This window comes from Oncorhynchus masou, chromosome 6 (genome assembly GCF_036934945.1).
Source record: "Oncorhynchus masou masou isolate Uvic2021 chromosome 6, UVic_Omas_1.1, whole genome shotgun sequence".
NCBI classification, from domain to species: domain Eukaryota; kingdom Metazoa; phylum Chordata; class Actinopteri; order Salmoniformes; family Salmonidae; genus Oncorhynchus; species Oncorhynchus masou.
The window spans coordinates 61,700,168-61,772,256 of NC_088217.1; the positions used below are offsets into that span (position 1 = coordinate 61,700,168).

Genomic DNA, 72,089 nt, shown 5'->3' on the forward strand with positions numbered 1-72,089 from the left:
CTTGCCTGGTTAAATAAAGGTAAAATAATAATAAAAAATAAAAAAACACTTAGGTAGCCTGGGTTTCACTGTGTGTTTGTGGGTGATTGTTCCTATCTCTGTGTTTTGCACCAGATAGGCTGTATAGGTTTTCACGTTCGTTCTTTGTTTTGTTCGTTATTTCATGTCTCGTTCATTTATTAAAGCACATGAATAACCACCACACTGCATTTTGGTCCGCTTCTCCTTCGACAGACGAGAACCGTTACAGAATCACCCACCAACCAAGGACCAAGCGGCGTGGTAAAAGACAGCGACGACAGCAGCAGCAACAGCAGCAACAGCAACAACAGCGGCCGGCATCACAGGACTCCTGGACATGGGAGGAGATACTGAACGGAGTGGGACCCTGGGCACAGGCTGGGGAATATCACCGCCCCAAAGCAGAGCTGGAGGCAGTGAAAGCTGAGCGGCGGCGATATGAGGAGGCAGCATGGCAGTTCGACAGGTACGAGAGGCAGCCCCACCTAAAAAATTTTTGGGGGGGCAGACGAGGTGTGGGGCTAAGCCAGGTAGCAGACCTAAGCTCACTCCTCGTGCTTATTATAAGCAGCGCGTCACTGGTCAGGCACCGTGTTATGTGGTTAAGCGCACGGTGTCGCCAGTACGTGCCCATAGCCCGGTGTGCTATAGGGCAGCCCCCCGAGAGTATCATGTGAGTGTGGGCATCCAGCCAGGGCGTATGGTGCCTGCTCAGCATGTCTGGTCGACGGTACGTCGTTTCGGGCCAGGGTATCCTGCGCCGGCTCTGCGTGCTGTGTCTCCGGGGCGCTGGGAGGGTGCAGTGCGCCCTATGCCTGCACTCCGCTCATGCCGGGCAAATGTGGGAATGGAGCCTAAGCGAGAGGTGCTCGTAGTAAACACGAGATCTCCCGTGCTTACCCACAGCCCGGTTCAACCTGTGCCTGCACTCTGGAGGGTCCGGGCTAGCGTAGTTGTCCTGGGGAAGTGGTGCCAAGGCTGCACACCAGAGCTTCAGTGCTCCCCCACAGCCCGGTCCTTCAGGTGCCTCCTCCTAACACCAAGCCTCCTGAAGGTCTCCCCAGCCTGGTGGGTCCTGTGGCAGCCCCATGCACCAGGCTGTCTCTTTGTCTCCTCCCTGCAGGTGGTCCCGCCTGTCCGGCGCTGCTGCCGGAGGCTCCCGCACGTCCGGCGCTGCTGCCGGAGTCTCCCGCCTGTCCGGCGCTGCTGCCGGGGTCTCCCGCCTGTCCGGCGCTGCTGCCGGGGTCTCCCGCCTGTCCGGCGCTGCTGCCGGTGTCTCCCGCCTGTCCGGCGCTGCTGCCGGAGTCTCCCGCCTGTCCGGCGCTGCTGCCGGAGTCTCCCGCCTGTCCGGCGCTGCTGCCGGGGTCTCCCGCCTGTCCGGCGCTGCTGCCGGAGTCTCCCGCCTGTCCGGCCCCTTCTCAATCAGAGGCAGGTGTCATTAGTTGTCTCTGATTGAGAATCATACTTAGGTAGCCTGGGTTTCACTGTGTGTTTGTGGGTGATTGTTCCTGTCTCTGTGTTTGTCTTCACCAGATAGGCTGTATAGGTTTTCACGTTCGTTCTTTATTTTGTTCGTTATTTCATGTCTAGTTCATTTATTAAAGAACATGAATAACCACCACGTTGCATTTTGGTCCGCTTCTCCTTCGACAGACGAGAACTGTTACAGTGCCGTAGAATTGACGGGGTCGATAAGGTTGGCCGCATCACAGAATAACTGGTCGTCAACATCTGAAATGTCATTAAAAACAGGGCTATCCTCCGCTTTGGTTGTTTCATCGGGAATGTTCAGTGCGCCGGAATCCCCCAGCTCTAGATGTATGTGTCCTTCTGGGCCGTTTTTCGCCGGGGAGGAGTCTGAAAGAAAATAATACATACAAAATACGTTATTAAATATACAAATATGTTAGATACATAAAATGTCAAATACATTTCAGGTATAATACTATATATTAACAATACATTGTTAAAATACCTCCGCTTTTTTGGCGCTGGCTGTTCTGACGAATCCCCGAAACCGGGGGTGTGTGACTTTTTTCATCTATCGTTCCCGATTCTGCATGGCCTGTCTCATGGCAGTCTGAAAAAACATTATTTGTCCTTGTTTTTACATATTCTATCAAAAGAGGTATAACTAATAAAAAGACGTATAACTAATAAAAAGACGTATAACTAATAACAAAATGTACAATGTTCTCATACCGTGTCCCTGGAGCGCCTGCTTGTGAAGCCGCAAGTTCCCTGCCCAACAGTATTTTTCGTGTGACGTAGAGTCTGCGCAATGTACTTGGGCCACAGTTGTTCGTTGCCTATTGGGGTCTGGAATATGTCGTGAGGGGGTGGAGGTTCCCGGGATTCGCGGGGAGTTTGAAAAAACGTTCGTACAGAACGGGAGAGCGAAAAAATGATGATGGTGATTGACTGCCGGCTTTTTGAGACAGAGAATCCCCCTCATATTGTTCCAGATCCGTTAAACCTCGTAGAAGCTGCGTAAATGTTTGGGATCCTAACAAACGTTAGACAATAACTCGGGTTTAATATTACAATAATATCCCGATAATATTCAAACAAATCTTAAAATATATTTTTCACTTACTCACCTCCAGAAATATCCATTAGGAGAGATTCACTTTTTTAATCTGTCCGGGCAGCTAAATATTCGGGCCTGTGGGTTTGCGCTAAAGATGTGCTAACAGTGTTGAAAATAGATGCTCCACGTTCTGTACCTAACTTGCGAAAGTACGGAATGAGTTTCGGGAGATATCCTGTATGCAACCCCCCTGTATGTTTGGTTTAGAGAACCATGGCGGTGAATTCAAAGAGCCATTCTGTCTACAACAGGGTTGGTGGGGTACCGGGCGTTGATTAGATATCAGTGTTTAACCCCGGGCGTGCGGCAGATATCTGGACATGCCATATGCCTGATAGTGCAAACCTTGGTTTCAAACGATTCTCTACAGATAGAATGAGAATGCGGCTCCATGCTTGGGCCCCCTGTTGAACACACACACTTTGGTTTCTGTAACGCACACACACACAAACTCCTGCTGCTCCGTCACACGCACACTCAAACCTTGGAGGCCTGCATTTGTACATTATTACAAACTTTAATAACCCGTAATGTTCATAACATACCATTGTAGGAAAAGACTATAAAATAATACATGTTTTTTCAGATATTACAGTTGTCTGCGACAGACCCTAGCATGAGAGAAAAGACCGCTTCCCCTTTCGTTAAATGGTGAGAGCCCTTTTCAAAAACAATGATTTAATTCTGAATATTTACTACATACATTTTAACACACGTTATAATTCAGCATTTTTTTTACTATTTCTTACAGATAAAGGGTCCGGTTAGCCCTGACCATTATCCATTTCCAATTCCCCATCGCAAAGTCTTTTGCCCGCTCCATCGAAGCTCCGGACGTTTTCAATCCAGGGAAAGATCCGCCTTCGGCCTTGTGGGTCCTGGGTATGTCTCAACGATAACCTCTGCCATCGCCGTAATTGTTCACGATTTTCGAAAAGACTGTCCAGCTTATTCATCAGTGTTCGGAAAATATGGTAATCGTGCCATTTAAATGTCATGTCTTGTTATGTCTGTTCCTGTCCTTTCTCTTCATTCTCTCTCTCTGCTGGTCTTTTTAGGTTACCTTCTCTGTCTCTCATTCCTCAGCTGTTCTACATCTGCCCTAACTAGCTCATTCTCTCTTTCCCCACCTGTTCTCTCTTCCCCCTCTGATTAGGTCTCTATTTCTTTCTCTGTTCCTGCTACTTTCAGTGTCTGATTCTTGTTTGTGTTTTTTGATGCCAGAAGCAAGCTGTCGTCTCGTTTGCTTCCACCTTGTCCTGTCCTGTCGGAGTCTGCATGCATGGCAGGTGCAACCTGCATTATACTACGTTCTTTTGTTCCATTGACTACGTTGGAAGAGGATTTATGCCATTCCTGTTTTTTATTAAAGAACTCTGTTTTCTGTTAAAACCGCGTTTGGGTCTTCACTCAAGTTCATAACAGAAGAATCAGACCACGAATGGACCCAGCGGCTCCGGACCCTTTTCACTCCGCCGTCGAGATCCAGGGAGCGATGCTAGGCAGACACGAGGAGGAATTGTCTGCTGCTCAACATGCCGTTGAGACCCTGGCCGTCCAAGTCTCCGACCTCACAAGACGGGTTCACCAACTCCACCTCGATCCACCGCCCACTTCCAGGGTTTCCGAGTCTCCGGAGCCCAGGATCAACAACCCGCCGTGTTACTCTGGGGAGCCCACTGAGTGCCGCTCATTCCTCACTCAGTGTGATGTGGTGTTCTCTCTCCAGCCCAACACTTACTCCAGGAGCGCAGCCCGCATCGCCTACGTCATTTCTCTCCTTACCGGACGGGCGCGTGAGTGGGGCACGGCAGTCTGGGAGGCGAGGGCTGAGTGTATTAACCAGTATCAGGACTTTAAGGAGGAGATGATACGGGTTTTTGACCGTTCTGTTTTTGGCGAGGAGGCTTCCAGGGCCCTGTCTTCCCTATGTCAGGGGAATAGATCCATAACGGATTATTCTATTGAGTTTCGCACTCTCGCTGCCTCTAGTGACTGGAACGAGCCGGCTTTGCTCGCTCGTTTTCTGGAGGGTCTCCACGTCGAGGTTAAGGATGAGATCCTCTCCCGGGAGGTTCCTTCCAGTCTGGACTCCTTAATAGCTCTCGCTATTCGCATAGAGCGACGGTTTGATCTTCGTCGCCGAGCTCGTGGAAAGGAGCTCACGTTCTCCGTTGCTCCCCTCTCCACATCACTGCCACCTGCCGCATCACTGCCACCCTCCTCCGCCGGCTCGGATGCTGAGCCTATGCAGCTGGGGGTATTCGCATCTCGGCCAAGGAGAGGGAACGGAGAATCACCAATCGCCTCTGTCTCTACTGCGGCTCCGCTGGTCATTTTGTCACCTCATGTCCAGTAAAAGGCCAGAGCTCATCAGTAAGAGGAGGGCTACTGGTGAGCGCAACTACTCAGGCCTCTCCTTCTGGATCACGCACTACCTTTCCGGTCCATCTCCGCTGGCCCGGTTCATCTGCTTCCTGCAGTGCCTTGATAGACTCTGGGGCGGAGGGCTGTTTTATGGACGAGACCTGGGCTCGGGAACATGACATTCCTCTCAGACAGTTAGGGAGCCCAGGGCCTTGTTCGCTTTAGATGGTAGTTCTCTCCCCAAGATTCAGCGTGAGACGCTGCCTTTAACCCTCACTGTCTCTGGTAATCATAGCGAAACCATTTCTTTTTTAATTTTTCGTTCACCTTTTACACCTGTTGTTTTGGGTCATCCCTGGCTAGTGCGCCATAACCCTTCTATTAATTGGTCTAGTAATACTATCCTATCCTGGAATGTTTCTTGTCATGTAACCTGTTTAATGTCTGCTATCCCTCCTGTTTCCTCTGTCTCTTCTTCACAGGAGGAGCCTGGCGATTTGACAGGGGTGCCGGAGGAGTATCACGATCTGCGCACGGTGTTCAGTCGTTCCAAGGCCACTTCTCTCCCTCCACACCGGTCGTATGACTGTAGTATTGATCTCCTTCCGGGAACTACTCCCCCCCGGGGTAGATTATACTCTCTGTCGGCTCCCGAACGTAAGGCTCTCGAGGATTATTTGTCGGTTTCGCTCGACGCCGGTACCATAGTCTCCTCCTCCTCCCCCGCCGGCGCGGGTTCTTTTTGTTCAGAAGAAGGACGGGTCCCTGCGCCCATGCGTGGATTATCGAGGGCTGAATGACATAACAGTTAAGAATCGTTATCCGCTTCCTCTTATGTCTTCAGCCTTCGAGATCCTGCAGGGAGCCAGGTTTTTCACCAAATTGGACCTTCGTAACGCCTACCATCTCGTGCGCATCAGGGAGGGGGACGAGTGGAAGACGGCGTTTAACACTCCGTTAGGGCACTTTGAATACCGGGTTCTTCCTTTCGGCCTCGTTAACGCTCCAGCTGTCTTTCAGGCACTAGTTAACGACGTCCTGAGAGACATGCTGAACATTTTTGTTTTCGTTTACATGGATGATATCCTGATTTTTTCACCGTCTCTCTCGATTCATGTTCAGCACGTGCGGCCGCGTCCTCCAGCGCCTTTTGGAGAACTGTCTTTATGTGAAGGCTGAGAAGTGCACTTTTCATGCCGCCTCTGTCCCTTTCTCGGTTCCGTTATTTCCGCTGAGGGCATTAAGATGGATCCCGCTAAGGTCCAGGCTGTCATTGATTGGCCCGTTCCTAAGTCACGCGTCGAGCTGCAGCGCTTTCTGGGCTTCGCTAATTTCTACCGTCGTTTCATCCGTAATTTCGGTCAGGTGGCAGCTCCTCTCACAGCCCTTACTTCTGTTAAGACGTGCTTTAAGTGGTCCGTTTCCGCCCAGGAGCTTTTGATCTTCTTAAGAATCGTTTTACATCCGCACCTATTCTTGTTACACCTGACATCTCTAGACAGTTTGTTGTTGAGGTTGACGCGTCAGAGGTGGGCGTGGGAGCCATTCTTTCTCAGCGCTCTCTCTCTGACGGCAAGGTCCATCCTTGCGCGTTTTTCTCTCATCGCTTATCGCCGTCAGAACGTAACTATGATGTTGGTAATCGCGAACTGCTCGCCATCCGCTTAGCCCTAGGCGAATGGCGACAGTGGTTGGAGGGGGCGACCGTTCCTTTTGTCGTTTGGACTGACCATAGGAACCTTGAGTACATCCGTTCAGCCAAACGACTTAATGCGCGTCAGGCTCGTTGGGCTCTGTTTTTCGCTCGTTTCGAGTTTGTTATTTCTTATCGTCCGGGCTCAAAAACACCAAACCTGATGCTTTATCTCGTCTCTTCAGTTCTTCTGAGGTCTCCACCGACCCCGATGGGATTCTCCCTGAGGGGCGTGTTGTCGGGTTGACTGTCTGGGGAATTGAGAGGCAGGTAAAGCAAGCACTCGCTCACACTCCGTCGCCGCGAGCTTGTCCTAGGAACCTTCTGTTCGTTCCCGTTCCTACTCGTCCGGCCGTTCTTCAGTGGGCCCACTCTGCCAAGTTAGCCGGCCACCCCGGCCTTCGGGGTACACTCGCTTCCATTCGCCAGCGTTTCTGGTGGCCCACTCGGAACGTGACGCGCGTCGATTTGTCGCCGCTTGTTTGGTCTGCGCGCAGACTAAATCTGGGAACTCTCCTCCTGCCGGCCGTCTCAGACCGCTTCCCATTCCCTCTCGACCGTGGTCTCACATCGCTTTAGATTTTATCACCGGACTGCCTTCATCAGCGGGGAAGACAGTTATTCTTACGGTTGTCGATAGATTCTCTAAGGCGGCTCATTTCATTCCTCTCGATAAGCTCCCTTCTGCTAAGGAGACGGCTCAGATCATTATCGAGAATGTTTTCCCGAATTCATGGCCTTCCGTCTGACGTCGTTTCCGACAGAGGCCCGCAGTTCACGTCTCAATTTTGGAGGGAGTTTTGCCGTTTGATTGGGGCTTCCGTCAGTCTCTCGTCCGGCTTTCATCCCCAGTCTAACGGTCAAGCCGAACGGGCCAATCAGACTGTTGGTCGCATTTTACGCAGTCTTTCTTTTCGTAACCCTGCGTCTTGGTCAGAACAGCTCCCCTGGGCAGAGTACGCCCACAACTCGCTTCCCTCGTCTGCTACCGGTCTATCCCCTTTTCAGTGTAGCCTCGGGTACCAGCCTCCGCTGTTCTCATCTCAGCTCGCCGAGTCCTGCGTCCCCTCCGCTCAGGCTTTTGTCCAGCGTTGCGAGCGCACCTGGAAGGGGGTCAGGTCGGCACTTTGCCGTAATAGGGCGCAGACTGTGAGGGCCGCTAATAAGCGTAGGACCAAGAGTCCTAGATATTGTTGCGGTCAGAGAGTATGGCTCTCCACTCAGAACCTTCCCCTTAAGACAGCTTCTCGCAAGTTGGCCCCGCGGTTCATTGGTCCGTTCCGTATTTCCCAGGTCATTAATCCTGTCGCAGTGCGACTTCTTCTCCAGCGCTATCTTCGTCGCGTTCACCCGGTCTTCCATGTCTCCTGTGTTAAGCCCGTTCTTCGCGCCCCCGCTCGTCCCTCCCCCCCCCCCATCCTTGTCGAGGGCGCACCCATCTACAGGGTTCGTAAGATTTTGGACATGCGCCCTCGGGGCCGTGGTCATCAGTACCTAGTGGATTGGGAGGGGTACGGTCCTGAGGAGAGGAGTTGGGTTCCCTCTCGGGACGTGCTGGACCGTTCGCTGATCGATGATTTCCTCCGTTGCCGCCAGGTTTCCTCCTCGAGTGCGCCAGGAGGCGCTCGGTGAGTGGGGGTACTGTCATGTCTTGTTATGTCTGTTCCTGTCCTTTCTCTTCATTCTCTCTCTCTGCTGGTCTTTTTAGGTTACCTTCTCTGTCTCTCATTCCTCAGCTGTTCTACATCTGCCCTAACTAGCTCATTCTCTCTTTCCCCACCTGTTCTCTCTTCCCCCTCTGATTAGGTCTCTATTTCTTTCTCTGTTCCTGCTACTTTCAGTGTCTGATTCTTGTTTGTGTTTTTTGATGCCAGAAGCAAGCTGTCGTCTCGTTTGCTTCCACCTTGTCCTGTCCTGTCGGAGTCTGCATGCATGGCAGGTGCAACCTGCATTATACTACGTTCTTTTGTTCCATTGACTACGTTGGAAGAGGATTTATGCCATTCCTGTTTTTTATTAAAGAACTCTGTTTTCTGTTAAAACCGCGTTTGGGTCTTCACTCAAGTTCATAACATTAAAACTAAACATTGGTATAAAGACGTTTACATCCTTGCATTCTTTAGAACAGGGGTGTCAAAGTCAAATGGACGGAGGGCCAAATAAAAAATTTAGCTACAAGCCGAGGGCCGGACTGTTCGAATGTTCATTGAAAAAATTTTAAATGACGCATATAGTCTAGTGAACCTAATTGAACCTACTGAAAACCTAACAAATATATTCCAATATGATCAGATAAATAAAGCAATATTTTCTTATGGCTCTGTCAGTAATCTTTAATTTTCAACAGACACAAAAGACAAATTTCCTTTATATAAAAATCCCCATAACATGAACATTAAATGAAAGAAACCGGTATTCAAGGCACCATCAGTAGCCTATATTTTCTATTTTAGCAAAAGTGGGCTAAATTTACTTCAAAGAAAAAAACAATAATAGCAATTTTCTATCATCCACTCAACTGAAATATTTTTAAAATATAATTGGATTGAAATACAATAAAATAAAGTGCAAAAATCTATTAATCAAAAACAACACTTTGTTTAAGGAGAAGTAACATGCAGTGAAAACAAATATTAAACTTTAACTTTTAAACTTGAACTGAGTAAAAACTCTAAATATGTGATTGCACAGTAATGTTCACTTGTTTGAGGTTGAGGGTGATACTTGGTGGTGTCCCATCTTTTCCACAAGTTCATCAATGTTCGGGTAAGGCTCTGAGCTGAGGAAATCCTCAGAATTGAGTGGAGGTGTTCAGCAGTAAGTCGACTTCTGTGTGATGTTTTGTTCAGGTTCATCAAAGAAAAAGTTGTTCACACAGGTATGTGCTGCCAAACATAGACAACGTTTGAGCAGCCTGGATGCGCAGCTGGGGCATTGTGTCGGGGAGGAAACGGGCGAACTCCGCAGCACCCACTGCCGCATATTTTGCCCTCAGTGCATCATTGCATTGGAGGTCAATCAACTCCATTTGGAGGTTTGGTGGTGAGCTTTCCACGTCAACAGCAAATGGGTTACCGAGCAGTTCCAACCTGCTTTTTTGTGCTTCAAAGTCAGCAAATCGGCGTCGAAAGTCAGCGGCAAGCATACCTATTTTATCAGCCAACTGTGCGCTCGGGAACGCACTGGTAGAGAGCTTCTCTTTCATGGTCTGGCAGCTGGGAAAGTGGCTCAAATTTTCTTTCCGCATCTGCGTCTCCCACAGAGTCAGTTTGGTTTTAAATGCCTTCACTGTACTGTACATATCAGAGATGACATGATCCCGACCCTGCAGCTGCAAGTTCATTGCATTCAGATGACTCGTAATGTCACACAGAAAAGCCATTTCACACAGAAACATTTCGTCTCGGAGTTGTGTTGTGTCTTTCCCTTTGCTGTCCAAGAACAGACAAATCTCCTCACGAAGCTCGAAACATCTTTGAAGCACCTTTCCCTGGCTTAGCCATCGCACCTCTGTGTGATAAGGCAAATCACCATGCTCCGTTTCTAACTCCGTCAGAAATGCCTTGAACTGGCGGTGATTCAAACCTTTGGCTCTGATAAAGTTAACTGTGCGCGTGATGATGCTCATTACATGCTCCATTTTCAAGGCTTTACCGCACAACGCTTCCTGGTGTATGATACAATGATAAGCTGTCAGCTCACCTGTCGCGTTTTCCTCTTGCATCTTTTCCCGTATCTTCGCCACCAGTCCGCTCCTGTGTCCACACATCGCAGGTGCTCCGTCGGTTGTCAAACCCACGAGTTTTTCCCAAGGCAGCTCCATCTCATTTACACATCTTGACACCTCTTCATACAAATCATGCCCCGTAGTTGTGCCATGCATAGGACGTAAAGCCAAAAACTCCTCTGTCACGCTTAGGCTGGAGTCCACTCCGCGGATGAAAATTGACAACTGGGCAATGTCAGAAATGTCGGTGCTCTCATCCACAGCCAAGGAATATGCAATGAAATCTTTTCCCTTTTTCACAAGCTGCTCTTTTAGATTGATGGACAACTGGTCTACTCTCTCGGCAATGGTGTTTCTGCTCAGACTCACATTTAAAAAGAGTTGCCTTTTTCTGGGCAAACTTCGTCACAAACTTTAATCATGCAGTTTTTGATGAAATCCCCTCCGTAAATGGCCGGGCTGATTTAGCGATCTCTTCTGCCAAAATAAAACTGGCCTTGACAGCAGCCTGGCCTTGTGATTTGGCTTTTTTGAACAGAGCCTGTCGAGATTTGAGGCCTCGTTTTAATTCCTCTGCCTTTTGTAGCCTTTGTTCCATGTCCATATTCTTGTTTTTGTCCGCGTGTTTCGTTTCATAATGTCGTCTCAGATTATACTCTTTCAGTACCGCCACACTTTCTCCACACAGAAGACACACAGGTTTTCCAGCTACCTCCGTGAACATATACTCCGACTCCCACCTTGTTTGAAACCCCGGTTCTCAGTGTCCACCTTCCGTTTTGCCATTTTTGATGGGTATCTGAAAGTTAATTTTACTGTGATGCTGACGACTGCTGTGCCAATAAATATTGAAATGAAGCAGCCTACTGCTCGGTGCGTCACCGTTGCATTGTGGGAAATGTAGTATTGGTGCGTGTAAAAGATCTGCGGGCTGCCGGCTTGCTGCGGTCTGCGGGCCGGTTCTAATAATAAATCAAGATCATCCCAGGGGCCGTAAAAAACCTTCTCGCAGGCCGGATGTGGCCCGCGGGCCTCGACTCTGACATATGTGCTTTAGAAGATACATATGAACTGACAGTTTTCGTCGCATTTGCACTATCATATTGTTCACATGCTAAAATTGTCACTCGGGAGTCCGGGGTATACACCATTGAAGCGACTCTTAGGGCCATCAGATAATTTCGTCCGCAGACCTGTTCTTCCAACGCATATCCGGGTAGACTTGAAGCACTCAGGGCCTGTTCAATTTGACACAGCGCGAGTCTTATTTTAAGCCATTCTCACATCCTTAGCGCTGGAGAAAAACTCCCGGGTTCTGCCCTATAAAAGGGTTTGGACAAGCTGTCTGTGAATATCTTAACCGTAGATTCCTCAGGTCGGAATATGTAAGAAATATGCCCCTCACTCGTACACAAAAATCATTTAAAACATTCTGGAGCCTCACGCAAAACATCCTCCAGGCTTTTGTCATTAGATTCATGACATGAGATGCAGAGCACCCTGAGAATTGGCCTTTTAGACATATTTTCTATGTTTAATATTCTGGCCTTTATATTTTTTTAAATCACAGGCCTTGTTCTGGATATTTACAATGCATATGCCACAGCCAATACCCCAGGACATTCCTGCTTCATCAGATAACAACCATAAGGGCAATAAAACTGGGGCGGGGGACATACACGTTCCAAAAGTTCAAACACTCAACCCCCCCAGTTCAACCAGGCCCCTAGACATCAATCACCATGACTACTTCAAAGGATGCCATATACATATAAAATAACACACACCCTCTAACACGTGACCACAGGAACAGGCTGGACGGGGCCGGAGGCCCATATTTGGACATGCACACGTCATCATGACGCAGGGTCATAAATCAATTACTTTGACGCGTGCCGTCTACTTTAACCTGTTGAAACTCTAGGGGCGCAATTTCATTTTTGGATGAAAAACGTTCCCGTTTTAAACAAGATATTTTGTCACAAAAAGATGCTCGACTATGCATATAATTGATAGCTTTCGAAAGAAAACACTGTGACGTGTCCAGAACTGCAAAGATATTTTCTGTGCGTGCCCTAGAACGTGAGCTTCAGGCAAAACCAAGATGAGACGGCATCCAGGAAATGAGCAGGATTTTTGAGGCTCTGTTTTCCATTGTCTCCTTATATGGCTGTGAATGCGATAGGAGTAAGTCTGCCCTTTCTGTCGTTTCCCCAAGGTGTCTGCAGCATTGTGACGTATTTGTAGGCATATCATTGGAAGATTGACCATAAGAGACCACATTTACCAGGTGTCCGCCCGGTGTCCTGCGCCGAAATTGGTGCGCAAAAGTCAGCTGCAAGTATTTTTCCACAGAATTCAGAGGAGAATGCAGGCTTCCACGAACGATATATCAATGAAGAGATATGTGAAAAAACACCTTGAGGATTGATTCCAAACAACGTTTGCCATGTTTCGGTCGATATTATGGAGTTAATTCGGAAAAAGTTTGACGTTGTAGGTGACTGAATTTTCGGTTCGTTTCGGTAGCCAAATGTGATGTACAAAACGGAGCGATTTCTCCTACACAAAGATTCTTTCAGGAAAAACTGCGCATTTGGTATGTAACTGAGAGTCTCCTCATTGAAAAAATCCGAAGCTCTTCAAAGGTAAATGATTTTATTTATTTGGTTATCTGGTTTTTGTGAAAATGTTGCGTGCTAAATGCTACTCAAACTGCTAAACTAGCTTAGCATACTCTTACACAAATTAGTCAATTGCTATGGTTCAAAAGCATATTTTGAAAATCTGAGATGACAGTGTTGTTAAGAAAAGGCTAAGCTTGAGAGCAGGCGCATTATTTTCATTTTATTTGCGATTTTCAGACATCGTTAATGTTGCGTTATGCTAATGAGCCTGAGGCTTTAGTCACGATCCCGGATCCGGGATGGGGAGTTTCAACAGGTTAATCTCTCTCTAATACCGCTCTTCACCGACCCAGGAAAGGGCGGGGGCAAACAGGTGTTGTACCTCATTTCCCTCCTTCAGGGAAGTGTAATTATAAACAAAGTTACCCTCCCTTTCAGTCGGTCAACTTCGGTACAACATGCTATGGGTAAATAAAATCATTCCCCAACCGACCCAAAAGGACACTAAATGAAACGTCCCCTGGCCGACCACCCAGACCTGACCCTACCAAGATGCGTCAGTTTTGTCAATTTATTCATTGTCTTTTGTTTGAAACACTCCTGTCAATGTTGAGTAAGGAAGCATACCTTATTACCCATATAGAAGTAGGATTAATCTACCCGGCCTGCACACAAATGTAGGCCTATAAATGTGCCCATTTGGGGATGTCTGATAGTATTTCTCATTGTCTTAACGCTGCACCACTAATGAGTTGTGGAGCTTCTCAAAGTAATGTTTTCTTTACCTCCAAACAGCAAGTAAACAGTCTAATCAAAATCAATTGCGAATGACAAAAAGTGCTGCGAATGCTGTCACCCTTTCGATAACCACTCAGCATAAAAGTGAAAATGTAATGTATGTAATGCTCTGATCCAGTGAACATGTCATAAAATATCTGATTACTTCGTATCCTTTGCACAAATAGCCTACAGCTGTGTCTGTTCAGAACTCACTGGAGCAGGAAACTGAGGGCCTAGAATATTTTGTACAATGTTGCAAGCTTGCTATCTGAGTTTCCTGACACAGTTGATAGTTGACCATGTGCAGCCAATATGATTTCTATGATATTTATTTTTATCAGGATATTTTCTACCTGCAGAATGCAATGTTTTTATTTGTTGGCTTTAAGTAGGCTGTTTTTACACAGTTGGTAATTACAATAAAGTTATTTTCATTTAGATTTAGATATAATATAGATTAATCACAGACAATGATTTTGAGATACTATTATAAAATAAATGAAACTTTTCCAAAATGTGCATATGAAAATCATAATTGGCACACAGATTGGTAGAAATGGTCAGATACATTGGCACTCCAACTGGAAAAGGTTGCCGACTGCTGGTGTAGTCTATTACTGAAAACCTCAGGAGCAGAATGACAGAATTTATGAAGTCCAGCAGCGGAGGGGGGAGGGGGGCTTCCTCTGGTCAGGTTATGTTGACTTCCGGCTCCCTCTGGTCAGGTAATGTTGACAACCGGCTCCCTCTCGTCGGGTTAGGTTGACGACCGCCTCCCTCTCGTCGGGTTATGTTGACGACCAGCTCCCTCTCGTCGGGTTATGTTGACGACCGGCCCCCTCTGGTCAGGTAATGTTGACAACCGGCTCCCTCTCGTCGGGTTATAGTGATGACCGGCTTCCTCTAGTCAGGTCATGTTGACGACCGGCTCCCTCTGGTCAGGTTATGTTGACGACCGGCTCCCTCTGGTCAGGTTATGTTGACGACCGGCTTCCTCTGGTCAGGTTATGTTGACGACGGCTCCCTCTGGTCAGGTTAAGTTGACGACCGTCTCCCTCTGGTCGGGTTATGTTGACGACGGCTCCCTCTGGTCAGGTTAAGTTGACGACCGTCTCCCTCTGGTCGGGTTATGTTGACGGCCGGCTCCCTCTGGTCGGTTTATAGTGATGACCAGCTCCCTCTCGTCTGGTTATATGGATGACTATGTCCCTCTAGTCATTTGTGTGTCTAATTTATTTAATCAAACAGCTTAAAGCATTATTCCAGTTCAGTACATACAGTTTTATAAAAACACATGGGGCGATTGGTAGAAAGAACAGATGACTCTTGGTTGACCAAGATGTATTTTAGTTGGGTACAGCACTGCAACATGATTCTGGGGCTCCCGAGTGGCACAGCGGACACTGAATCTCAGTGCTTGAGGCGTCACTACAGACACCCTGGTTCAAATCCAGGCTGTCTCACAACCGGCTGTGATTGGGAGTCCCATAGGGCAGCGCACAATTGGCCCAGCATCTTCCAGGGTAGACAGTCATTGTAAATAAAAATGTGTTCTTAACTGACTTGCCTCGTTAAATAAAGGTTACATTTAAATAAATAATTGTATCATGACAAACCATTTTTTACAAATCCGTCAAGGCAAAACAGAAGTTTCAAACCAATTCATGAATGTAATTGAATCTAGGTATGTCTTGCCTTTAATGTAATGGCATGAAAGAAAATTGGCCTAATATATTACAATGACATCAACAGCTCTAATAATTTGCCCACACATGAAATCTTCACTGGCAATTATAGAATATACTATATAGCCGTAAAATCTGTTTTAAACAATCATTTTGATATCCTGGTTGGTCAGTCTGTATTCATAGTGTAGTGAATTCAGGGGGAAGTCCTGAGCTGAACTCAAACCTGGGTCCAGCACTGTCAAGCCAACCCCATATAACTGTTATGCCAAAAAGTCTGAACTTCTTGACGAGGTCGCGAGGTGTTGGGTTACGGTTGCTACAATAGCTTTCTCTATGAATTTGAGAGTAACCAGCCCACTAAGTTAGCTGAACAATAACAACAACACCGTAAATAGTAAATTAAATCGGATAACTAACTAGATTACATAAATGGGTTTAAAACACAATGGTTAATATACACTAAAGCATCTAAAGAGCTTTATTGGTTCGGCTATTTTGTCTAGCAAGCTACCGAGGTGGCTGACTAACTGTTGCTGCTGTTGAAAGAAGTGTTCCGTCCACTAGATTATATGTCACACTAGCATCATTATCTTAAAGTCGCACACCGCTATCTGCTGACTGTGTGGGTAACGCAGTTGAGTAAAATGTTTATTTTATTAAAGGGTAGGAATCAGAGACGTCGCAAGGCCTAAAATATTAATTTGCCCCCACTAAAAAAAATCAACATCAGTCAATATATTTTTTCTGTTTTTTATTTTTTTCGTCAACCGTTCCATCGCATCTTAAACTTCTTACCGGGCCGGCACTAGGACCGGGGATGGCTGCTGCTGCACTAGTGACTGTTAGGCTTTCTTCAGCAGAAATACTAGGAGAGAGCGGTACCCCTACACAGAACTGAACTGGATCAAAGATGGCGGACAGAAATACTAGGAGAGAGGGGTACCCCTACACAGAATTGAACTGGATCAAAGATGGCGGACAGAAATACTAGGAGAGAGGGGTACACCTACACAGAACTGAATTGGATCAAAGATGGCGGACGGAAATACTAGTAGAGAGGGGTACCCCTACACAGAACTGAACTGGATCAAAGATGGCGGACAGAAATACTAGGAGAGAGGGGTACCCCTACACAGAACTGAACTGGATCAAAGATGGCAGACAGAAATACTAGGAGAGAGGGGTACACCTACACAGAACTGAACTGGATCAAAGATAGAGGACAGAAATAATAGGATGGAAGCAAATGTAAGGGATTTTAACGTCATAAGGAATAGTCACTCTGTGTACTACAAATCCTGTGTATGCGACTGTATTGGCTGATGGGGAGGATCTTTTTTAGGGGTGTCGGGTGGAAGCTGTCTCCGTGTAACAGGGACTTCCTGTCCGTCTGCTTCCTGTTTCAGTTTGTGCTAAAGCCACCCCCCCTCTTTAATCAAAATGTCCAGATAACTTGTTTCATGCGCATCACAGGTGAGGGTGAATTTCAGATGTTCACTGCTTGTATTGATGAAGGAGTGGAATCGATGAAGTTCCTCTGCTGTGCCCTGGAATAGAAGGAACACGTCATCAATGATGCCTTTTACAGAGCCTGATGAGGTGCTAGAATGGATTGTTAGGGCTGACAATCAAATTCTTCTCTAACAACCCCACATACATATTGGCATAATTAGATGCTATTTTTTAAACAACAATGACCATAATGACCTGCGCACCTACGTGTCTTGTCTGTGTTTCTTTTACACCTGCTATGTAAAAGAGACAGAATAATGAACGATGGTCAATGCTATCTGGAATCCTTGGGACATCCCTGCCCTAAACCCCTAACCTCAACCCCTACCGTAAACATTTAAATGTCAACTTCAATGGGCTTGGGACATCCCTACCCTAAACCCTAACCTTAGCCATTTAAATGTCAACTTCAATGGGCTAGGCACATCCCTACCTTAAACCCTAACCCCTACCTTAACCATTTTAAATTTCAACTTCAATGGGCTAGGGACATCCCTACCCTAACCCGTAACCTTAACCCCTACCTTAACCATTTAAATGTCAACTTCAATGGGCTAGGGACGTCCTTACCCTAAACCCCTAACCTTAACCCCTACCTTAACCATTTGAAATGTCAACTTCAATGGGTTAGAGACGTCCCAAGGATGTATCTCTACCTGAAAATACATGATCTAATTGATTGATTGTTGGTACTCAGCAGTCATAAAGCCTTATTTACTTTAATGAACTATTAAAATAGTGATTTCGTCAGACAGCATAGACAGCAGCTCTACACTTTGACTGACTGATCCATTCATCCCTCTTCAGCCTTCCTCTCCTCTGAAGACCCAGTGAGGGTGGAGCTCAGTCAGAGAGCTGTTGAGGGACTGGTTAGGAGGAACACTTCTCCAGCCAGAGAGGTGAGAGGACACACATGGTTTAGATGGTAAATATTTCTGTCCCCTTAACATTAGCAAAAGGGAATATGTTCCATCATCTATGTTTATTTACATTAGTGCAAATTGTCCACTGATATTGGTGTAATTTCTCACCCATTTTGGCTGTATGAAAGTGAATTTCCCCTCAGGCATACACATTTGTTCTTTGTTATTACACGAGCCACTGCCTGTTCAGTCTGCTATCATCCGGAAGGCAAGGTCAGTACAGGTGCCTCAAAGCTGGGACCGAGAGACAGAAGCTGTTTTCAATCTCAAGGCCATCAGACTGTTAAATAGCCATCACTAACACAGAGCGGCTGCTGCCTACATACACAGACTTGAAAACATTGGCCACTTTAAGGAATGGAACACTTTAATAATGTTTACATATCTGGTATTACTCATCTCATATGATTATACTGTATTCTATCCTATTCTACTATATCTGTCTATTTTGCTCTGACATCGCTCGTCCATGTATTTTATATTCTTATTCCTTTACTTAAATTTGTGTGTATTAGGTATTTTTTGTGAAATTGTTAGATATGACTGTACTGTTGGAGCTAGAAACACAAGCATTTAGTTAGATATTACTGCACTGTTGGAGCTAGAAACACAAGCATTTAGTTAGATATTACTGCACTGTTGGAGCTAGGAACACAAGCATTTAGTTAGATATTACTGCACTGTTGAAGCTAGAAACGGAAGCATTTATTTAGATATTACTGTACTGTTGGAGCTAGGAACACAAGCATTTAGTTAGAATTTACTGCACTGTTGGAGCTAGGAACACAAGCATTTAGTTAGAAATTACTGCACTGTTGGAGCTAGGAACACAAGCATTTAGTTAGAAATTACTGTACTGTTGGAGCTAGGAACACAATCATTTAGTTAGAAATTACTGCACTGTTGGAGCTAGGAACACAAGCATTTAGTTAGAAATTACTGCACTGTTGGAGCTAGGAACACAAGCATTTAGTTAGAAATTACTGTACTGTTGGAGCTAGGAACACAAGCATTTAGTTAGATATTACTGCACTGTGGGAACTATAAAGCATTTAGCTACACTTGCAACAACATCTGCATAACACCTGTATGTGACCAACAACATTTGATTTCTGAATGTCATTTGTGTTGAATGTATTACAATGCTGATGCATATTTGGTGGTTTGACTGCATCCAGACTATGTCAAAGGCTCATCCTGGTAGATCTGAACCTAATGCAGCTTGGAGTGATCGGATGACAGAAGTCACATTTAGGTGCCAGGTGTAACTGAGGCCATAGATGCTCCATATCCATTACTTTGAGTGTTTTATATAACATGACTATATGTTTATTTCTGTGTTACAGGGGCAGTCAAGAAATGGAACGACAAGGCCACAGAGCTGTGGGAGACCACCTCAAGCCCCTGGTAGAGCCGGGGGTGGTGTTAACAACTCCACCACGCCTTCAGCAGGCTGGAAAAGTGAGATTGATACTGATTTACATACTAAGAGGGACCAAGAGTCTGTTGATTGGTCAGTCATTGGGTTAATTTGTTGAAATCAAATCAAGCTTTATTTATACAGCACATTTCAGACATGGATGCAACACAATGGCTTCACAGGAAAACAAAATGAAAATAAACAGAAATATTTACAACACAACGAACAGAATAACAACAACTGAAAGACTAATGGGCACCCTAAGGAAATGCCATTGATTAAAATATTAATTGAATGCAATATCCAACCCAAAATATAAGCTTGTTCTTTTTAGGAGGTCACTCAAACAGAAGAGGGAACTAACAACAACAAACAAAACACGTGGGGTTTTAGGAGGGGCTCTGAAAGACACTATGGGGGTGTCCACTGAAAGTGGACTAGTGACAACAACTGGGACCTAAAAGACACCCACCATGAGAGCCTCTAAATCTGCCCAAGAAGAGGCAAACAAAAGTACATTTGGCTTCTCTCTCTTTTCAGGGTTCACTCGACAGGCATGTTGTTGGATCTGGGCCCAGTCCCCAATGTCACCCCTTTGTTAATATGTATTGGCAATAATTAACTTAATGGTGAGGCATGGAATAATAAAACATGTATATTTTGTCAGGCTGGATGTTTGAAATGTGAGTAGGTGATTTGAGGTATGCTTCTTCAGTAGTGGAATAAAGACAATTAGCACTTGAATGTTGTGAAGAAATACTGTAGTGATGTAGGATTGTTAATACAATTGATTATATACAAATCGATTATACTGCGTCCATGTGTATATATATAATTTGTTTACCTATGCATGTCAGTTAAGAACAAATTCTTATTTACAATGACGGCCTACCGGGGAACAGAGGGTTAACTGACTTGTTCAGGGCCAGAACGACATATTTGTACCTTGTCAGCTCAGGGATTCGATCCAGCAACCTTTCGATTACTGGCCCAACGCTCTAACCGCCAGGCTACATGAAGGTACGTTGGAATTAAGTCGTTTTCAAGTAATTTAAAAAACAACTCGAAAAATACAGATTTTAAACTTTCACTTTCAACTACAAGCAAAGTAATATTGGACGCTGGACATAGTCTTCTTTTCAATTGCGAGGTGTCCCAATGTCAAAACACAGTTTAACGTGTCCAAATCAATAACCAATATGCAGAAACAGTTTGTGATTAATTGAAAACCTAAACATAAAATGTACTACATACACAAACATCTGACACAATAATATTACTTGTATTTTTTAAAACAAGCACCTTATAAACGGCACAAGCACCAAAAACGCTATGTTTTCACAAGTAGCAATAAATCACTGATATCGATTGGGGGGGGAAATCAGGTTGTACGTGCTGTTGAAACTAAAAAAACACATGGACATGGGAGATATCTTTTATCTCACTGGTTAGAGGACAACCTGCAGAAGACAGTCTGGATTTTGGAGTGATGCATTTAAATGTAGGGGTCGCTAAACAAAGGAACGCAACACTTATTTGTCATCACTCATCAATATCATGTAGAAATCAATTGTGCTGAGAGGAGAGAGAGGAGGTTGCACGTCCTGTTAAAACTAACAGCTCAAAAACCATACGGAATCTCGAAATAATGTGTACATCACTGGTTAGAGGATCATTTGTAGAAAACAGCTAGCTACATTTTGAAGTGTTGGATTTCTATTCCAGTGGGTCACCAACGTGGTAAGTGTAACACAACTCTTTTTTTTGTTAGTCACTTTTTGTTAAAGATTTTCACCCTGGGGCTAATATCCATATCATGCTGAAATCAATTGATAAGGGGGCAAACGTTTAGGCTTCTACATTGTGACATTATTAAAATACTCCTACTACAATGTTAAAACATTCTACATTGAGACATTAATTCATTGATATCATGAAACAACTCCTTCGTGTATTTTCTGATATTTGATCAGAGATCTTTTATTAGATTATCTCTGGTCACAGCTATGAAATTTCTCTCCTGTGTGTGTTCTCTGGTGTCGAGTCAGAATGTTAGATGTAATAAAACTCTTCCCACATTGATCACAGCTATAGGGTTTCTCTTCTGTGTGTCTTCTTTGGTGCACTGTTAGATGGCCAGATTGACCAAAACTCTTCCCACATTGACCACAGCTATAAGGTTTCTCTCCTGTGTGTGTTCTCTGGTGTACAGTCAGATGACTAGATGTAGTAAAACTCTTCCCACATTGACCACAGCTATAAGGTTTCTCTCCTGTGTGTGTTCTCTGGTGTAGAGTCAGATTGCTAGATTCAGTAAAACTCTTCCCACATTGACCACAGCTATAAGGTTTCTCTCCTGTGTGTCTTCTCTGGTGTCGAGTCAGAATGTTAGATGTAATAAAACTTTTCCCACATTGATCACAGCTATAGGGTTTCTCTCCTGTGTGTATTCTCTGGTGCACTGTCAGATCGCTAGATTGAACAAAACGCTTACCACATTGATCACAGATATAAGGTTTTTCTCCTGTGTGTGTTCTCTGGTGTACAATAAGATGGCTAGATGTAGTAAAACTCATCCCACATTGAGTACAGCTAAAATATTTCTCTCCCGTGTGGATTCTCTGATGAATGCCTGATGAGGAGGTGAATCTCTTTCCTGTGGATCTCTGCAGGTGTTTCTTGAGGTGTTCTGATCTGGAGAGACTCATCTCTGCCTCGTCAGCATCATGAGGTTGTTGAGGCTCCGCAGAGGATCCACAATAGTCACGTCTCTCTCCTGTGTGAACAACAAAGTCAGACTGATGGTTAAAGGCCTACAACAGCAGAAATTCACTGTAAAGAGTAGCCATGATGTTGTACAACAATTGACGTCTGTAATCAATGTTCAAATTATTTGACAATTTTCTTAAAATGAGCAAGAATAGTCATATTTTGTCTTGTTTTCACATTAGTAGTAAAATTGATGATTGTAGGTTAGAAATAAGTTAAAGTTGCTGAAACTCTAAGCAGTGTGCCAGACGACGTTTGGTCTCCAATATAGGCCCCTTTCTGTGTTAAATAAAATTGAGGCACGAGGGCGATGCACACATAATTTGAATGCAGAAACTCCAACCCTGCTAATGAGGAAACCGATAGCCACAAGCACAGTCAGTGTAGTCAGCTCAGCTATCCCCATTGAGACCGTGTCTGTGCCTCGACCTAGGGTGGGCAAAACTAAACATGGCGGTGTTCCCTTGAGCAATCTCACTGGAATAAAGACTTCCATCCCTGTCATTATTGAAAGAGATTGTGATATCGCTCATCTCAAAATAGGGCTACTGAATGTTAGATCCCTCACTTCCAAGGCAGTTATAGTCAATGAACTAATCATAATCTTGATGTGATTGGCCTGACTGAAATATGGCTTAATCCTGATGAATTTACTGTGTTAAATGAGGCCTCACCTCCTGGTTACACTAGTGACCATATCCCCCGCGCAAAGGCGGAGGTGTTGATAACATTTACGACAGCAAATTTCATTTTACAAAGAAAAAATAAATAAATTGTGTTTTGATCATCTAGTCATGAAATCTATACAGCCGACTCAATCACTTTTTATAGCTATTGTTTACAGGCCTCCTGGGCCATATACAGCGTTCGTCACTGAGTTCCCTGATTTCCTATCGGACCTTGTAGTCAAGGCAGATAATATTCAAATTTTTGGTGACTTTAATATTCACATGGAAAAGTCCACAGACCCACTCCAAAATGCTTTCGGAGCCATCATCGACTCAGTGGGTTTTGTCCAACATGTCTCCGGACCTACTCACTGCCCCAGTCATACTCTGGACCTAGTTTTGTCCCATGAAATAAATGTTGTGGATCTAAATGTTTTTTCCTCATAATCCTGGACTATCGGACCATTTTATTACGTTTGCAATCGCAACAAATAATCTGCTCAGACCCCGACCAAGGATCATCAAAAGTCGTGCTATAAATTCTCAGACAACCCAAAGATTCCTGGAATTCCCTTCCAGACTCCCTCCGTCTACCAAAGGATGTCAGAGGACAAAAATCTGTTAACCACCTAACTGAGGAACTCAATTTAACTTTGTGCAATACCCTAGATGCACTTGCACCCTTAAAAACTAAAAACATTTGTCATAAGAAACTAGCTCACTGGTATACAGAAAATACCCGAGCTCTGAAGCAAGCTTCCAGACAATTGGAACGGAAATGGTGCCACTCCAAACTGGAAGTCTTCTGACTAGCTTGGAAAGACAGTACCGCGCAGTATCGAAGAGCCCTCACTGCTGCTCAATCATCCTATTTTTCCAACTTAATTGAGGAAAATAAGAACAATCCGAAATTTATTTTTGATACTGTCGCAAAGCTAACTAAAAAGCAGCATTCCCCAAGAGAGGATGGCTTTCACTTCAGCAGTGATAAATTCATGAACTTCTTTGAGGAAAAGATAATGATCATTAGAAAGCAAGTTACGGACTCCTCTTTAAATCTGCGTATTCCTCCAAAACTCAGTTGTCCTGAGTCTGCACAACTCTGCCGGGACCTAGGATCAAGGGAGACACTCAAGTCTTGACACAATGATGAAAATAATCATGGCCTCTAAACCTTCAAGCTGCATACTGGACCCTATTCCAACTAAACTACTGAAAGAGCTGCTTCATGTGCTTGGCCCTCCTATGTTGAACATAATAAACACAACAAGTGGCAGTAATAAAGCCTCTCTTGAAAAAGCCAAACCTTGACCCAGAAAATATTTTTAAAACTATCGGTTGAATCTCCCATTCCTCTCAAAATTTTTAGAAAAAGCTGTTGTGCAGCAACTCACTGCCTTCCTGGAGACAAACAATGTATTCAAAACGCTTCAGTCTGGCTTTAGACCCCATCATAGCACTGAGACTGCACTTGTGAAGGTGGTAAATTACCTTTTAATGGCATCAGACTGAGGCTCTGCATCTGTCCTCGTGCTCCTAGACCTTAGTGTTGCTTTTGATACCATCGAACACCACATTCTTTTGGAGAGATTGGAAACCCAAATTGGTCTACACGGACAAGTTCTGGCCTGGTTTAGATCTTACCTGTTGGAAAGATATCAGTTTGTCTCTGTGGATGGTTTGTCCTCTGACAAATCAACTGTACATTTCGGTGTTGCTCAAGGTTCCGTTTTAGGACCACAATTGTTTTCACTATATAATCTACCTCTTGGTGATGTCATTCGGAATCATAATGTTAACTTTCACTGCTATGTGGATGACACACCTTGGCGTTACTCTGGACTTGAAGTCGACTAATTAGGATTTTTCAACGCCGATTCCGATTATTGGAGGACCAAAAAAGCAGATACCGATTAATCGGCCGATTTTTATTTATTTATTTGTAATAATGACAATTACAACAATACTGAATTAACACTTATTTTAACTTAATATAAAACATCAATAAAATCAATTTAGCCTCAAATAAATAATGAAACATGTTCAATTTGGTTTAAATAATGCAAACACAAAGTGTTGGAGAAGAAAGTAATATGTGCCATGTAAAAATGTGTGCCATGTAAAATATGTGCCATGTAAAAAAGCTAGCGTTTAAGTTCCTTGCTCAAAACATGAGAACATATGTAAGTTGGTGGTTCCTTTTAACATGAGACTTCAATATTCCAAGATAAGAGGTTTTAGGTTGTAGTTAATATAGTATTTATAGGACTATTTCTCTCTATACCATTTGTATTTCATATACCTTTGACTATTGGATGTTCTTATAGGCACTATAGCATTGCCAGTGTAACAGTATAGCTTCCATCCCTCTCCTCGCCCCTACCTGGGCTCGAACCAGGAACACATCGACAACAGCCACACTCGAAGCATCGTTACCCATCGCTCCACAAAAGCCGCGGCACCTGCAGCGCAAGGGGAATAACTACTCCAAATCTAAAAGCGAGTGACGTTTGAAACAGTATTAGCGCACACCCAGCTAACTAGCTTGCCATTTCACATTGGTTACACCAGCCATTAGGCTGATAGGCTTGAAGTCATAAACATCTCTGTGTTGCGAAGAGCTGCTGGCCTAACGCACGAAAGTGCTGTTTGAATGAATGATTACGGGCCTGCTGCTGCTCAGTCAGACTGCTCTATCAAATCAGACTTAATTATAACGTAATAACACACGTAAATACAAGCCTTTGGTCATTAATATGATTGAATCCGGAAACTATCATTTCGAAAACAAAACGTTTATTATTTCAGTGAAATACGGAACCGTTCTGTATTTTATCTAACGGGTGGCATCCCTAAGTCTAACTATTCTTGTTACATTGCACAACCTTCAATGTATGTCATAATTACGTAGAATTCTGGCAAATTAGTTCACAATGAGCCAGGCAGCCCAAACTGTTGCATATACTCTGACTCTGCGTGCAATGAACGCAAGAGAAATTACAATTTCACCTGGTTAATATTGCCTGCTAAACCTGATTAGTAGTTATAACTAGTGATTATGATTGATTGATTGTTTTTTGTAAGATAAGTTTAATGCTATCGAGCAATTTACCTTGGCTTCTACTGCATTCACGTAACAGGCAGGCTACTGGTGGAGTGCAATGGTTAGAGCTTTAGACAAGTTAACTGTATGGTTGCAAGATTGGAACCCCTGAGCTGACAAGGTGAAAATCTGTCATTCTGCCCCTGAACAAGGCAGTTAACCCACAGTTCCTAGGCTGTCATTGCAAATAAGAATGTGTTCTTAACTGACTTGCCTAGTTAAATAAAGGTATAAAAATAAAAATTATATATATATATATATATATATATATATATATATATATATATATATTATCGGAAATCTGTGCCCAAACCCTGATCTCTCTGTTGACGAACATATCAAGACTGTTTCAAGGACAGCTTTTTTCCACCTACGTAACATTGCAAAAATCAGAAATGTTCTGTCCAAAAATGTTCTCTCTCTCTCTCTCTCTCTCTAGGCTGAGTTTCTGTATAAGCACTTTGAGATATCAGCTGATGTAAGAAGGGCTATATAAATGCAAAAATGGTGAGCAAAGATTTTAGTTTTTCACAATGTATTCTGAATGTGAACGGGGGAAAACTTAGGGGAGTAACCTCCATTTCCAGGTTGCTTATAAGTGCATTTCACACTAGTCTGTTGAGTCTGCTGATAAGAATACAGTGATTGACAGAGTCGAAGGCCTTGGCCAGATCGATGAAGACGGCTGCACAGAACTGTCTTTTATAGATGGTGGTTATGATATTATTTAGTACCTTGAGCGTGGCTGATGTGCACCCGTGACCAGCTCGGAAACCTGAATGCACAGCGGAGACGGTACGGTGGGATTTGAAATGGTCAGTGATCTCCTTGTTAACTTGGCTTTCGACTTTAGAAAGGCAGGGCAGGATGGATATAGGTCTGTAACAGTTTGGGTCTAGAGTGTCACCCCCTTTGAAGAGGGGAATAACCACGGAAGCTTTCCAATCTTTAGGAATCTCGGATGATACGAAAGAGAAGTTGAACAGACTAGTAATAGGGGTTGCAACAAAGGTGGCGGATAATTTTAGAAAGCGAGGTTCCAGATTGTCTAGCGCAGCTGATTTGTATGGGTCCAGGCTTTGCAGCTCTTTCAGAACATCAGCTATATGGATATAGGTGAAGTAGAAGCTGGGGAGGCTTGGGGAAGTAGCTGCGGGGGGTGGGGAGCTGTTGGCCAGGGCAGCCAGGAGAAAAGCATGGCCAGCTGTAGAGAAATGCTTATTGAAATTCTCGATTATCGTGGATTCATCAGTGGTGACAGTGTTTCCTAGCCTCAATGCAGTGGGCAGCTGGGAGGAAGTGCTCTTATTCTCCACTTTACAGTGCCCCAGAACCTTTTTGAGTTTGTGCTACAGGATGCAAATTTCAGCTTGAAAAAGCTAGCCTAACTGCCTGTGTATACTGGCCCCTAACATCCCTGAAAAGTTGCATATCACGGGGGCTATGCGATGCTAATGCAGAACACCACAGGATGTTTTTGTGCTGGTTAAGGGCAGTCAGGTCTGGAGAGAACCAAGGGCTATATCTGTTCCTGGTTCTAAATTTGAGTTGTGGAGTTTCTCAAATAAATGTTTCTTCACCTCAAACAGCAAGTAAAAGTCTAATCAAAATTAATTAAGTATGACAATAGTTCCTCAAAGTATTTTCGTAAAATATTTCCAGCTCTCACCCTTTTGATAACCACTTGGCATGAAAGGGAAATGTGTAATGCTCTGATCCAGTGGAAATGTCATAAAATACCTGAATACTTCTTATCCTTTGCACAAATAGCCAACAGCTGTATATGTCCCGAACTCACTGGCGCGTGAAACTCTGAGGGTCCAGAATATTTTATACAATGTTGCAAGCTTGATATGAGGATTTTCTGCTAGACCAAGTTGATAGTTGATACAATGTTTCAAGTTCGTCAGGATATTTTCTACCTGCAGGCCACAATGATAACATCTTCTGGCTTTATGTAGGTTATTTAAACTTAGCAAGGGAAATAAAAAATTGTATTCATCATTTTCATTTAAATAGATTAACCACAGAGAATGATGTTGAGATACAAAAACTATTATAATTATTATTACTCTTATAAACTAAATTAAACTGTTCCAGTAAAATGTGCATATGAAAATCATAACTGGCACCAGATCAGTAGAAATGGTCAGATAAATTGGCACCAAATGGAAAAGGTTGCTGACTGCTGGTGTAACCTATTACTAGAAATGATAGGAGCATAACGACTGCCGGTGTGGTCTATTACTAGAAACTATAGGAGCATAATGACTGCCGGTGTAGTCTATTACTAGAAATGATAGGAGCATAACGACTGCCGGTGTAGTCTATTACTAGAAACTATAGGAGCATAACGACTGCTGGTGAGCCTATTACAAGAAACTATAGGAGCATAATGACTGCTGGTGTAGCCTATTACCAGAAAATATAGGAGCATAATGACTGCTGCTGTAGCCTATTACCAGAAACTATAGGAGCATAACGACTGCTGGTGCAGCCTATTACCAGAAACTATAGGAGCATAACGACTGCTTGTGTAGTCTATTACCAGAAACTATAGGAGCATAACGACTGCTGGTGTAGCCTATTACCAGAAACTATAGGAGCATAACGACAGCTGGTGTAGCCTTTTACCAGAAAGTTTAGGAGCATAACATCAGAATTTACAAAGGACTTTAAGAAGGCAAGCAGCAGTGAGAGGAGTAGGCTAAGGAAGAAATATTTTTCTGATGGTTAGGCTATCTTGTTTCAGAGGGGTGTCATCAATAGCACATAATGACGAAATGAAAAGAGGTAATACATTATTTACTTAAGTATTCATACCATTTTCTATGAGACTCGAAATTGCTTTCAGGTGCATCTTGGTATCATTAATCTTCCTTGAGATGTATTGACAACTTGTTCAGAGTCCATCTGTGGTATATTCAATTGATTGGATATGATTTGGAAGGCACACACCTGTCTATATATGGTCCCACAAATGACAGTGCATGTCAGAGTGAAAACCAAGCCATGAGGTCGAAGGAACTGTCCCTCGAGCTCCGAGACAGGATTGTGTCGAGGCACAGATCTGGAGAAGGCTACAAAAAAAAATCTGCAGCATTGAAGGTCCCCAAGAACACAGTGACCTCCATCATTCTTAAATGGAATACTCTGCCTAGAGCTGGTCACCTCCCCCAATCGCTCAGTTTGGACAGAAGGGCCTTGGTCAGGGAGGTGACCAAAAACCTGATGGCCACTCTGACAGAGCTCCAGAGTTCCTCTGTGGAGATGGGATAACCTTCCAGAAGGACAACCATCTCTTCAGCACTGCACCAATCAGACCTTTATGGTAGAGTGGCCAGATGGAAACCACTCCTCAGTAAAAGGAACATGACAGCCTGCTCGGAGTTTGCCAAAAGGCACCTCAAGGACTCTTAGACCCTGAGAAACAAGATTCGCTGGCTTGATGAAACCAAGATTGAACTATTTGGCCTGAATGCCAAGAGTTATGTCTGGAGGAAACCTGAAAGACCTGTTCCAGAGTGCTAAGGACCTCAGACTGGAACAAAGGTTCATCGTCCAACAGGACAACGACCTTAAGCACACAACCAAGACAACACAGGAGTGGCTTCGGGACAAGTCTCTGAATGTCCTTGAGTGACCCAGCCAGAGCCCGGACTTGAGCCCGACCTAACATCTCTGGAGAGAACAGAAAATAGCTGTGCAGTGATGTTCCCCATCCAATTTGACAGAGCTGGAGAGGATCTGCAAAGAAGGATGGGAGAAACTCCCCAAATGCAGGTGTGCCAAATAAATTAGCTAAATGAAAGGGGGAAAAAAATTGATCAATTTTAGAAAAAGGCTTTAACGTAACAAAATGTGGAAAAAGTCAAGGGGTCTGAATACTTTCCGAATGCACTGTATATAGCAACACCTCCCCATAAGCATTCTTGTTTATTCTGTAGAATTTATATTCCTGTATTGCTAATGCTGTATCAAAGGAATTATCTCAGTGAGTTTCAGAAATGAACAGTACAGTGCATTCCATATTCAATAGGCAGGCAAGTAAACAAAAACGTTTTCAGATAAAACCTATTCCAGAAAATGTCAAAGTGTATAAAACTCCCGTCTAAGAGACTGTGGACCAATGACATTGTCATGCTGTGACACGCAGATCCTAAGCTAATTCTCACTAAATCTCTTTTTAAAGTCAGGGTATGAGTCGAGAAACATGCCTATTTTCCTTGAAAGCACATAATGTTATGATTGCAAAGCTACACGATATTACAGAGAACAAGATAATTAGCTCACATCTTTGAAAATATTTGTAATGTTGTGCTTCTTGTTCACAGAGGGTAATTCATGCCAATGTTCTTTTCTTTAAGCTACTAATACGAATCGAAAGGAGTTTCCAATATCCTAATTTCTTAAAGTATTTCTGGTGATAGCAAGTGATACATACACAAGCTAGGTCTATTTGAAACATTGCCATTCAATGGCAGCATTTAGCAGCCACCAGATTCAGAAGCTTTAAAACCACATAAAAATATTATATTTTTGCCCAAAGTTAAGATGTAAATTATTCAAACTTAACATAACACAGGCTGGTTATTATTTTAGGCTATTTTAGTTTTGGAGTCAAAGATAGTTTTGGAATAGTTTTCATTTTTCAAACATGTTTGTTATTTTATTTCAGTTTACAAAATAGTTTTCCCCTAATTACTTTTTCTATAATAAGCATGGAGGTTTCCCCTATCAATCAGGCATAGGTACTGGAGACAAAGCGCCTCGTAACCTAGCTGGGAATGGGACAGACATAACCCTTGGTGGTAACAGACAGGGGCGATTTGTAATCAAATCTAATTCCCAGGAATGGGGTTCATAGGAACCACAGAGACTGTGTGTGGGATAATAACATGGCCGCGTCCAGAGAGGTGTCAGCCAAAAAAATATATATATATAGTGTTTAATGACAAACCATTTTTACAAATCTGTCAAAACACCAACTTAGACTTTACCATGAAATGCTTTACTTCCAAGCCCTTAACCAGCAGTGCAGTTCAGGAAGAAGAAAATGTTTACCAAGTAGACAAAAATGAAAAGTAATAATAAAAAGTAACACAATGAGAATAACAATAACGAGGCTATGTACAGGGGGCACCAAGTCAGTGTGCATGAAGGTGGGGACGTAGTGACTATGCATAGGTAACAAACCACAGCGAGTAGCAGCAGTGCACATAAGGGTAGGGGTGGGGGGGCTTTGGTCCTTTTGAGGATCTGGGTACCCATGCCAAATCTGTTCAGTCTCCTGAGGGGGAAAAGGTTATGTTGTGCCCTCTTCATGACTGTCTTGGTATATACCCACGTAGGTGATTGGAAAATGAACTGGGGTCCACACTCCAGTCCAGTTGATGTTGGTAATACACCTTAAAGTTGGTTGCCAACCGCCATATAAAGTCCAAAGAAGAAAAAGAAGCCTGAAGGAAGGAGAAATCACGAGAAACTAATTTGGTTTAGCGTTTGGGAAGTTGCGACTGGTTACCTATTTTGATGTGATATGAAACTATTGTGTGAAATTATTTTGATATGATAAGAAAGTACAGTGATTTATGTTTTTAGAAACGTATCGCAATTGAGAATCGATTCACATTTTGATGGAATAATTTACTATTTTAGCTGGCAGAGCCAGTCTCCCTCTGAAAATAACATACAGTCCTTGGACCTTGAGGAGTAACTGGGGCAGCAATCAGCAGTAGAAACAATAACAAAGCGTACTCCCTGCCCATTTTGGTAAAAAGCTGAGGGATGGGGCTGGAGAAATGCAATGATCCATGATATCAACATTATTGTTTTAACCATGTTTTGAGGGTATACAGTGTTTGTTTATATTTATTGACAAACATTGGAGTAAAAACATTTTTTGGGGGGTTTTGATGGGGTACGACAGTTGAACTATGCTCATGAGGCATTTGTAAGTGAATTCTTCAAGGAACAATGAGTACATATCATTAATGTATAAGTCCCCAAAATGGATGTAACAACCGCTGATTGCCCCTTTAAGACTACATATTGGGCTAATCTAATAGGAGATATTGAGGACTACAGTCTTTCAGGCATTGTCATTGGATGCATTTGATCAATTGCTAACGTTTTGTTGATGGTCCACTCTTGATGTTCTACACGTTACAGTGTAGCTCCAGCAATTCCTACAGAACAACATTAAAGTGCAGAACCCCTTTACTGCATATTGGTTCAACGACTGCAGAGACGGTACTTACTGGTGTTAAACAGATCTCCAACCTCCTCTTCTTCCTCCAATGTGACAGTAATCTCCCCCTCCTCCTCTTTCACTCCATAAACTACATCCTCTTTCTCTTCATTCACTGTAACATCCTCCTCTTTCACTCTGAAAGCATCTTCCTCTTCTTTCACTGAAACGTCTTTCTCTTCTTCTTTCACGGTAACAGCCTCACCCTCTACTTGTTTTTGTATTGTAACATCCTTCTCTTCCTCCTCCTCTTCTTTTACTGTAACATCATCCTCCTCTTTCACTCTGAACGTATCTTCCTCTTTTTTCACTGAAACGTATTTCTCTTCTTCTTTCACGGTAACAGCCTCACCCTCTTCTTGTTTTTGTACTGTAACAGCCTCCTCTTCCTCCTCCTCTTTCACACGAGATTCTTGCTCCGTCCAGCAGACCGCCTCTTCTTTATCAGGAGGAGAGTAGCTTAGTGAACTCATGGTCGGGGATGTTAGCTAGCTAGCATTAGCGACTAGCCTAGTTCTAAGCTAACTTAGCAAACCAGCTAGCTGACAAACAACGTAAATATATAATTAAATGGGCCAACAAGTACATACGACAGAATTGTGTTTAATACACAGCGACTAATATACACCAAAAGTGTAAAGAGAGTGAATGTTGTAGCTGTGTTTACAAGAAAGCTATCGAGGTGTCTGATAAGCTGTTGTTGTTGAAAGAGCATCCCGTCCACTAGATAATACGTCACACTGGCAGCATCGCCTGATCCTGAAATACGCACATCGCCATCTGCTGACTGGGGTGGGCAACGCAGTTGAGGAACCAAACGTTTATTTTTCATTTATTTCAAAGTTTAATATTATATTAAGTCGTTCAAAGAGAAGCATGTGTTGATTTATTCGTGTTTAATGAGTGAGAATTTAAAACAAACTTTACACCCACTCCACATTTTCATTGAACCATACTTCCAACATGGATCATTTTGAACCCAGAGGCATATAATTTATCATAGCCAAAATGTGGTTTATTCAAATCTTAAATTTTTTCATGACTTTGTCAATCAACTTGTTCTTAATAAATCTAAATCACGGTTTAGTGTTTCTGTATCAATATGGACTTTTAACATATTCAAATCCTTTGCATCTTTGATAAATAGGGTTTATATTTAAAATCAAAATCACATTTTATTGGTCACATGGACGTGTTTAGCAGATGTTATTGCGGATGTAGTGAAATGCTTGTGTTTCTAGCTCCGGCGTTGCAGTAAAATCTAACAAGTAATATCTAACAATTTCACAACATTTACCCAATACACACAAATCTAAGTATATGAATCTAGGTTTCTCTGTAGACATGGTCCATCCCACCAGAGAGTGGAGGGGTACCTGTATCAGTGGTTTTGACCAGACAGACACCTGCAGATACACAGAACAGTGCCTCTCATGTACTCTCCTAAGATTGGACTATTCTATACCACGTATCACATGACTGTGTTCATGCCAAGGCAGCAGCTGCTCTTCCTGGTATTTATTTTGGATCCGCATTAGTTCCTGCCAAGTAAGAAGTAAGGTCAGGGAGCATGCCAGCCTGCCTGAACCGCCACTTTCGAGCAAAAGGTAGAAATGATAGGTTATGAATTAACAGGTATTAATGATGGGTTATGAACAGGTATTAATAATGGGTTATGAATTAACAGGTACAAATAATGGGTTATGAATTAACAGGTATAAACTATGGGTTATGAACTAACAGGTATAAACGATGGGTTATGAACTAACAGGTATAAAAGATGGGTTATGAACTAACAGGTAAAAAGGATGGATTATGAATTAACAGGTATAATAGATAATTTATGAATTAACAGGTTTAAATGATGGGTTATGAATAAACAGGTATAAATGATGGGTTATGATTTAACAGGTATAAATACTGGGTTATGAACTAACAGGTATAAATATAGGGTTATGAACTAACCGGTATAAATGATGAGTTATGAATGAACAGGTATAAATGATGGGTTGTGAACTAACAGGTATAAATGATGGGTTATGAACTAACGGGTATAAATGATGGGTTATGAACTAACAGGTATAAATGATGGGTTATGAACAAACAGTTATAAATGATGGGTTATGAATTAACAGGTAAAAATGATGGATTATGAACTGACAGGTATAAATTATGGGTTATGAATTAACAGGTATAAAGGATGGGTTATGAACTAACAGTTATAAATGATGGGTTATGAACTAACAGGTATAAATGATGGGTTATGAAATAACGGGTATAAATGATGGGATATGATTTAACAGGTATAAATGATGGGATATGATTTAACAGGTATAAATGATGGGTTATGAATTAACAGTTATAAATGATGGGTTATGAACAAACAGTTATAAATGATGGGTTATGAATTAACAGGTAAAAATGATGGATTATGAATTAACAGCTATTAATAATGTGTTGTGAATTAACAGGTATAAAGGATGGGTTATGAACTAACAGTTATAAATGATAGGTTATGAACTAACAGTTATAAATTATCGGTTATGAACAAACAAGTATCAATTATGGGTAATGAATTAACAGGTATAAATTATCGGTTATGAACTAACAGGTATAAATTATGGGTTATGAACAAACAAGTATAAATTATGTGTAATGAATTAACAGGTATAAATGATGGGTTATGAACTTACAGGAATAAATGATGGGTTATGAATTAACAGGTATAAATGATGGGTCATGAATTAACAGGTATAAATTATGGGTTATGAACTAACAGGTATAAATTATGGGTTATGAACAAACAAGTATAAATTATGGGTTATGAACTAACAGTTATAAAATGGGTTATGAATTAACAGGCATAAATGATGGGTTATGAATTAACAGGTATAAATGATGGGTCATGAATTAACAGGTATAAATGATGGGTCATGAATTAACAGGTATAAATGATGGGTTATGAATTAACAGGTATAAAGGATGGGTTATGAACTAACACTTATAAATGATGGGTTATGAACAAACAGTTATAAATTATCGGTTATGAATTAACAGCTATTAATGATGGGTTATGAATTAACAGGTGTAAAGGATGGGTTATGAACTAACAGTTAAAAATGATGGGTTATGAACTAACAGGTATAAATGATGGGTTATGAACAAACAAGTATAAATTATGGGTTATGAACTAACAGTTATAAAATGGGTTATGAATTAACAGGCATAAATGATGGGTTATGAATTAACAGGTATAAATGATGGGTCATGAATTAACAGGTATAAATGATGGGTCATGAATTAACAGGTATAAATGATGGGTTATGAATTAACAGCTAAAAATGATGGGTTATGAATTAACAGGTGTAAAGGATGGGTTATGAACTAACAGTTAAAAATGATGGGTTATGAACTAACAGGTATAAATGATGGGTTATGAACTAACAGGTATAAATGATGGGTTATGAACTAACAGTTATAAATGATAGGATATTATTTAACAGGTGTAAATGATGGGATGTGATTTAACAGGTAAAAATGATGGATTATGAACTGACAGGTATAAATGATGGGTTATGAATTAACAGGTATAAAGGATGGGTTATGAACTAACAGTTATAAATGATGGGTTATGAACTAACAGTTATAAATTATCGGTTATGAATTAACAGGCAATAATGATGGGTTATGAACAAACAGTTATAATTGATGGGTTATGAATTAACAGGTAAAAATGATGGATTATGAACTGACAGGTATAAATGATGGGTTATGAATTAACAGGTATAAAGGATGGGTTATGAACTAACAGTTATAAATGATGGGTTATGAACTAACAGTTATAAATTATCGGTTATGAATTAACAGGTAAAAATGATGGGTTATGAATTAACAGCTATTAATGATGGGTTATGAATTAACAGGTATAAAGGATGGGTTATGAACTAACAGTTATAAATGGTAGGTTATGAACTAACAGTTATAAATTATCGGTTATGAACAAACAAGTATCTATTATGGGTAATGAATTAACAGGTATAAATTATGGGTTATGAACTAACAGGTATAAATTATGGGTTATGAACAAACAAGTATAAATTACGGGTAATGAATTAACAGGTATAAATGATGGGTTATGAACTTACAGGAATAAATGATGGGTTATGAATTAACAGGTATAAATGATGGGTTATGAATTAACAGGCATAAATGATGGGTCATGAATTAACAGGTATAAATGATGGATTATGAACTGACAGGTATAAATGATGGGTTATGAATTAACAGGTATAAAGGATGGGTTATGAACTAACACTTATAAATGATGGGTTATGATCAAACAGTTATAAATTATCAGTTATGAATTAACAGGTAAAAATGATGGGTTACGAATTAACAGCTATTAATGATGGGTTATGAATTAAAAGGTATAAAGGATGGGTTATGAACTAACAGTTATAAATGATGGGTTATGAACTAATAGGTATAAATTATCGGTTATGAATTAACAGGCATAAAATATGGGTTATGAACTAACAGGTATAAATGATGGGTTATGAATTAACAGGTATAATAAGGATTATAAATTAAAAGGTAAAATGATGGGTTGTGAACTAACAGGTATAAATATAGGGTTATGACCTAACAGGTATAAATGGTGGGTTATGAATGAACAGGTATAAATGATGGGTTATGAACTAACAGGTATAAATGATGGGTTATGAACTAACAGTTATAAATGATGGGTTATGAACTAACGGGTATAAATGATGGGATATGATTTAACAGGTATAAATGATGGGATATGATTTAACAGGTATAAATGATGGGTTATGAATTAACAGGTATAAATGATGGGTAATGAACAAACAGTTATAAATGATGGGTTATGAATTAACAGGTAAAAATGATGGATTATGAACTGACAGGTATAAATGATGGGTTATCAATTAACAGTTATAAAGGATGGGTTATGAACTAACGGTTATAAATGATGGGCTATGAACTAACAGGTATAAATGATGGGTTATGAATTAACAGGCAAAAATGATGGGTTATGAAATAACAGGTATAAATGATGGGATATGATTTAACAGCTATAAATGATGGGTTATGAACTAACGGGTATAAATGATGGTATATGATTTAACAGGTATAAATGATGGGATATGATTTAACAGGTATAAATGATGGCTTATGAATTAACAGGTATAAATGATGGGTTATGAACAAACAGTTATAAATGATGGGTTATGAATTAACAGGTAAAAATGATGGATTATGCACTGACAGGTATAAATGATGGGTTATGTACTAACAGGTATAAAGGATGGGTTATAAACTAACAGTTGTAAATGATGGGTTATGAACTAACAGGTCTAAATGATGGGTTATGAAATAACGGGTATAAATGATGGGATATGATTTAACAGGTATAAATGATGGGATATGATTTAACAGGTATAAATGATGGGTTATGAATTAACAGGTATAAATGATGGGTTATGAGCAAACAGTTATAAATGATGGGTTATGAATTAACAGGTAAAAATGATGGGTTATGAAATAACAGGTATAAATGATGGGTTATGAACAAACAGTTATAATTGATGGGTTATGAATTAACAGGTATAAAGGATGGGTTGTGAACTAACAGTTATAAATGATGGGTTATGAACTAACAGTTATAAATTATCGGTTATGAATTAACAGGTAAAAATGATGGGTTATGAATTAACAGCTATTCATGATGGGTTATGAATTAACAGGTATAAAGGATGGGTTATGAACTAACAGTTATAAATGATAGGTTATGAACTAACAGTTATAAATTATCGGTTATGAACAAACAAGTATCTATTATGGGTAATGAATTAACAGGTATAAATTATGGGTTATGAACTAACAGGTATAAATTATGGGTTATGAACAAACAAGTATAAATTATGGGTAATGAATTAACAGGTATAAATGATGGGTTATGAACTTACAGGAATAAATGATGGGTTATGAATTAACAGGTATAAATGATGGGTTATGAATTAACAGGCATAAATGATGGGTTATGAATTAACAGGTATAAATGATGGGTTATGAATTAACAGGCATAAATGATTGGTTATGAATTAACAGGTATAAATGATGGGTCATGAATTAACAGGTATAAATGATGGATTATGAACTGACAGGTATAAATGATGGGTTATGAATTAACAGGTATAAAGGATGGGTTATGAACTAACACTTATAAATGATGGGTTATGAACAAACAGTTATAAATTATCGGTTATGAATTAACAGGTAAAAATGATGGGTTACGAATTAACAGCTATTAATGAAGGGTTATGAATTAAAAGGTATAAAGGATGGGTTATGAACTAACAGTTATAAATGATGGGTTATGAACTAATAGGTATAAATTATCGGTTATGAATTAACAGGCATAAATGATGGGTTATGAACTAACAGGTATAAATGATGGGTTATGAATTAACAGGTATAAATGAAGGATTATAAATTAAAAGGTAAAATGATGGGTTGTGAACTAGCAGGTATAAATATAGGGTTATGAACTAACAGGTATAAATTATCGGTTATGAACAAACAAGTATCAATTATGGGTAATGAATTAACAGGTATAAATTATGGGTTATGAACTAACAGGTATAAATTATGGGTTATGAACAAACAAGTATAAATTATGGGTAATGAATTAACAGGTATAAATGATGGGTTATGAACTTACAGGAATAAATGATGGGTTATGAATTAACAGGTATAAATGATGGGTTATGAACTAACAGGTATAAATGATGGGTTATGAATTAACAGGCATAAATGATGGGTTATGAATTAACGGGTATAAATGATGGGTCATGAATTAACAGGTATAAATGATGGGTCATGAATTAACAGGTATAAATGATGGATTATGAACTGACAGGTATAAATGATGGGTTATGTATTAACAGGTATAAAGGATGGGTTATGAACTAACACTTATAAATGATGGGTTATGATCAAACAGTTATAAATTATCAGTTATGAATTAACAGGTAAAAATGATGGGTTACGAATTAACAGCTATTAATGATGGGTTATGAATTAAAAGGTATAAAGGATGGGTTATGAACTAACAGTTATAAATGATGGGTTATGAACTAATAGGTATAAATTATCGGTTATGAATTAACAGGCATAAATGATGGGTTATGAACAAACAAGTATAAATTATGGGTAATGAATTAACAGGTATAAATGATGGGTTATGAACTTACAGGAATAAATGATGGGTTATGAATTAACAGGTATAAATGAAGGATTATAAATTAAAAGGTAAAATGATGGGTTGTGAACTAACAGGTATAAATATAGGGTTATGAACTAACAGGTATAAATGGTGGGTTATGAATGAACAGGTATAAATGATGGGTTATGAACTAACAGGTATAAATGATGGGTTATGAACTAACAGTTATAAATGATGGGTTATGAACTAACGGGTATAAATGATGGGATATGATTTAACAGGTATAAATGATGGGATATGATTTAACAGGTATAAATGATGGGTTATGAATTAACAGGTATAAATGATGGGTAATGAACAAACAGTTATAAATTATGGGTTATGAATTAACAGGTAAAAATGATGGATTATGAACTGACAGGTATAAATGATGGGTTATCAATTAACAGTTATAAAGGATGGGTTATGAACTAACGGTTATAAATGATGGGCTATGAACTAACAGGTATAAATGATGGGTTATGAATTAACAGGCAAAAATGATGGGTTATGAAATAACAGGTATAAATGATGGGATATGATTTAACAGCTATAAATGATGGGTTATGAACTAACGGGTATAAATGATGGTATATGATTTAACAGGTATAAATGATGGGATATGATTTAACAGGTATAAATGATGGCTTATGAATTAACAGGTATAAATGATGGGTTATGAACAAACAGTTATAAATGATGGGTTATGAATTAACAGGTAAAAATGATGGATTATGCACTGACAGGTATAAATGATGGGTTATGTACTAACAGGTATAATAATATATAATAATATATCCCATTTAGCAGACGCTTTTGTCCAAAGCGACTTACAAGTCGGCTGGGGCCACTACTTTTACATATGGGTGGTCCCAGCGGGAATCGAACCCACGACGCTTGGCGTTGCAAGCGCCATGCTCTACCGACTGAGCCACACAGGACCCTATAAAGGATGGGTTATAAACTAACAGTTGTAAATGATGGGTTATGAACTAACAGGTCTAAATGATGGGTTATGAAATAACGGGTATAAATGATGGGATATGATTTAACAGGTATAAATGATGGGATATGATTTAACAGGTATAAATGATGGGTTATGAATTAACAGGTATAAATGATGGGTTATGAGCAAACAGTTATAAATGATGGGTTATGAATTAACAGGTAAAAATGATGGGTTATGAAATAACAGGTATAAATGATGGGTTATGATCAAACAGTTATAATTGATGGGTTATGAATTAACAGGTATAAAGGATGGGTTATGAACTAACAGTTATAAATGATGGGTTATGAACTAACAGTTATAAATTATCGGTTATGAATTAACAGGTAAAAATGATGGGTTATGAATTAACAGCTATTAATGATGGGTTATGAATTAACAGGTATAAAGGATGGGTTATGAACTAACAGTTATAAATGATAGGTTATGAACTAACAGTTATAAATTATCGGTTATGAACAAACAAGTATCTATTATGGGTAATGAATTAACAGGTATAAATTATGGGTTATGAACTAACAGGTATAAATTATGGGTTATGAACAAACAAGTATAAATTATGGGTAATGAATTAACAGGTATAAATGATGGGTTATGAACTTACAGGAATAAATGATGGGTTATGAATTAACAGGTATAAATGATGGGTTATGAATTAACAGGCATAAATGATGGGTTATGAATTAACAGGTATAAATGATGGGTTATGAATTAACAGGCATAAATGATTGGTTATGAATTAACAGGTATAAATGATGGGTCATGAATTAACAGGTATAAATGATGGATTATGAACTGACAGGTATAAATGATGGGTTATGAATTAACAGGTATAAAGGATGGGTTATGAACTAACACTTATAAATGATGGGTTATGAACAAACAGTTATAAATTATCGGTTATGAATTAACAGGTAAAAATGATGGGTTACGAATTAACAGCTATTAATGAAGGGTTATGAATTAAAAGGTATAAAGGATGGGTTATGAACTAACAGTTATAAATGATGGGTTATGAACTAATAGGTATAAATTATTGGTTATGAATTAACAGGCATAAATGATGGGTTATGAACTAACAGGTATAAATGATGGGTTATGAATTAACAGGTATAAATGAAGGATTATAAATTAAAAGGTAAAATGATGGGTTGTGAACTAGCAGGTATAAATATAGGGTTATGAACTAACAGGTATAAATTATCGGTTATGAACAAACAAGTATCAATTATGGGTAATGAATTAACAGGTATAAATTATGGGTTATGAACTAACAGGTCTAAATGATGGGTTATGAAATAACGGGTATAAATGATGGGATATGATTTAACAGGTATAAATGATGGGATATGATTTAACAGGTATAAATGATGGGTTATGAATTAACAGGTATAAATGATGGGTTATGAGCAAACAGTTATAAATGATGGGTTATGAATTAACAGGTAAAAATGATGGGTTATGAAATAACAGGTATAAATGATGGGTTATGAACAAACAGTTATAATTGATGGGTTATGAATTAACAGGTATAAAGGATGGGTTGTGAACTAACAGTTATAAATGATGGGTTATGAACTAACAGTTATAAATTATCGGTTATGAATTAACAGGTAAAAATGATGGGTTATGAATTAACAGCTATTCATGATGGGTTATGAATTAACAGGTATAAAGGATGGGTTATGAACTAACAGTTATAAATGATAGGTTATGAACTAACAGTTATAAATTATCGGTTATGAACAAACAAGTATCTATTATGGGTAATGAATTAACAGGTATAAATTATGGGTTATGAACTAACAGGTATAAATTATGGGTTATGAACAAACAAGTATAAATTATGGGTAATGAATTAACAGGTATAAATGATGGGTTATGAACTTACAGGAATAAATGATGGGTTATGAATTAACAGGTATAAATGATGGGTTATGAATTAACAGGCATAAATGATGGGTTATGAATTAACAGGTATAAATGATGGGTTATGAATTAACAGGCATAAATGATTGGTTATGAATTAACAGGTATAAATGATGGGTCATGAATTAACAGGTATAAATGATGGATTATGAACTGACAGGTATAAATGATGGGTTATGAATTAACAGGTATAAAGGATGGGTTATGAACTAACACTTATAAATGATGGGTTATGAACAAACAGTTATAAATTATCGGTTATGAATTAACAGGTAAAAATGATGGGTTACGAATTAACAGCTATTAATGAAGGGTTATGAATTAAAAGGTATAAAGGATGGGTTATGAACTAACAGTTATAAATGATGGGTTATGAACTAATAGGTATAAATTATCGGTTATGAATTAACAGGCATAAATGATGGGTTATGAACTAACAGGTATAAATGATGGGTTATGAATTAACAGGTATAAATGAAGGATTATAAATTAAAAGGTAAAATGATGGGTTGTGAACTAGCAGGTATAAATATAGGGTTATGAACTAACAGGTATAAATTATCGGTTATGAACAAACAAGTATCAATTATGGGTAATGAATTAACAGGTATAAATTATGGGTTATGAACTAACAGGTATAAATTATGGGTTATGAACAAACAAGTATAAATTATGGGTAATGAATTAACAGGTATAAATGATGGGTTATGAACTTACAGGAATAAATGATGGGTTATGAATTAACAGGTATAAATGATGGGTTATGAACTAACAGGTATAAATGATGGGTTATGAATTAACAGGCATAAATGATGGGTTATGAATTAACGGGTATAAATGATGGGTCATGAATTAACAGGTATAAATGATGGGTCATGAATTAACAGGTATAAATGATGGATTATGAACTGACAGGTATAAATGATGGGTTATGTATTAACAGGTATAAAGGATGGGTTATGAACTAACACTTATAAATGATGGGTTATGATCAAACAGTTATAAATTATCAGTTATGAATTAACAGGTAAAAATGATGGGTTACGAATTAACAGCTATTAATGATGGGTTATGAATTAAAAGGTATAAAGGATGGGTTATGAACTAACAGTTATAAATGATGGGTTATGAACTAATAGGTATAAATTATCGGTTATGAATTAACAGGCATAAATGATGGGTTATGAACTAACAGGTATAAATGATGGGTTATGAATTAACAGGTATAAATGAAGGATTATAAATTAAAAGGTAAAATGATGGGTTGTGAACTAACAGGTATAAATATAGGGTTATGAACTAACAGGTATAAATGGTGGGTTATGAATGAACAGGTATAAATGATGGGTTATGAACTAACAGGTATAAATGATGGGTTATGAACTAACAGTTATAAATGATGGGTTATGAACTAACGGGTATAAATGATGGGATATGATTTAACAGGTATAAATGATGGGATATGATTTAACAGGTATAAATGATGGGTTATGAATTAACAGGTATAAATGATGGGTAATGAACAAACAGTTATAAATTATGGGTTATGAATTAACAGGTAAAAATGATGGATTATGAACTGACAGGTATAAATGATGGGTTATCAATTAACAGTTATAAAGGATGGGTTATGAACTAACGGTTATAAATGATGGGCTATGAACTAACAGGTATAAATGATGGGTTATGAATTAACAGGCAAAAATGATGGGTTATGAAATAACAGGTATAAATGATGGGATATGATTTAACAGCTATAAATGATGGGTTATGAACTAACGGGTATAAATGATGGTATATGATTTAACAGGTATAAATGATGGGATATGATTTAACAGGTATAAATGATGGCTTATGAATTAACAGGTATAAATGATGGGTTATGAACAAACAGTTATAAATGATGGGTTATGAATTAACAGGTAAAAATGATGGATTATGCACTGACAGGTATAAATGATGGGTTATGTACTAACAGGTATAATAATATATAATAATATATCCCATTTAGCAGACGCTTTTGTCCAAAGCGACTTACAAGTCGGCTGGGGCCACTACTTTTACATATGGGTGGTCCCAGCGGGAATCGAACCCACGACGCTTGGCGTTGCAAGCGCCATGCTCTACCGACTGAGCCACACAGGACCCTATAAAGGATGGGTTATAAACTAACAGTTGTAAATGATGGGTTATGAACTAACAGGTCTAAATGATGGGTTATGAAATAACGGGTATAAATGATGGGATATGATTTAACAGGTATAAATGATGGGATATGATTTAACAGGTATAAATGATGGGTTATGAATTAACAGGTATAAATGATGGGTTATGAGCAAACAGTTATAAATGATGGGTTATGAATTAACAGGTAAAAATGATGGGTTATGAAATAACAGGTATAAATGATGGGTTATGATCAAACAGTTATAATTGATGGGTTATGAATTAACAGGTATAAAGGATGGGTTATGAACTAACAGTTATAAATGATGGGTTATGAACTAACAGTTATAAATTATCGGTTATGAATTAACAGGTAAAAATGATGGGTTATGAATTAACAGCTATTAATGATGGGTTATGAATTAACAGGTATAAAGGATGGGTTATGAACTAACAGTTATAAATGATAGGTTATGAACTAACAGTTATAAATTATCGGTTATGAACAAACAAGTATCTATTATGGGTAATGAATTAACAGGTATAAATTATGGGTTATGAACTAACAGGTATAAATTATGGGTTATGAACAAACAAGTATAAATTATGGGTAATGAATTAACAGGTATAAATGATGGGTTATGAACTTACAGGAATAAATGATGGGTTATGAATTAACAGGTATAAATGATGGGTTATGAATTAACAGGCATAAATGATGGGTTATGAATTAACAGGTATAAATGATGGGTTATGAATTAACAGGCATAAATGATTGGTTATGAATTAACAGGTATAAATGATGGGTCATGAATTAACAGGTATAAATGATGGATTATGAACTGACAGGTATAAATGATGGGTTATGAATTAACAGGTATAAAGGATGGGTTATGAACTAACACTTATAAATGATGGGTTATGAACAAACAGTTATAAATTATCGGTTATGAATTAACAGGTAAAAATGATGGGTTACTGAATTAACAGCTATTAATGAAGGGTTATGAATTAAAAGGTATAAAGGATGGGTTATGAACTAACAGTTATAAATGATGGGTTATGAACTAATAGGTATAAATTATTGGTTATGAATTAACAGGCATAAATGATGGGTTATGAACTAACAGGTATAAATGATGGGTTATGAATTAACAGGTATAAATGAAGGATTATAAATTAAAAGGTAAAATGATGGGTTGTGAACTAGCAGGTATAAATATAGGGTTATGAACTAACAGGTATAAATTATCGGTTATGAACAAACAAGTATCAATTATGGGTAATGAATTAACAGGTATAAATTATGGGTTATGAACTAACAGGTATAAATTATGGGTTATGAACAAACAAGTATAAATTATGGGTAATGAATTAACAGGTATAAATGATGGGTTATGAACTTACAGGAATAAATGATGGGTTATGAATTAACAGGTATAAATGATGGGTTATGAACTAACAGGTATAAATGATGGGTTATGAATTAACAGGCATAAATGATGGGTTATGAATTAACGGGTATAAATGATGGGTCATGAATTAACAGGTATAAATGATGGGTCATGAATTAACAGGTATAAATGATGGATTATGAACTGACAGGTATAAATGATGGGTTATGTATTAACAGGTATAAAGGATGGGTTATGAACTAACACTTATAAATGATGGGTTATGAACTAACAGGTATAAATGATGGGTTATGAACTAACAGTTATAAATGATGGGTTATGAACTAACGGGTATAAATGATGGGATATGATTTAACAGGTATAAATGATGGGATATGATTTAACAGGTATAAATGATGGGTTATGAATTAACAGGTATAAATGATGGGTAATGAACAAACAGTTATAAATGATGGGTTATGAATTAACAGGTAAAAATGATGGATTATGAACTGACAGGTATAAATGATGGGTTATCAATTAACAGTTATAAAGGATGGGTTATGAACTAACGGTTATAAATGATGGGCTATGAACTAACAGGTATAAATGATGGGTTATGAATTAACAGGCAAAAATGATGGGTTATGAAATAACAGGTATAAATGATGGGATATGATTTAACAGCTATAAATGATGGGTTATGAACTAACGGGTATAAATGATGGGATATGATTTAACAGGTATAAATGATGGGATATGATTTAACAGGTATAAATGATGGGTTATGAATTAACAGGTATAAATGATGGGTTATGAACAAACAGTTATAAATGATGGGTTATGAATTAACAGGTAAAAATGATGGATTATGCACTGACAGGTATAAATGATGGGTTATGAACTAACAGTATTAAATGGTGGGTTATGAATGAACAGGTATAAATGATGGGTCATGAACTAACAGGTATAAATGATGGGTTATGGACTAACAGGTATAAATGATGGGTTATGGACTAACAGGTATAAATGATGGGTTATGAACTAACGGGTATAAATGATGGGATATGATTTAACAGGTATAAATGATGGGATATGATTTAACAGGTATAAATGATGGGTTATGAATTAACAGGTATAAATGATGGGTTATGAACAAACAGTTATAAATGATGGGTTATGAATTAACAGGTAAAAATGATGGATTATGAACTGACAGGTATAAATGATGGGTTATGATTTAACAGGTATAAAGGATGGGTTATAAACTAACAGTTATAAATGATGGGTTATGAACTAACAGGTATAAATGATGGGTTATGAAATAACGGGTATAAATGATGGGATATGATTTAACAGGTATAAATGATGGGATATGATTTAACAGGTATAAATGATGGGTTATGAATTAACAGGTATAAATGATGGGTTATGAACAAACAGTTATAAATGATGGGTTATGAATTAACAGGTCAAAATGATGGATTATGAACTGACAGGTATAAATGATGGGTTATGAATTAACAGGTATAAAGGATGGGTTATGAACTAACACTTATAAATGATGGGTTATGAACAAACAGTTTTAAATTATCGGTTATGATTTAACAGGTAAAAATGATGGGTTATGAATTAACAGCTATTAATGACGGGTTATGAATTAACAGGTTTAAAGGATGGGTTATGAACTAACAGTTAAAAATCATGGGTTATGAACTAACAGGTATAAATGATGGGTTATGAACTAACAGGTATAAATGATGGGTTATGAACTAACGGGTATAAATGATGGGATATGATTTAACAGGTATAAATGATGGGATGTGATTTAACAGGTAAAAATGATGGATTATGAACTGACAGGTATAAATGATGGGTTATGAATTAACAGGTATAAAGGATGGGTTATGAACTAACAGTTATAAATGATGGGTTATGAACTAACAGTTATACATTATCGGTTATGAATTAACAGGTAAAAATGATGGTTTATGAATTAACAGCTATTAATGATGGGTTATGAATTAACAGGTATAAAGGATGGGTTATGAACTAACAGTTATAAATGATAGGTTATGAACTAACAGTTATAAATTATCGGTTATGAACAAACAAGTATCAATTATGGGTAATGAATTAACAGGTATAAATTATGGGTTATGAACTAACAGGTATAAATTATGGGTTATGAACAAACAAGTATAAATTATGGGTAATGAATTAACAGGTATAAATGATGGGTTATGAACTTACAGGAATAAATGATGGATTATGAATTAACAGGTATAAATGATGGGTTATGAACTAACAGGTATATATTATGGGTTATGAATTAACAGGCATAAATGATGGGTTATGAATTAACAGGTATAAATGATGGGTCATGAATTAACAGGTATAAATGATGGGTCATGAATTAACAGGTATAAATGATGGATTATGAACTGACAGGTATAAATGATGGGTTATGAATTAACAGGTATAAAGGATGGGTTATGAACTAACACTTATAAATGATGGGTTATGAACAAACAGTTATAAATTATCAGTTATGAATTAACAGGTAAAAATGATGGGTTACGAATTAACAGCTATTAATGATGGGTTATGAATTAAAAGGTATAAAGGATGGGTTATGAACTAACAGTTATAAATGATGGGTTATGAACTAATAGGTATAAATTACCGGTTATGAATTAACAGGAATAAATGATGGGTTATGAACTAACAGTTATAAATGATAGGTTATGAACTAACAGTTATAAATTATCGGTTATGAACAAACAAGTATCAATTATGGGTAATGAATTAACAGGTATAAATTATGGGTTATGAACTAACAGGTATAAATTATGGGTTATGAACAAACAAGTATAAATTATGGGTAATGAATTAACAGGTATAAATGATGGGTTATGAACTTACAGGAATAAATGATGGGTTATGAATTAACAGGTATAAATGATGGGTTATGAACTAACAGGTATAAATTATGGGTTATGAATTAACAGGCATAAATGATGGGTTATGAATTAACAGGTATAAATGATGGGTCATGAATTAACAGGTATAAATGATGGGTCATGAATTAACAGGTATAAATGATGGATTATGAACTGACAGGTATAAATGATGGGTTATGAATTAACAGGTATAAAGGATGGGTTATGAACTAACACTTATAAATGATGGGTTATGAACAAACAGTTATAAATTATCAGTTATGAATTAACAGGTAAAAATGATGGGTTACGAATTAACAGCTATTAATGATGGGTTATGAATTAAAAGGTATAAAGGATGGGTTATGAACTAACAGTTATAAATGATGGGTTATGAACTAATAGGTATAAATGATCGGTTATGAATTAACAGGCATAAATGATGGGTTATGAACTAACAGGTATAAATGATGGGTTATGAATTAACAGGTATAAATGAAGGATTATAAATTAAAAGGTAAAATGATGGGTTGTGAACTAACAGGTATTAAATATAGGGTTATGAACTAACAGGTATAAATGGTGGGTTATGAATGAACAGGTATAAAGGATGGGTTATGAACTAACAGTTATAAATGATGGGTTATAAACTAACAGGTATAAATGATGGGTTATGAAATAACGGGTATAAATGATGGGATATGATTTAACAGGTATAAATGATGGGATATGATTTAACAGGTATAAATGATGGGTTATGAATTAACAGGTATAAATGATGGGTTATGAACAAACAGTTATACATGATGGGTTATGAATTAACAGGTAAAAATGATGGATTATGAACTGACAGGTATAAATGATGGGTTATCAATTAACAGTTATAAAGGATGGGTTATGAACTAACGGTTATAAATGATGGGCTATGAACTAACAGGTATAAATGATGGGTTATGAATTAACAGGCAAAAATGATGGGTTATGAAATAACAGGTATAAATGATGGGATATGATTTAACAGCTACAAATGATGGGTTATGAACTAACGGGTATAAATGATGGGATATGATTTAACAGGTATAAATGATGGGATATGATTTAACAGGTATAAATGATGGGTTATGAATTAACAGGTATAAATGATGGGTTATGAACAAACAGTTATAAATGATGGGTTATGAATTAACAGGTAAAAATGATGGATTATGCACTGACAGGTATAAATGATGGGTTATGAACTAACGGGTATAAATGGTGGGTTATGAATGAACAGATATAAATGATGGGTTATGAACTAACAGGTATAAATGATGGGTTATGGACTAACAGGTATAAATGATGGGTTATGGACTAACAGGTATAAATGATGGGTTATGAACTAACGGGTATAAATGATGGGATATGATTTAACAGGTATAAATGATGGGATATGATTTAACAGGTATAAATGATGGGATATGATTTAACAGCTATAAATGATGGGTTATGAACTAATGGGTGTCAGGATTTTGCCAGGTTTGTTCCGGGTTTTGTTCACTAGATGCCCCCATTGTGCTTTTTGACCTTATTTTTTTTCTCTTGTTCCCCATTATTATTTGCACCTGTGCCTCGTTTCCCCTGATTGTATTTAAACCCTTAGTTTCCCTCAGTTCTGTGCTCTGTGTTTGTATGTTAGCACCCAGCCCTAGTATTCTGTGTATTCTTGTCGATTCCGGTGGATGCTCTTGTGGAATTCTGTTTTTGTTTTTGAGTATCTCTTGAGGCTTTTTTGTGCTATTCCTACCACCTTTTGGATTTGCCATTTTTGTATTTAAGGACTTCTCCTTTTTACTTTATTAAATACATCGTCTTAAGTACTGCTGTGTCTGCCTCATCTTCTGGGTTCTGCTGACTATTCGTGGCTCAGTTGGTTAAGTGACTGTTTCTCACTCCGGAGACCCAGGTTCGTAACCGGGTCCTGACAATGGGTATAAATGATGGGATATGATTTAACAGGTATAAATGATGGGATATGATTTAACAGGTATAAATGATGGGATATGATTTAACAGTTATAAATGATGGGTTATGAATTAACAGGTAAAAATGATGGGTTATGAACTGACAGGTATAAATGATGGGTTATGAATTAACAGGTATAAAGGATGGGTTATAAACTAACAGTTATAAATGATGGGTTATGAACTAACAGGTATAAATGATGGGTTATGAAATAACGGGTATAAATGATGGGATATGATTTAACAGCTATAAATGATGGGTTATGAATTAACAGGTATAAATGATGGGTTATGAACAAACAGTTATAAATGATGGGTTATGAATTAACAGGTATAAATGATGGGTTATGAACTAACGGGTATAAATGATGGGATATGATTTAACAGGTATAAATGATGGGATATGATTTAACAGGTATAAATTATGGGTTATGAATTAACAGGTATAAATGATGGGTTATGAATTAACAGGTATAAATGATGGGTTATGAATTAACAGGTATAAAGGATGGGTTATAAACTAACAGTTATAAATGATGGGTTATGAACTAACAGGTATAAATGATGGGATATGATTTAACAGGTATAAATGATGGGTTATGAATTAACAGGTATAAATGATGGGTTATGAATTAACAGGTATAAATGATGGGTTATGAATTAACAGGTATAAAGGATGGGTTATAAACTAACAGTTATAAATGATGGGTTATGAACTAACAGGTATAAAGGATGGGTTATAAACTAACAGTTATAAATGATGGGTTATGAACTAACAGGTATAAATGATGGGTTATGAAATAACGGGTATAAATGATGGGATATGATTTAACAGTTATAAATGAAGGGATATGATTTAACTCTCTAGGTGCAGCGAAAGGAGGAATGGACATGGGAGGACGAATTGTTTGGAGAAGGACCCTGGGATCAGCCTGGAGAATATCGCCGCCCCAAAAAAGAACTGGAGGCGGCGAGAGCTGAGAGGCTTTGGTATGAGGAGAAGCAACAGTGGCAGCAGGAGCAACAATATCAGGACTACACTACTTGGGAGGAAATAGACAGGTGGGCGGTCGACCCAGGGAGTGTGCCGGAGCCCGCCTGGGATTCACTGGAGCAGTGCGAAGAAGGTTATAGAAGAATGGAGATGGCGAAGCAAGCACGGCGGCGCGGACGGAAGCCTGAGAGTCAGCCCCAAAAATGTCTTGGGGGGGGGGGTGGCTCACAGGGAGTATGGCTACGCCAGGTAGGAGACCTGCGCAAACTTCCTGTGCTTACCGGGGGCTAAAAAAAAAGACCGGGCAGGCACCATGTTATGCTGTGGAGCGCACGGTGTCTCCAGTGCAGGTGCATGGCCCGGTGCTGTACATACCAGCTCCTCGTATTGGCCGTGCTAGAGTGGGCATCGAGCCAGGTAAAGTTGGGCAGGCTCGGTGCTCAAGAGCTTCCAGTGCGCCTGCACGGTCCGGTCTATCCAGTGCCACCTCCACACATCAGTCCTCTGGTGGCAGCTCCCCGCACCAGGCTTCCTGTGCGTGTCCTCGGCCCAGTACCACCAGTGCCAGTACCACGCATCAGACCTACTGTGCGCCACGCCTCTCCAGCGCTGCCGGAGCCTTTCTCCTCTACAGCGCTACCAGAGTCTCCCGCCTGTTTAGCACAGCCAGAGCCTTCCTCCTCTCCTGCGCTGCGAGAGTCTCCCGCCTGTTCAGCGCTGCCCGAGCCTTCCTCCTCTACAGCGCTGCTGGAGTCTCCCGGCTGTTTAGCGCAGCCCGAGCTGTCAGTCTGCATGGAGAAGCCCGAGCTGTCAGTCTGCATGGAGCAGCCCGAGCTGTCAGTCTGCATGGAGCAGCCAGAGATGTCAGTCTGCATGGAGCAGCCAGAGATGTCAGTCTGCATGGAACAGCCAGAGCTGTCAGTCTTCATGGAACAGCCAGAGCTGTCAGTCTGCATGGAGCAGCCGGAGATGCCAGTCTGCAAGGAGCTGTCAGTCTGCAAGGAGCTGCCAGTCAGCCAGGAGCTGTCAGTCTGCAAGGAGCTGCCAGTCTGCAAGGAGCTGTCAGTCTTCATGGAAGAGCCAGAGCTGTCAGTCTGCATGGAGCAGCCGGAGCTGCCAGTCTGCATGGAGCTGCCAGTCTGCAAGGAGCTGTCAGTCTGCAAGGAGCTGCCAGTCAGCAAGGAGCTGCCAGTCTGCAAGGAGCTGTCAGTCTTCATGGAAGAGCCAGAGCTGTCAGTCTGCGTGGAGCAGCCGGAGTTGCCAGTCTGCAAGGAGCTGTCAGTCTGCAAGGAGCTGTCAGTCTGCAAGGAGCTGTCAGTCTGCAAGGAGCTGCCAGTCTGCATGGAGCTGCCAGTCTGCATGGAGCAGCCAGAGCTGCCAGTCTGCAAGAAGCCGCCAGAGCTGTCAGTCTACATGGAGCAGCCAGAGCCGCCAGTCAGCATGGAGCAGCCAGATCCATCAGTCAGCCAGACTCTTCCAGATCTGCCAGTCAGCCAGACTCTTCCAGATCTGCCAGTCAGCCAGGATCTGCCAGAACCGTCAACCAGCCAGGATCTGCCGTATCCAACTACCTGGCTGAACTTCCTCTCAGTGCTGGGCTTCCTCTCAGTGCTGGGCTTCCTCTCAGTCCCGAGCTTCCCCTCAGTGCTGAGCTGCCCCTCAGTCCCGAGCTGCCCCTCAGTCCCGAGCTGCCCCTCAGTCCCGAGCTGCCCCTCAGTCCAATGGGGTTCAGGGTGAGGACTACTAGGCCATGGTCGGTGGCGAGGGTGAACTATCCTAGGACGCGAGGAGGGGGGACTAAGAAATTTATAGAGTGGGTTCCACGTCCCGCGCCGGAGCCGGAACCGCCACCATGGACAGACGCCCACCTGGACCCTCCTTATTGATTTGATGTGCGTCCGGGAGTCCGCACCTTAGGGGGGGGTTCTGTCACGCCCTGGTCGAAATATATTATGTTTATTCTTCATTTATTCGGTCAGGCCAGGGTGTGACATGGGTTATTGTGGTGTGTTTTTGTCTTGTGGTTTTGTGGGGTGTCTAGCGTAGTCTATGGCTGCCTGAGGCGGTTCTCAATCAGAGTCAGGTGATTATCGTTGTCTCTGATTGGGAACCATATTTAGGCAGCCATATTCTTTGAGTGTTTCGTGGGTGATTGTTCCGGTGTCTGTGTTTAGTTTCACTAGATAGGCTGTATAGTTTTTTCACGTTTCCGTCTGTTGTTTTTGTACATTTCAGTATTTTCATGTCTAGTCATTTTCCATCACTAAACATGAGTAATCACCACGCTGCATTTTGGTCCGCTCCTCCTTCAACAGAAGAAAGTCGTTACAGCTAGGTAAAGTCCCCCCTTATCTCATCTCGCTGGTCACCATATCATCACCCATCTGTAGGACGCGCTCCAACAGGTATATCTTTCTGGTCACCCCCAAAACCAATTATTTCTTTGGCCGCCTCTCCTTCCAGTTCTCTGCTGCCAATGACTGGAACGAACTACAAAAATCTCTGAAACTGGAAACAATTATCTCCCTCACTAGCTTTAAGCACCAACTGTCAGAGCAGCTCACAGATTACTGCACCTGTACATAGCCCAACTATAATTTAGCCCAAACAACTACCTCTTACCCTACTGTATTTATTTTATTATTTTGCTCCTTTGCACCCATTATTTTTATTTCTATTGTGCACATTCTTCCACTGCAAATCTACCATTCCAGTGTTTTACTTGCTATATTGTATTTACTTTTTCACCATGGCCTTTTTTTGCCTTTACCTCCCTTATCTCACCTCATTTGCTCACATCGTATATAGACTTGTTTATACTGTATTATTGACTGTTTGTTTGTTTTACTCCATGTGTAACTCTGTGTCGTTGTATGTGTCGAACTGCTTTGCTTTATCTTGGCCAGATCGCAATTGTAAATGAGAACCTGTTCTCAACCTGCCTACCTGGTTAAATAAAGGTGAAATAAAATAAATAAATAAAAATAACTGTAGTATCCTGTATAACTTTAGTTTCCTGTATAACTGTAGTATCCTGAATAACTGTAGTATCCAGTATAACTGTAGTATCCAGTATAAGTGTAGTATCCTGTATAACGCACATCACCGTCTGCTGACTGGAGTGGAAACGCAGTTGAGGATCATATTTTATTTTCAGACAGAGATTATTTAAAAATTGATTTAATTATATAATAGTATTATATTGAGACATACAAAGACAGGAATGTGTTGACTGATTAGTGCGAATTTTTTTTTTTTACTACAGCACATGTAAGGCAGTTTCATTAAGTCAAACTAAATCTAAATAAGTAGCCAGCTACTTTTGGTCTATACTGCTCCTACATGGTGTAACAATACATCATGTAGATGTATATAATGAACAGACTAGGTCTATACTTCTCCTACATGGTGTAACAATACATCATGTAGATGTATACTACCTTTCAAAAGAATGGGGTCACTTAGAAATGTCCTTGTTTTTGAAAGAAAGACAGTGTGGGCCTTCTTGTTCTTTAATAAACGTTTTGTAAACAGTGTTTTTGCATGCAGCAATTCAACCATGAAGGCCTGATTCACGTAGTCTCTGAACAGTTGATGATGAGATGTGTCTGTTACTTGAACTCTGTGAAGCATTTATTTGGGCTGCAATCTGAGGTGCAGTTAACTCTAATGAATGTATATTCTGCAGCAGAGGTAACTCTGGGTCTTCTTTTCCTGTGGCAATACTCATGAGAGCCACACATACCTTTTTCACAACACAACTGATTGGCTCAAACACATTAAGAAAGAAAGAAATTCCACAAATGAACATTTCACTAGGCATACCTGTTAATTGAAAATAATTCCAGGTGACTACCTCATGAAGCAGGTTGAGAAAATGCCAAGCTGTCAACAAGGCAAAGGGTGACTGCTTTGAAATATCTCAAACATAAAATATATTTTGATTTATTTAACCCTTTTTTGGTTACTACATTATTCCATATGTGTTGTTTCATAGTTTTGATGTCTTCACTATTATTTTACAATGAAGAAAATAGTCAAAATAAAACCCTTTAATGTGTGTCCAAAATTTTGACTGATACTGTATGTAAATGTGATATTTCAGTTGTTGTTTTTGTTACATTTGCAAACACTTCTAAAAACATGTTTTTGCTTTGTCATTATGGGGTATTGTGTGTAGATTGATGAGGAAAAACATGTATTTAATCCATTTTAGAATAACGTAACAAAATGTGTAAAAAGTGAAGGGGTCTGAATACTTTCCAAATGCACTGTATATGTAGGGGCAGTACTTAGTGACATCACTTGCTGAAACAGGAGGTACAAATATATAACATAGGTTCACAATATCAACATTCAATGTATCAAAATATATGACCAAGCTGGAAGTGTAAACGCCAGCCCAGCCACAATCCTAGAGGTTCACTGATGATCAACCTCCTCCTTCACATCTGACTCCTGATGATCAAACTCCTCCTTCACATCTGACTCCTGATGATCAACCTCCTCCTTCACATCTGACTCCTGGTGATCAACCTCCTCCTTCACATCTGACTACAGTGATCAATCCAGAGTGTCTTCTTTTTTGGGGAATCCCGATGGATGACGTCATCACCACCACCGCCCACAAGTTAATTGTCATTCAGATTCTCAATAGGAAGAGCATTAGCAATATGCCCTGTCTGGTAACTTGTCTCGTTCAATGGATTTACATTGGCAGGTGCACAGGGAGAAACCCCCTTTTTTTTACTCAGTCGATCCAAAACTGCAGAAAAACTTTTGGAAGTCTTTATCAAAGTCTGTGGCCTGTGATGTTGGGACAGATGATAGTCCCTTATTATACAAGAGACAAAATTCACAAATTCTACAGCACAACGGCAGAGTCATGTCTTAAGTGTAAAACTAACAACGACTCAATAATCCTTCTGGGAACGTTATGATATCCAAAAGTTATGGGCGGTGTTAGAAAGTTGGCTGTCAGAAGGAGTACAATGTAAACTTACTTTTAATCCGTCTGTCTGCATATTTCAAGACATGGAATGTGAGGGTGCAATGAGATACCAGATGGTTTTCTAGTCAATCATCTTAAGTACTGTTTAAAAACTGTAAGTCAACCAATCGTCTGTTGTTAACGCAATAGAAAGGTAAAACGCTTTATTATCTAAAAATGTAAAGTTCTGGGCGACAGAGAGAAATAAAATGGTTCAGTTTGAGGCCATGTGGCGGAGAGTGTTGCGGGCGCTGGAGATGGAGGTGTATTCTAGTGGATCCGGGAGGTGTGTTCTAGTGGGTCTGGGCAGTTGTGATGAAGTTAATCAAATCAAATCAAATTTTATTTGTCACATACACATGGTTAGCACATGGTTAATGCGAGTGTAGCGAAATGCTTGTGCTTCTAGTTCCGACAATGCAGTAATAACCAACGAGTAATCTAGCTAACAATTCCAAAACTACTACCTTATACACACAAGTGTAAAGGGATAAAGAATATGTACATAAAGATATATGAATGAGTGATGGTACAGAGCGGCATAGGCAAGAAGTCCAGTACCCAGTTGCACAGGGCGGGGTCGAGACCCAGGGTCTCGAGCTTGATGACGAGTTTGGAGGGTACTATGGTGTTAAATGCTGAGCTGTAGTCGATGAACAGCATTCTCACATAGGTATTCCTCTTGTCCAGACGGGTTAGGGCAGTGTGCAGTGTGGTTGAGATTGCATCGTCTGTGGACCTATTTGGGCGGTAAGCAAATTGGAGTGGGTCTAGGGTGTCAGGTAGGGTGGAGGTGATATGGTCCTTAATGGAGATGGGGGTGTGTTCTAGTGGGTCTGGGCAGTTGTGATGTCGTTAATGGAGATTGGGTGTGTTCTAGTGGGTCTGGGCAGGTGTGATGTAGTTCATGGAGATGGAGGTGTGTTCTAGTGGGTCTGGGCAGGTGTGATGTAGTTCATGGAGATGGAGGTGTGTTCTCGTGGGTCTGAGCAGGTGTGATGTAGTTAATGTTTGTATGATGTTGTAATTTGTATGTGTATGTTTTGTATTGTTTATAAAATATCAACAAAACAAAACAAAAAATAATTCCCAATGTAAAGTTACACCTCGCTGTTCTATTTTTGGTTTTATTACATTAAACCAATCAGAATTCATAAGAATGCCAAAGTCAGGTGTGATGTAGTATGGAGGACCAGCCTATTTCCTATGATGTAAACTACAACAGAAATTACTTCAAATGTAGAACTTCAAATTAAACCAATCGTTTGTGCTCATGATTTAAGTGATTAAAGTAAACCAACGTTTTGGAAATACACAACAAAATCTAACCAAATATCAAAGAATGTTAGCTGTATGCAGTTATCTTAGCCAGCCAGCTAACATTAGCTATATAGTCAACTAGTTATGGTTAGTGAGCTGAAGCCTAACTACTGAAGACCAGTTAGAACCCAACTAACAAAACCCAAATAAAACATGACCGCAGATCAAAAGAGCAGAGACATACAGAATGATGGCAGGGAAAATCCCTAACATCCAAAATAGATAGATTCCAGATGTCAGTTAGCATGCTAGCAGTAAGCCAAGGTGGAAAAAGTTAAAAACTCCCGTAGTCTACTTCACAGAGAACATGCTGAAAAGTAGTGATGGGGAAACAAAGCTTCATGAAGCATTGACGCTTTCCAGCCAATTGTGTCAAAAATAGGTTCATTACTCAAGGCTTTGAGCAACACAGAATTTAGAACAGCCACATTATTATAGATGAAGTTCATAGCCTTTATGTCATCTATTAAACCACTGGCGTTGTTCACCAGTTCAAATCCATGCTGCATTGTGAGTAAACGGTGACTGGCTGACTGATTTACAAATAAAAATGAGTAGTTATTTATGATGCAAGGTGATTTGTAGATCAGTCCGTCAGCAGTCACCTGCACTGTCGGCTGCAATGTCGAACAAGCCCAATACCAAACCAATCAGGTGGTTGTTCGACGAAATGAACCGAGTTGATTTCCTCTGGCATTTTGAGCCCACGGCAAGAAGGCACCAGAGCCTACCCTGCTAATGGGTTCCCACTAGATAACACAACCACACAGTTCATGAAAGCATGAGGTGTGGTTAATGTTTGCCAGCTTGAGCTACACATAGACCTAGTGGGACCTCCCTGGTCCCTCAAGTCAGTGAGTCAACACAGGAAGGAGCAATGGATGGATAGTTCATTTATTTCCAAAGCTGCAATGATGGGACACACACAGTATGGATGAATGATCAGTAGTGATGAGATATAAATAGCACTCCCACAGCAATTCTACATAAATCTGCCCTAAAATATACTAACAAAAAAAACAATTGAAATGTCTATCGAAGTTATTGTGATAGTATAGTGGATTTAACAATTCCTAATATTTCTTAATTGACTATAATAAAATGAATACATTATTTCCACGTGTCTCATATTCACAAAATCGGAATAAACAATCATCCATTTTAGTATCAAAATATATCAAATTAACTATACAATGTCCCCCTCTGGTGGCAAAGAAGTATAATACACCTAAACTAACAAAACCGGGCTAATAAACTGGCTGGTGTTCATGAGTTTATAAAACATGTACAGTATACATTTATCATAAACTACCTAGATTACCCAGAATCCCTTACCTTTATCACTGAGTATATTACACCGAGTGTAATGTAAACACACAAGCAGCGCAGCGGTCTGAGGTACGGCATCTCAGTGCTAGAAGCATCAAATCCAGGCTGTATCATTACAGGCCGTGATTGGGAGTCCCATAGGGCAGCGCACAATTGGCCCAGCATCGTCTGGTATAGGGTTTGGCTGGGGAAAAACTGACTTGCCTAGTTAAATAAAGGTTAAATATATTTAAAACATGTAGCTTCATTACACTGGCATACAAACTCAGTAGCACAGAGTTGATCATCCATATGACCTTGGGAAATAGTGCATTGTGGGTAGTTTATAAGATTTCCCGAAATAAGTTAATAAATATGTAATTACGCAAAAACATAACTGTTTGTACTTATAGGTAACCATATCGTGACTACAACTAGCGTACTAAGTCTTTAACCACCCTGAATTTTACTGGTGAGTAAAAACTCATGCTCCCTACACTTTAACTTGTTGTCTGAAGATAAAATATACATTTTACTAAACTGCGTTACCCACTCCAGTCAGCAGATGGCGGTCTGAGAATTTAAGGCAGAGTCGATTTCCGCGTTTATAAACCCAGGGTCGTTACAATATGTTGGATAAATGAATAAAGACAGACACCAATGTCAAGTTCAATAGACTTGTTTGTGCATTGTACAAATCCCTACACGTGGAGTCAGGGAAACAGTCTGGTTAGTCGAATACCTATCAACGAGACTCCGTAACAAAAACCCACATGGAATACTGAGATTCGGCAAATAACATATAAAGAGAGGCTTATTTGACACCAAATCAACAACAGAAGTTACTAAAACATAAATTGCTAATGTATGATGTAAAAGGTGGATTTTATGATGTAATGTCAACTTTATACTTTTCTATCACGGGACAATTCAATTTTCAACTCACCCACAGCAATTCTCCATAAATCTGCTGTGGATTACCCAGAATCCCAAAATAAATTAATACATATGTGATCATTCAAAAACATATCTGTTTGTGCTTATAGGGAACCAGATCTTCAATACAACTAAGTTACTAAGTCTTTAACCACACTGTGTTGTTACACTGGTGAGTAAAAACTCAGGCGTCCTACACTTTAACTTGTTTTCTGAAAACAAAATAAACATTTTACTTAACTTCTTGAAACTCCCCATCCCGGATCCGGGATCGTGACTAAAGCCTCAGGCTCATTAGCATAACGCAACGTTAACGATTTCTGAAAATCGCAAATAAAATGAAAATAATGCATCTGATCTCAAGCTTAGCCTTTTCTTAACAACACTGTCATCTCAGATTTTCAAAAAATGCTTTTGAACCATAGAAATTGACTAATTTGTGTAAGAGTATGCAAAGCTAGCTTAGCATTTTGAGTAGCATTTAGCACGCAACATTTTCACAAAAACCAGATAGCCAAATAAATAAAATCATTTACCTTTGAAGAGCTTCGGATGTTTTCAATGAGGAGACTCTCAGTTACATACCAAATGTGCAGTTTTTCCTGAAAGCGTCTGTGTGTAGGAGAAATCGTTCCGTTTTGTACATCGCATCTGGCTACCGAAACGAACCGAAAATTCAGTCACCTACAACGTCAAACTTTTTCCGAATTAACTACATAATATCGACCGAAACATGGCAAACGTTGTTTGGAATCAATCCTCAAGGTGTTTTTTCACATATCTCTTCATTGATATATCGTTCGTGGAAGCTTGCTTTCCTCTCTGAATCCCATGGAAAAATACTAGCAGCTGACTTTTGCGCACCAATTTCGGCGCAGGACACCGGGCGGACACGTGGTAAATGTGGTCTCTTACGGTCAATCTTCCAATGATCTGCCTATAAATACGTCACAATGCTGCAGACACCTTGGGGAAACGACAGAAAGGGCAGACTTACTCCTCTCGCATTCACAGCCATATAAGGAGACAATGGAAAACAGAGCCTCAAAAATCCTGCTCATTTCCTGGATGCCGTCTCATCTTGGTTTTGCCTGAAGCTCACGATCTAGGGCACGCACAGAAAATATCTTGGTAGTTCTGGACACGCCAGAGTGTTTTCTTTCGAAAGCTATCAATTATATGCATAGTCGAGCATCTTTTTGTGACAAAATATCTTGTTTAAAACGGGAACGTTTTTCATCCAAAAATGAAATAGCGCCCCCAGAGCATCAAGAGGTTAACTGCGTTACCCATTCAAGTCAGCAAAGGGCGGTCTGGGAATTTAAGGTTATGCTGTTGGTATAAACTAGTGGACGGAACTCTTTTTTCAACAGCAGCAACAGTTTGTCAGACACCTCGGTAGCTTGCTAGACAAAATAGCCGAACCAATATAGCTCTTTAGACGCTTTAGTGTATATTAGCCACTGTGTTTTAAACCCACTTCTGTCGTCTAGTTAGTTATCCGCTTTAATTTCACATTTACGGTGTTGTTGTTATTATTCAGCTAGCGGGCTGGTTAAGTTAGCATTAGCCTAGCTCGCTAATATCTCCGACCATGTGGTCACTAAGCTACTCTCCTAAAGAAGATGAGAATATCACAGTAAAACAAGAAGTAGAGGGTGACGCCGTTACTGTGAAAGAAGAGGAAGACATGTTCAGAGTGAAAGAGGAGGAGGATGCAGTTTATTGATTGAAAGTGGATGAGGGGCAGATGGGGGACTGTTACATCGAAAAGGAGGATCCTGGATATATGGGCCCGGTATCCCAAACTCATCTTAAGGCGTCCGATGGTTCTAACGGTGAATTTAGCCATAAAATGGTTTTGAGAAACCGTTCCCTGATGAACACTAGTAAGCACTGTCTTAAAAACAGAGGCACAAACTCTGCAGTTGTGGAACGGATGTTTGGTGTTAAAGTGAAAATCTGCAATTGCTACATCCATATTGTGACTTTTTAATTATTTATTAATAGCCATTGATTCTTGAAGAGTATAACACATGCCTCATGAGCTTAGTTCAACTGTTGTACCCCCATCAGATCCCCAAATAAGCTTTTTTTTACTCTAATGTTTAGAAACAATGTAAATCAACACTGTATAGCCTCAACATGGTTAAAACTATAATGTTGATATCATGGATGGTCAGTCCTTGCATCTATAGGTCTGTCTATGAATTTTGAAAGTAGTTACACTTCTCCAACCTTATTACCAAAATAGTGGTGGAATGACAGATTTGTTATTGTTTGAACTGCAGATTGCTGGGTTGTGTGGGATTTTAAAACTGCAACAAAATGGCTGCCCAGAGGCTTGGTTTGGTAAACAGCTGAGGGATGGGGGGAGGAGAAGTGTAACCACTCTCACTTTCATAGGTTAGGGTTGCTACAATAGCTTTCTCTAACACCTAGCGACCTCGTCAAGAAGTTCAGAAATCTTGGCGTAACAGTTATAAGGTGTTGGTGTTGGCTACCCCCAGAATTCACTACACTGGCCATCCATGAGGTCAAAATTATTGTTTTAAACAGATTGAGGCTATATAGTATATTCTATAATTGCGAGTGTAGATTTCTTGTCAGGGCAAAGCTGTTGACAAGTTATTGTATAATATTCAGCCAATTTCTTTCATGCCATTACATTAAAGGCAAGACATACCTAGATTCAATTACATTCATGAATTGGTTTGAAACCTTTGTTTTAAACCTTCCTCAAAGTTGGTTCCTTGACGGATTTGTAAAATGTGGTTTGTCATGGAGCACTATTTTTTAAATGTATTTAAATGTAACCTTTCTTTAACTAGCAAAGTCAGTTAAGAACAAATTATTATTTACAATGACTACCTACCCCGGACGACGCTAGGCCAGTTGTGTGCCACCCTATGGGAATCCCAATCACGGCCGGTTGTGATACAGCTTGGATTTGATCCAGTGTGTTTGTAGTGACGCCTCAAGCACTGAGATGCAGTGTTTTCTTCGCCACTCGAGAGCCCCAAAATCATGTTCTAGTGTTGTCCCCAACTAAAATACATCTTGGTCAACCAAGAGTCATCTGTAATTTCTACCAATCGCCCCATGTGTTTTCATAAAATCTGTACTGAACGTATGATGCTTTAAGCACGCTGTTTGATTAAATAAATAAGACACACAAATGACGAGGGGGAGCCAGTCATCAATATAACCTGACAAGATGGAGCCGGTCATCGACTCGGAGGGAGCCGGTCATTGACATATCCTGTCTAGGTGGGAGCCGGCCATCGACATAACCTTATTTATTTATTTTAATTTTACTCGGCAAGTCAGTTGAGAACACATTCTTATTTTCAATGACGGCTTAGGAACAGTGGATTAACTACCTTGTTCAGGGGCAGGACGACAGATTTGTACCTTGTCAGCTCGGGGATCTGATCTTGCAACCTTTCGGTGACAAGTCCAACGCTCTAACCACTGGGCTACGCTGCCGCCCCAACCTAACCAGAAGGACCCCCCCTTCGTAAATTCTGCCATTCTGCTCCTGAAGTTTTCAGTAATAGACTAATAGACTAGTAATAGACTACAGCAGCAGTCAGCAACCTTTTCCAGTTGGAGTGACGCACCTTGCGGGGTCAGGTCTGGGTGGTCTGCCAGGGGCCATTTCATTTAGTATCCATTTGGGTCGGCATAGGGAATGATTGTATTTTTCCCTAGTATGTTTTACAGAAGTTGACCGACTGAAAGTCTGACTATTATTGGATTCTAAACTTTGAACATTGAGATATTAAAGACATGATAGATCAGACGCAGAGTATATAAAGGAGTGAGATCTGTAGAAAGACAGAGTGGCTGTGGAATGTGCTGGGTGGACGGGAGGAGATCAAAGGATTGCTTTAGGGGAAGTGGAGGTACATCTGTGGATTAGGCAAAGGAGGCGTTGAGATCAGGAGGTCAGGTCAGATCCCCTGAAGGGAGTAATAAGGGTTTAGTAGCCTGTTACCCTCTTCCTGTCGAACCAGAAGATGTAAGGATTGGAGAGGAGGATTGTCCAAAGTGGGGTATATATACTTGTGATGGTGAGAACATGTTTTTGTCTGAATTACAGCTGTAACGGCCCTTTGGGAATTTTTAAACCTTTAGCTTCTCTAGTGTCCGTGAGTTATTTACTCTGAAAAATTTGAACCTAACACTATAATTAGTGTTCCCTGAAGGAGGGAAACGAAGTACAACACCTGTTTGGCCCTACCCCTTCCTGGGTCGGTGAAGAGTCATACTAATTTTAAGGAATAAATCCGAGCCTCACGCTCAACACCTGTAGAAGGCGGGGCATCCAGCGAGTTGTGAATTTAATAGTATGTTGTACATTGTTGTGCTGTACTATAACAGTAGTTATAGTCATAACGTTATGCTTGTCATGTGATGAACTTCAACTTAAATACGGGAGCTTGCTGTCGGACAGTTTTTTGTATTCTGAAATGCACTCGAACTATGTATCATTTAGTGGCTCCTTTTGTTACACTGGGAAAACATTTTTCGTGGGAACAGAAATGCTAAATAATTTTAGAGTTTGCTAAATCCAATGGTTTTTAACTGAGTGTCATCTTGTAATCCAAGATGGCGTAGCAGTAAGTCGTGTTTGTTGTAAATGTTGTGTTTTTTTCGTCTTTGTATAAATTGCAATATATTTCCATCTCTTTTTCCATTTTGAAATTAAATATACCTTCCGGCAACCCGCCTCACCCCTTATGATACGGATCTGCTATTGTTTAGACCTTATATTTAGAACCTCCATCAGCAGCTAGCCATCAGAAGCTAACCAGCTAATTAGCTACTAGCTATATAGCCATTGTTAGCCACTGCTAGCGGCCTTTACCTTTTTTAGCTCAGTCACCAGCCGCTTTAGCCTGCATAATACCTGCCAGTCTACACAGGCGATATCAACCCTGAGCATTTCGGACTGTTTTTCTCCACTACATCACCTTATTTCTGCCGTAAGCTCTGGACCATTACAGCAGATAATCACAGCTAGCTTGCTGCCACCGAGTAGCCCAGCCCCTAAGCCAGCCTTGAGCCAGGCCCATCTCCCGGCCTGCTCAGTGGCTCCTATGATCACTCGGCTACACAGCTGATGCCTCCCAGATTCTTCACTAACACGACTAGAAGCCACTACATCACCAGATTCCTGCCGTAAGTTCTGGACCTTTGCACCGGACGCACCGGAGTGGCTATGGTGGCTAATTCCCCTGTCCCGAAGCTAGTACCAGTTAGTCTCGGGGCAGGTGCATCTCCCGGCTAGTAAACAAAATTACTCCAGCTACGATACATATTTTGACAATTGGCCTGGACCCTTTGTCAACGCGGAGCCCCGCCGATCCATCACGACAGGTCTGCCGACGCAATTCCGATGTGCCCTCAACCGGCCTTTGCCAGACGTCGGTGACGCCCTTGTCCCGAAGCTAGCACCAGTTAGCCTCGAGCGTAGTAAAGACTACCATATCGGCTTCCCTGGTCCATATATTGTTGTTCACTGGACCTTATGATCACTTGGCTACATAGCTGATGCCTGCTGGACTGTTCATTAATAACGGTACTCCATTTTGTTTATCTGTCGGTCCCAGCCTCAAACTCAGGCCCTGTGTGTAGTTAACTGACCCTCTCTGCCCATTCATCGCCATATTACCTGTTGTTGTTTTCTTAGCTGATTAAATGTTGTCTTACCTGTTGTTGTCTTAGCTAGCTCTCCCAATCAACACCTGTGATTGCTTTATGCCTCGCTTTATGTCTCTCTAATGTCAATATGCCTTGTATACTGTTGTTTAGGGTAGTTATCATTGTTTTATTCTACTGCGGAGCCCCTAGTCCCACTCAACATGCCTCAGAGAACTCTTTTGTCCCACCTCCCACACATGCGGTGACCTCACCTAGCATAACTGGTGCCTCCAGAGATGCAACCTCTCTTATCGTCACTCAATGCCTAGGTTTACCTCCACTGTAGCCACACCCTACCAAACCCTGTTTGTACATTATGCCTTGAATCTATCCTACCACGCCCAGAAATCTGCTCCTTTTATTCTCTGTTCACAAAGCACTAGACGACCAGTTCTGATAGCCTTTAGCCGTACCCTCACCCTACTCCTCTGTTCCTCGGGTGATGTAGAGGTTAATCCTGGCCCCATGCACTCTCATTTGTTGACTTCTATAACTGTAAAAGCCTTGGTTTCATGCATGTTAACATCAGAAGCCTCCTCCATAAGTTTGTTTTACTCACTGCTTTAGCACACTCCGCCAACCTTGATGTCCTTGCCGTGTCTGAATCCTGGCTTTGAAAGGCCACCAAAAATTCGGAAATTTCCATCACCATTTCCAACATTTTCCATCAAGATATAACTGTCAAAGGGGGAGGAGTTGCAATCTACTGTAGAGATGGCCTGCAAAGTTCTATCATACTTTCCAGGTCCATGCCCAAACAGTTCGAGCTTCAAATTTAAATAATGAATCTCTCCAGAAATAAGTCTCTCACTGTTGCCACCTGTTACAGAACCCCCTCAGCTCCCAGCTGTGCCCTCGACACCATATGTGAATTGATTGCCCCTCATCTATCTTCAGAGTTCATTTTGTTAGGGGACCTTAGCTGGGATATGCTTAACACCCCAGCCGTCCTACAATCCAAGCTACATGCCCTCAATCTCACACAAATTATCAAGGAACCCACCAGGTATAACCCTAAATCCGTAAACATGGGCACCCTCATAGATATTATCCTGACAGCCCACCAAATGTTTTATTTTTTTATTTTAACTTTATTTAACTGGTCAAGTCAGTTAAGAACAAATTCTTAATTTCAATGACGGCTTAGGAACAGTGGGTTAACTACTTTGTTCAAATACTCCTCTGCTGTTTCAATTAGGATCTCAGCGATCATTGCCTGCATCCGTTATGGGTCCGCGGTCAAATGACCACCCCTCATCACTGTCAAACGCTCCCTAAAGGCTAGCTTTTTCAAACAGAAATTTGAATCCTGTAGCTCTAACTCCAAAAGGTTTTGGGACACTGTAAAGTCCATGGAGAATAAGAGCACCTCATCCCAGCTGCCCACTGCACTGAGGCTAGGAAACACTGTCACCATCGAGAATTTCAAGAAGCATTTCTCTACGGCTGGCAATGCTTTCTTCCTGGCTACCCCAACCCTGGCCAACTAGTCCGTTCAACCTCTCTTTAGTATCTTCCGAGATTCCTTAAGATTGGAACGCTTCTGCGGTCTTCCCCCTCTCCAAAGGGTTTGACACTCTAGACCCAAGCTGTTACAGACCTATATCCATCCTGCCCTGCCTTTGTAAAGTCTTCGACAGCCAAGTTAACAAACAGATCACTGACCATTTTCAATCCCACCGTACCTTCTCTGCTGTGCAATCCCGTTTCCGAGCTGGTCACGGGTGCACCTCAGCCTCGCTTAAGTTACCAAAAATATAGCCACCATCGATAAAAGACAGTACTGTGCAGCCGTCTTCATCAACCTGACCAAGGCTTTCAACTCTGTCAATCACCGTATTGTTATCGGCAGACTTAACAGCCTTGGTTTCAAATGACTGACTCGCCTGGTTCACCAACTACTTCTCAGACAGAGTTCAGTGTGTCAAATCGGAGGGCCTGTTGTCCAGACTTTTGTCTCTATGGGGGTACCACAGGGTTCAATTCTCGGACCGACTGATTTCTCTGTATATACCAATGATGTTGCTCTTGCTGCGGGTGATTCCTTGATCCACCTCTACACAGACCACACCATTCTGTATAAATCTGGCCCTTGTTTGGACACTGTGTTAAGAAATTAGGATTTTGGAAAGTCCTTTCGATTTGTATTAACAGCTTAAAGAAAAGAACATTTGCATGAATTACCCTCTGTGAACAAGAAGCACAACATTACAAATATTTTCAAAGATGTGAGATAATTAACTTGTTCTCTGTAATATCATGTAGCTTTGCAATCGTAACATTGCCTATTTTCTTTGAAAGTACGAATGTTTCTCAACTCATACCCTGACTTTAAAAAAAGGGGTTTAGTGAGAATTAGCCTAGGAATTGCGTGTCACAGCATGACAATGTGAACACAGTTGGTTGACAGTCTCTTGGATGGGTTATATACGCTTTGACATTTTCTGGAATAGTTTTAATTTGAAAATGATTTTGTTAGCTTGCCTGCCTATTGAATTTTGAATATACTGTACTGTTCATCTCTGAAACTCACTGAGATAATTCCTTTGATACAGCAGTAGCAATACAGGGATATAACATCTACAGAAAAGACAGGAATGCTTGTGGTGCTGTATACAGTGCATTTGGAAAGTATTCAAACCCCTTGACTTTTTCCACATTTTGTTACATTAAAGCCTTATTCTAAAATTGATTGAATTCTTCCCTCCCCCCTTTCATTTAGCTAATTTATTTGGCACACCTGCATTTGGGGAGTTTTTCCCATCCTTCTTTCCAGATGCTCTCGAGCTCTGTCAGGTTGGATGGGGAACATTACTGCACAGCTATTTTCAGGTCTCTCCAGAGATGTTAGAATCGGGCTCAAGTCCGGGCTCTGGCTGAGTCACTCAAGGACATTCAGAGACTTCTACCGAAGCCATTCCTGCGTTGCCTCAAAATCCTGTTCTTGTGTCCCCACCTAAAGTACATCTTGGTCAACCAAGAGTCGTCTGTTCTTTCTACCAAACGATTGGTTGAAATGTTATAACGTGTAATTTTCCATATATAGACACACCCCATGTGTTTTAATAAAATAAACTATATGCACTGAACTGGTCTGATGCTTTAAGCACGCTGTTTGATCAAATAATGAAGACACAAAAATGACTCTAGGGAGCCAGGGACCAAGATAACCTAACCAGAAGGAGAAAAATTCTGCCGTTATGCTCCTGAAGTTTCCGGTAACAGGCTACACCAGCGGTCGACAACCCTCTACATTTGGAGTGCCAAGTTATGTTACCATTTCTACCAATCTGCGTGCCAGTTCTGATTTTCATATGCACATTTTTGTGGAACAGTTTCATTTAATGTGTGGCTCAGTCGGTAGAGCATGGCGCTTGCAACGCCAAGCGTCGTGGGTTCGATTCCCGCTGGGGCCACCCATATGTAAAAGTAGTGGCCCCAGCCGACTTGTAAGTCGCTTTGGACAAAAGCGTCTGCTAAATGGGATATATTATTATTTATAGCAGTATCTCAAAACGATTGTCTGTGGCTAATCTACATTTAATCTAAATGAAAATTATACAAATCTAACAGTTACTTTTATTGCCATTGCCAACTATGTAAAAATAGCCTACATAAAGCCAACAAATAAAAACATTGGAGCCTGCAGGTAGAAAATATCCTATAAATCACATTTGCTGCATATGGCCTGCCTACAACGAACTTGAAACAACCCAAAACGTGTGACAGCAAGCTTGCAACATTGTATAAAATATTCTGGGCCCTCAGTTTCCCGCGCCAGTGAGTTTGGGACAGACATAGCTCTTGTAATCAGGTATTTTATGACATTTCCACTGGATCAGAGCATTACATTTTCCCCTTTTATGCCGAGTGGTTATCGAAAGGGCGAGAGCTGGAAATCTTTTATAAAATAGTTTGAGGAACTATTGTCATTCGCAATTGATTTTGATTAGACTTTGTTTAGTTGCTGTTTGAGGCGAAGAAAACATGTATTTGAGAAGCTCCACAACTCATTAGTGGTGGTGCGTTAAGACAATCAGAAATACTATCAGACATCAGACATCCCCAAATGGGCACATTTATAGGCCTATATGCGTAATCAGCTGTGCGTCCTTACTCAACATTGACAGGAGTGTTACAAACAAAAGACAATGAATAAATTGACAAAACTGACACATCTTGTAGGGTCGGGTCTGGGTGGTCTGCCAGGTGTCGTTTCATGTAGTATCCGTTTGGTCGGCTGGGGAATGATTGTATTTCCCCATAGTTTGTTGTACCGAAGTTGACCTACTGAAAGGGAGTGTAACTTTATGACTATAATTACTGTTCCCTGAAGGAGGGAAACGAGGTACAATACCTGTTTGTCCCCGCCCCTTCCTGGGTCGGTGAAGAGCGGTATTAAATTGAATATGACCTAAGGCTCGTATTTCTGTGTTTATTATATTATAATTAAGTCTATGATTTAATATTTGATAGAGCAGTCTGACTGAGCGGTGGTATGCAGCAGCAGGCTCGTAAGCATTCATTCAAACAGCACTCTTCGCAATTCTTGGAAACACAGCTCTGTTTATGACTTCAAGCCTATCAAGTCCCAAGATTAGGCTGACACTACGAATGTGCCTATAAGAACATTCTGGGTGACAGGGTAGCCTGGTTAGAGCATTGGACTAGTTACCGAAAGGTTGCAAGTTCAAATCCCTGACCTGTCAAGGTACAAATCTGTCGTTCTACCCCTGAACAGACAGTTAACCCACTGTTCCTAGGCTGTCATTGAAGATACGAATTTGTTCTTAACTTCTTGAAACTCCCCATCCCGGATCCGGGATCGTGACTAAAGCCTCAGGCTCATTAGCATAACGCAACGTTAACGATTTCTGAAAATCGCAAATAAAATGAAAATAATGCGCCTACTCTTAAGCTTAGCCTTTTCTTAACAACACTGTCATCTCAGATTTTCAAAATATGCTTTTGAACCATAGCAATTCACTAATTTGTGTAAGAGTATGCTAAGCTAGCTTAGCATTTTGAGTAGCATTTAGCACGCAACATTTTCACAAAAACCAGATAACCAAATAAATAAAATCATTTACCTTTGAAGAGCTTCGGATGTTTTCAATGAGGAGACTCTCAGTTACATACCAAATGTGCAGTTTTTCCTGAAAGCGTCTTTGTGTAGGAGAAATCGCTCCGTTTTGTACATCACATTTGGCTACCGAAACGAACCGAAAATTCAGTCACCTACAACGTCAAACACCAAAAACACCAACATATTAAGCAGGTGATTCAAAATGAGTCTTACAATTATAATCCAAAAGTAGTGTGAAATGCACTCATAAGCAACCTGTAAATGGCTATTTTTGCTGTCAGCCTATGAGAACTCCCCTGCTTTTTCCCCCACGGTGGTGAATTAGTGAATAGACACAGAGCTTAATATGAGTTTCCTTGAGTAGCACTCCTGATCTTGCGCTGTAATATTCAGAAAACATTGTGAAAAACTAAAATCTTTGCTCACCATTTTTGCTCCAGGCAGATATACTACATCCTCATTAGCAGGGAGGAGTTTCTGCAATCAAATTTTGTGTGCATTGACTATGTGATGCAATTTTATCAAACACCGAAAGGGGCCTATATTGGAAACCAAAGGTCATCTGGCACAGTGCTTAGGATTTCAACAACTTGAATAATTTATTTCTAGTTACTACTAATGTGAAAACAAGACAAAAATATGACTATTGTTGCTGTCTCAAATTTAACAGACGTCAATTGTTGTACAACGTCATGGGTATGCTCTGGGCATCACCTTTTACCTCAAATAAACAGTGGATTTCTGCTGTTGTGGACCTTTAACCATTTGTCTGACTTTGCCGTTCACACAGGTAGGAGACAGGACAATCGCGGATCCTCTGGAGCCTCAACAACCTCATGATGCTGACGAGGCAGAGAAGAGTCTCTCCAGATCAAAACTC

The 72,089-nt window shown here is 40.1% G+C and overlaps 1 protein-coding gene and 1 long non-coding RNA gene across 2 annotated transcripts; one reads left to right on the forward strand and one right to left on the reverse strand.

Annotated features, from left to right (window-relative positions):
* The first annotated feature begins 16,356 nt into the window (after window positions 1–16,356).
* On the forward strand, window positions 16,357–21,235 carry LOC135542417 (uncharacterized). Its single transcript, XR_010456076.1, has 3 exons — window positions 16,357–17,092; window positions 17,813–17,904; window positions 19,275–21,235. It is a non-coding gene; the product is annotated as an uncharacterized LOC135542417 (long non-coding RNA).
* Window positions 21,236–21,298: 63 nt separating this feature from the next.
* Window positions 21,299–32,851, reverse strand: LOC135542401 (zinc finger protein 664-like). Its single transcript, XM_064969331.1, has 2 exons — window positions 32,149–32,851; window positions 21,299–22,124 (listed from the first exon to the last, which is right to left on the reverse strand). The coding sequence occupies exons 1-2, from the start codon at window positions 32,609–32,611 to the stop codon at window positions 21,337–21,339; spliced, it is 1,251 nt and encodes a 416-aa protein (XP_064825403.1). The 5' UTR covers window positions 32,612–32,851; the 3' UTR covers window positions 21,299–21,336.
* Window positions 32,852–72,089: the final 39,238 nt, after the last annotated feature.

What these genes read in the sequence shown, in the direction of transcription:
- LOC135542401 (XM_064969331.1), bottom strand. Translation starts at nt 32,611, where the DNA reads ATGAGTTCACTAAGCTACTCTCCTCCTGATAAAGAAGAGGCGGTCTGC. An exon ending in TGGAGATCTGTTTAACACCA is followed by an intron (nt 22,125 to 32,148) that starts GTAAGTACCGTC and finishes TTGTTCACACAG; the next exon opens with GAGAGAGACGTGACTATTGT.